Source organism: Musa acuminata, chromosome BXJ3-11 (assembly GCF_036884655.1).
Source record: "Musa acuminata AAA Group cultivar baxijiao chromosome BXJ3-11, Cavendish_Baxijiao_AAA, whole genome shotgun sequence".
Classification (NCBI taxonomy): Eukaryota; Viridiplantae; Streptophyta; class Magnoliopsida; order Zingiberales; family Musaceae; genus Musa; species Musa acuminata.
The window spans coordinates 5755994-5825298 of record NC_088359.1 but is presented as its reverse complement, the minus strand read 5'-3'; the positions used below and the strand labels follow the sequence as shown (position 1 = coordinate 5825298).

Sequence of the window (69305 nt, the reverse complement as noted above, 5' to 3'; positions counted from 1 at the left end):
AATAAAAAACTTTGACAACACAAATTCATCAAAGATGGAATTCCCAGATACATAAGAGCAAATAAGGAATCAAAGCTTAGAAGTAACAGCTTATTCAAGTAATGATATAGTTTGTTGTTTTTATTTTCTTTTCAATTGAAAGTGGCAACTGATAACTGTTTATGGTCGAACAACAATTTTTTCAAACATCCTTCTTCTGAACATGTCCACTCAATTGTCATAACTCGAAGAGTTGGAAAAATTAGCTGGTTGAATGTGATTTCCGTTCAACCAATGGATTATTCCTGATCAAGTTTCTTCTTTCAGGCAATTTCCTTGATGCAAATTCAATTTAAATTCTGCAGTTCTTTCTTTGCCTAAGTTTGCTCTGAGTGTTCTAGAATCAACTTTAGTTGCATTTGTAGAAAAATTTTGTACTTTCGGACTGTCTCGGTTTAACAAAAAGGTAATATTAGCTCAAATTTGAATTGATAATCAAGATAAACAAAAACTTCCATATTAACGAATGCTGGTTATCATATTAATGAAACCTTTAGGTTTTTTTTATCCTCAGAAAGTTAATCCTGCTTACTGCTTAGAGCTTAAGATTGTGTGACCAACAATTGCAGCTCTTGCCCAACATCATGCTTTGAAGTTTTCTTTCAAGCGAAGCATGCCCAAGTAAAGGTTTCAAAAGTATTTCATTGCTTTCTTGTCATTTCAATATATATAAAAGTAGAATATAGTAATCAATTAACTAAAGCAAATAATAGTTTAAAGAATCTCCTTTCAATCAAAAAGCAACATTACTTTTGAAAATAACAAAGAGATCAGAGTCAATACTCTCAAGTGTTCAATTGATCCCATTGTCAGAATTAGGGAAGAGAAGACTGGTAGTCACTCCATTACTTACATTTCCAAGTAGCCTCTCTCTAATTTATTTTGTTAAGAAATCTTAAACAATTATAAGACAACATGCATTATATAGATTGGAAGAAGAATGGATGATGCAAGAAAAGAATTTACATCAATCACCTACTAGCAGCATAGCGAGCATGTCTACTGTTATTCAAACCAGAAACAGCAACCATCCGAATCCTGTTGTTAGAATCACGAGCTATGGGTATTTCTATCCTTCCATAACTTGGATTAGGAACTCCAGAAGTAAGACTCATGTATACTCTATGGATTGTATGTTTTTTGAACTGCTCAGCTAGGTGGGCATGGGAATGGTCATCCTGTCACCAAAAAGTTAAAAAAATAATATGAAAGCCCACGTTTTATTTTCACAATCTGACTTGTAATGAAGTGGCATGTAATAGCAATCCAAAAACAATGATGCAAATAATGAACTGTTAGATATTTCGTATCAAGCAACTATGCAGTTCAATTGAAGAGTATGAAGGGTTGAACTTCTAACAATAGAACTTGTAGATCATTGTAGCCAATACATTGCAATTTACTGCTATCCACCTTGTACAAATTGTCCTATAGAGAAAAGGAATTCCTAGTAATTTCAATTAGTCTAAAATATGGATGCAGATGCTGATCCAGTCATAAGTGGAGATACTCCATACATAATTTACCATGCATCTCAAACATGGGTCTGTTGGAACATGCTTGGAGCAGCATGTTAATTCCTAGTCCATCTCATGGATTATAGAAAAAAAGAAAGTGCTCAACAGGATATCAGCAGACAACTATCATATATCTCCAGAAATTGCTGCTCACCTTGGCTACAACAAGAAGTCCACTTGTCCCCTTGTCCAATCTGTGCACAATACCAGGACGAACAAGAGCCTCATAATTTTCTACGCCCACTTCTTCCATGGAAGACTGATCAGCACAAACTTCTTCAGTGTCACTGTCAGATGATTCAGAACATTCCTCAGTGTCAGAAATTTGGATATTGTTTGCAAATGCTCTTATTGGAAGCCTACAGTGGTGAAGAATAGCATTTACTAGTGTCCCATTAGCATTTCCAGGGGCTGGGTGAACAACCTAAAAATAGCACATATAACAAGCAAAGTTAAGATGAAAAACCAGTGGATCAGTTAAAAGAAACAAGGCCTGCAAATTAAATGATAAACAAAGATGAAAACAAAAAACAGTAAGCACAATTTTAAAATTGAAAAGAATAAATGCATTGTCAAAACGTATGCAGTAAGAGTGTAAAGTATATGCCTATTCAATGGTTATTCATACATTCAAATTTCTAAGATAAATTGGAAAAATAATATAAATTGCTATATGACGTTTGTATAAACATTTCATCTTCCATAAGATGAAGGCATCACTAAACAATGAGACAATTCTACAAATTTATTTGTTGATAATGAAACCAAAAACCACCAAACTTGATTCTCACTAGGACTGATCAAAGGCTATTGTTATATCTCTCTCTCAGTTACACTCAATAACTACATATAAAGAAAGGTGTTACAATAACTTATTTTCTATAGCTAATGTATTTACAGCAAGTAGTGCTTTTGAATGGATCATCATAAATGTATTATTCTCTCACACAAAGGATTCTAATGACCTATTGTTCTGTTCTTTCAACAAGAAAGCATCAATATAGTGCTATATAAACAAGTTTGCGAATCACATTTTAGGGCCTTGTTCATCCTGGTAGTGCAGGCAACATGTCTCCCACAATTGGTATCAGAACATGATTTAGATGACTTGGATCATTCATCATACCAAAGCTAAATGATGCATCGCATTGTACTATAAATAATTGTTCTCCAAGCCAGACATTCAACATCTTATCTGTATTGAACATCTGTAGGATTGTGTGATTGAAACTATCATCATGGTAAGATTTTCGAGGAACGATTTCTATCCAAGTTCTGAATCCAATATGAACTGACTTGTTATTAAATAATTCGCTACTTATATGCATATAAGATAGTGCTGGCGTGCTATAGATAAATACAAGCAAGATGGCATGATATGTCCTGAAGAGTACTGCAATCAAACAATAACCAAAAGATGAGGATCCCATAAGTTGGCTTGTCTAAAATTTGAGTCCATCTTACAAAGGAACTTTGCAAGCGAATACCAGATAATAATTGTGTGATGTCATAGCTTGCTAGTCTAGTAGAGAGTGATAGGTAATTCAAACAATTAAAAGGAATGTAAAAGAATACTCCAAAGTCAAATGAAATATATGAAAATCTTGAAGCATTAACATATAACACTCGAACATAGTTAAACTAACCATGTTGTAACTCCCATCTATATCAATTTCAATTTAGCACTTCCATTTCATGGTTAAATCAGTGATGAAATACTAATAATGCTGAAAGTATACCATCAATAATATAAAATGAACAAACTTGACCTACACCAACAACAAATTACCATATGTGCAGGTTTGTTGACAACGAGAACATGCTCATCTTCATATACAATATCCAAAGGCATATCTTCTGGTTCAGCCTTCAAAGGTTGCAACTTGGAGATCATGCAGCTAACCATGTCCCCTCCTTTGATAATATGGGAAACCTACCAAGATGAATACAAATAGAAAATAAGCACACCGACAAACAAGAACACATCAATATATACTTGGACATCAAATTATAATGACAATTCACTGAAACAATAAATGCTAGTATATATTAAGATCAAGTCGATTTGTTTGTTCCATGTATGAATTAGAAAATGCTAAGTGTTCCTTTTCCTTTTGCTGAGAAAATCCATCACCTTATCTTTCCTATATTCCCATATTATGAGACTCGATTATTACGATCATTGCTAACAAATGGTACTATAAACTCGAGCTCTTATTACCTTGTTAACGGTTCGGCCATTGACGGCGACGAGGCCGGAGCGGATGCTCGACTGAATCCGAGCTCGACTGACCCCTCGAATCCGAGAGGAGATCCAGGAATCGATCCTCGTCTTCTCCGCTCCGACCTCGATCCTCTCTTCCAGCCGCACCCCGGCATGGTTGACTCTAATCTCACCACGAGGAGGAGGCGACTCCGGGTCCAGATCCGGATAAGAACTGCATTGAAGAGCCCTGGGAGGAACCCTAGACCGGTTAGGGTTTCGACGGAGAAGGTTGAGAGAGGAGAAAGAAGAGGAGGACGCAGCAGCCGGAAGCAGCGGCAGCATCGTCATCATCCGACGACGAACGGGCGGTTCGATAATGGGAGAACCCAAATACCATCATCTTCCAATCAGGGATCGACAATCTCAAAGCAGATCTTGTGCTGCACCCTTCGACTCGATCGACCTTGATCCGCTAATGGACGGCTCATGATATGATTTTGATTAATTTGTATTAAATGAATGAATCTTTGGTGAAAACTATAGAACATAAAATTTTATATAGACCATTTCTTTTTATTTTCCCTATCATGTAATCATAATTAATGTACATTTGATTGATACAGGATGATATTATTATATTCGTTAGATTGCTCTCATCCCAATTGAATTGGAAACTTCTATCACATTTCAATCCGCTGGCGTTATTTTGTAATTTACTTCTTCTGTACGGACATTACATAACATGCATACTTAGGTATACAGAACTTGAATTATTAGAATATTTCATTGAGATTATTTTTCTTAGTGCCAACGAGATGGGAATGATATGATGAAAGAGCCATATCTATTACCGCCTATCACGGTTCGATCATAGAACGATATTTTGTCTAACCGTATTTATTTAACCACCATTTCTACCTGCTTTTTTATTGAAAGAAGTGGTGAGTTTCGTGTGGGACCCGCAACAGAGCTACATCTACCACCGCCTATCACGGTTCGGGTAGATGAAGCAGGACTGTCCATGGTATGAAGTGTTGAATTTTGTGTGGGACCCGCAACAGAGCCATATCGACTACCGTCCATCACAGTTCGAGTAGTTGAAGCAGGACTGTCCACCCGTTTAAAACACAACCCTTAAATCTACCTGTTTCTTTATTGAAAGAAGCGACGAACTTCGTGCGGGACCCGCTAGAGTATCACGACGCGTGACATGAAGCAGGACATTGATTATAAAAAGATACATCGGCTACTCGTGTGTACCTCAACCCTCGAGTTTACCCCTTTTTTGTTGTTGAAAGAACTGATGAATTTTGTGTGGGACCCGCTTCGGAGCTCTGGCGAGACCACCTTTCACGAAGCGTGTGTTGAACCAACCATTTCAGGGAAGCAAGTTTGCTGTTAGGATTTATCAAGTGGTTAATCCCATCGATGAATGAGTTAGTTCTTAACATCCCCAAAACAGAGTTTGTTTTCTGTTAGCTTTCGATCGGAGCGGTGGGCGGGGGGCGATGGCGAGGACGATCAAGCTGAGGAGCTCGGACGGGGACGTGTTCGAGGTGGAGGAGGCCGTGGCCATGGAGTCGCAGACCATCAAGCACGTGATCGAGGACGACTGCGCCGACGGCGGCATCACCCTCTACAACGTCACCTCCGATATCCTCGTCAAGGTGCTCGAGTACTGCAAGAAGCACGTCGATGCCGCCGTCGGGTCCTTCATCAAAGTCTTGGGGGGCGTCGACAAGGACCTCGAGTCCTGGGACGCTGAGTTCGTCAACGTCGACCTGGCGACCCTGGTCGACATCAGTAATGTGAGATACCTTTCTGTTTTCTCCTCGTATTTTTAGTTCGTGTTTCATTTCTGCAGAGTTAATATATCGATTGCTTTAGGTTCTTCATTATGAGGAATTGATGATCCCCTTGTTTGGTTGTAGAGAAATCTTTAGCTCTTCTATTGCAATTATGACACGTGAGTGCTGTGATTGGAAAAAAAAAAAGAAGGTATAGAGTAGGTTCGCGTTAAATTTATCTTAATTAACGTGCCCTTCTTTGTTTTTGTTTGCTTTTTCCGTTTCAATTAGATACCTTTTTTCTGTGGCTGATTCTACAACATTTATTTTTGATTGTCGGAAAACTCAATACCATGTCCTTATTTTAGGAGTAGCTCTGCCGGCTAACTAGATAGCTTTGGTACTAGATTTTGTTCTTCTTTACTAGAAATGCTGCATTATATTTTATACTTTCCTCCTGTGACAGAGTTTTGGTAGGTGGGTTAGATTCTTTTAACTAAAGATGAAATGATAGGTTGGTAGAGCTAATTCTTCTTTCCACCATTTCTTCTTTCTAGTTTGTCTATTCATCCTTGCCATAGAAGTGTTCATGTGGGAGATCAAAATTTAGAATTCTATAATGTCAAGAGAAGATATTTAGGTTATTTGTGGACTCCATTGCAGAAGGAAAATTACATGTCTATCTTTCCTGTTATTATTCCCTCTATTCATCCCTTGAGATTTTTCAGTCAAAATATAGTTTATTTAGGGATACTGCAGCCAAGTGGGGGTCAAACCACAGTTACTGGAATCAGTCTACTCCATTGGAATGGTGATCATGGTACGATTTCCCAATCCATGATATTTCTGCCTCGATCATTGTAATATGATCAGTAACGTGGAAATTGAAGTTTCAAGTCTCATAATGTCATTTAGTTTCGTAGACCAAAAGCAAGGTCTAAATGGGTCATAATATGTCCGTACTGACTTATAACAAAAGGAAATATGTCCCCACTTTTTATCAAGTCTAAATTAGAATTTCAAATCTCATAATGTCATTTAGTTTCATTATAATATGTCCATCAAGTCAGATCGTGACACTCTCCCAACTGATTTATAACAAAAGGAAACAAAATCATTTAAGTTGTTCTTCATGTACTCCTGAAGGAAACTAATCATACAGTTCTTACGAAATTGATGGTAATCAGTCTTCTTTATAGAAGTTGGATCGCAACCTTCTTATGACACAGACCTTTTCATTGTTAACAGACTTAAGTTTGATTTATGTTGCCATAGGTGCTTTACAACGATAGTCATCAGTCTTTATGTTGACACATGTTTTGAACTCTATATTTAGTTCCTGACAATTTGAGGTCAGTTGCATGGAGCTTTTCCACCATAAAGCTGTATTAATTCAAGGGCATTCTCTGCCTTTTATGTCATCACTAAAACAAAGCAAAAACCTGTTCTTTTATGTGTCCCAAGAAGGCCCCTGACTTTTCTTTAGATGTCCATCACCAATGTAATTCCAGATGTCCAGATAAAACCATTTCATGGATTGCTACCAATCATATTGTTGAAGAATTGCTACTGAACAAATTGGAAAGGATGACTTGATTTGTTTGGGATGTTGTTCTTAACTCTTCTTATGGTGGATGACACGGAGAATTTATTTAATCCACTAAATACTGGTGATCTGTGGATTCATAGGGGAAAAAAAGGTTCTCTTTCAAAACTGAATACTAGTGATCTTAGAAGGGATTGGCAATATCTTTTCAACAAGAAGATATTTTTCAACATTGCCTGTTCAAAATAATCCATACACGGCCAAAGGATTGATATTAAACTCACATTTGTGGATGAAGGGTCATATACCCTAACAGCAAGCTTAATACATATTGGTTGCAATTGCAAATTCTTCTAGTTCTTACTTACGTGCCATGTGAGGGTTAGCAGCTGCAAATGAAGCTTTTCACTCCCAAGACTCTTTGCACTGTGTTTAGGCTCATCTGCAAGTCCAAGCCATCCCGTAATTGACTACCCATGCAAGTGCCTTTTCATTGTGTGTTTTGTTCTTCCTAGTTTGAGTTTGTATGCTCTTAATCATTTCTTCACTCTTTCGTTTATGATTTGAAATTGCCTCATGAGCAATTGTGTCGAATGCTATATCTGAACAATGTAGAGGCCCCTCCAATCACCCCTTCGGAAAATGAACATGGTCAGAAATTTGCATATAACCTGTAGCATAACAACTTTGTGGTGCCTAGAAAATCTTAAATAATGTTTTTTTTTTCTTTTTTAAGCTTAGAACATTGCATGATACGCAAGTATGCTGCTTTCAGGTATATTGAAGGAAACATTTTAAACTAAAGATGCTTTGTAAAACCCAGAGAAGGCAAGGATGTACTATTCTATGAGGTGTTAATCCTTTTGCCTCGTGCATTCAGGCTGCAAACTATCTGAACATTGAAGGACTGCTGGATCTAACTACCCAAGCTATTGCCGACAATATCAAGGGGAAGAAGCCACAAGAGATCCGTGAGATCTTCAACATTGAAAATGAGTTCACGCCCGAGGACGAGGAACGGGTTCGGGAGGAGAACTCCTGGGCGTTCGAGTGATGCCATTCTTCACTCCAAGAACCGGGTTCTGGGGCTCAATTCCTCATGGTGAATCCTGTAGTCTACAATTGTAAGTAGAACACTGACAACATCTTGTTCTTGAGAAGGACGTCATTTGGTATTTTGTTAGAATCATTTCGTTGGATCTCTCAAGCAATTGGCCTGTGCTGATTGATAGCGTGTTCTCACACAATGGTCCGTCTCTGCTAAAATACTGTTCCTGGAGTTGTGTTAGAATCACTCTTCATAAGTTTGATGAGTTCATCACATTTGTCCACCTAATTTGTGAGCTTTAGGCATAAGAGTGATTCCATTATCATCTCTTGGATTGCATATGTTAGGATAGAGCTACTCTTGAGTCAAATTGAAGTCTTAACCGAGTGCAAAATAGTATTCTATTTAATTAGGTTTCTGTCAGTTTTTTCCTGCAGTGGTAGGGAGTGAGAGTTATTGGGGAAGTCTGTCAGACAACTTCAGGATCACCCAACCGTCTGGTGGCATAGATCCCTTAGATCTCAATCGTTAATCATATTCTGATTATGGGGTCTTGCATCATCCATTAAACCTTTATTTAATTTAGTTTGTTAGATATGTTTAAAACGATGAAAGATGACTAATTAAAGATTAATTAACTATGTTAATAATATTATTAGTATATTTAATTATGATGATATCAAAATTTACCTCATATTTGATTAATTAAATATCTTTAATGTCTATCAAAATGTTTGATATATTTATAGTGATGAAATAGAAATAATTAAGGATAATTAATTATGTTAATAGTGTAATTAATATATTTAATGATGATATCATTATAATTTAACTTATATTAGATCAAATTTACGTATTTAATGCTTTAAAATAAAATTAATTAAGATTTAATTATTTTTATTATTGTAATTAGTATATTTAATGATAAATTTAATGATATTAAGTCAATTCTATTTATTGCCAAATAGGTTGATTGTTATGTTTATAATGACAAAGTAGGGTTTATTTATTTGATTTAATCTTGGTAGGAACATGATATGAAGGGAATAGACATTTAAGCGCCCATCCTAAAAAAATAGATGAAAATCATGTCATTACAAAATGCAAGGAAGTTCCAACAGAAGTCCATAAATCATTTCAAGATAAGTTATAATAGGCAAGGAAAAATATAATGAAAAAGAAGACAAGACATAAGGAAGAATACTATAAGGCTACGTAGTAATCAATTTATGACAAATATGAGAGTTGCGATGATGATATCGATCTAAATCTCAGAACTGGTATTTGTCCATCACTAGAGCATCAATAAATATATAAGAAAGCAATGAGACATCGACGACTTGACTCACAATAAGTTCGTACTAGAAAGAATCCAAAGATCAGTCAATATGAGGTAGCCAACTGTTGCTCCTCAGTTAAGATGAATTTGTAGCATGAGACAAGGTGAAATATGTGATTTTATGAGAGGACTCGATAGGAGATCAACACCAAATATTATAGATATTGATTCGTAAGCCTATCCTCCACAAACAATGTAATAGATACGGATTGATATGCATATACAAAAGAAAAGAAATTAGATATTAGAAAGATAATTGTAAAATGGATCAGCTTCCATAGGATTTCAACAAATATAACCCAAGGTCTATATTATCATAATATGGTCTCTTCTATTCAAAAGTCTAGCATAGAGATCCATGACGTACATTTAAATGAAAAGATGAGAGAACTAAATGATTGGATCTAATCCTTCAAGAGGCAATAGATGAATATGGGTAACATTGATGTGAGACAGTTGAACATGGCCAATAAGAATAAGTATCATCAATTTTCTTGTATATTGGAATGAACATGTAATTTTTCATAAGCCAATTAATATTTCTGATAACATTCAGGATGCAAACTATATTGAAAACCTAATGAACACCATAATAGAATAGATCGGACCACAGTACATAATCCAGATAGTCATCGAGAATGAAGCCAATTTCAAAAGGGTCAGCTTACCATTGATAGAGAAAATGAAAAAATTATTTTAGATTTTATGTGCAATTCATTGCATGAATCTAATAGTAAAAGATATTGACGAGTTACCATCAATTAGCAAGTGTGTAGCTCGTGTATAATCAATCATAAAGTTTATATATATATATATATATATATATATATATATATATATATATATATATATATATATATATATATATATATATATATATATATATATATATATATATATATATATATATATATATATATATATATATATATATATAATCATCATTAAGTCCATTCTTTCATACAAAAGTATATAAATTATGAGATACTCATACTCGAGTCACTCGACTTATTACAAATTTTATTATCTTAAAGTTAATCTTAAGGTTATGGTCACCTCACATGAATGGTCGTCTGATTCTAGATATTCAAGATCAAGCGATGGAAAAAAGATGAAAAAGACTTTACTTTCTTTTAGATTTTGGGATACCGTAAATGAAATCATAATAGGAGTGGAACCACTTTACGTTGTCCTTAGTAAGATCGATATGGACAAGCATCTCTAAATGTGTTATCTTAGATATATGTTAATTACAGCAAGAAAAGAGGTAAACAAAATATTCAAAAATGATTCTAAGACCAAGCAATACTTACAAATCATCGATCGCGAGACTGAAGTTCATATGGACGAAGACATCTATAATGCAAGTAAATTCATATTCAATGCAATTTAATTTATATTTATTTAATATAAAAAAAATATTAATGAAATTATTTGTCTTGTAATGTCTTATTTAAATATGATCGTTCAATTTTGGTATAGTCTTCGAATGCGATCAAATTTATTATCGACATTAAAAATATTATATATCGACTTTTGTCAAACACTATCAATGCAATTGATGTTTTTATGAAGGGACGATTATTTCAGAAATAATTGGTGTATTCTTCGATGTTGTAATTATATCATGTCATTACAATATGGATCTTGATGAGAAAAAATTCACACATGTTGATTATAAATTATATTTGACATTAATTATTTATTTTGTCAATAAGGTCCTATTTATATCTTTTTGCAGTCAAGTGATGGTTACAATTTGGAGGGGACATACCAAATTTAAGGAAGGTTATCATCCATGTATTTTTGTAGACGACAACATCTAATGGTTACAAACTTAATTGGTCAACATTCGCATTAATTCATACGAAGGTTCACATCAGACTATTGTATAAACGGTTGAAGAATCTATATATGTCTATTATAACATGCGACTAAGGTTGCGGTGTGTCGAGCTAGACAAAGAGCCAAGGAAATATAGATTCATCCCATCGACCTTCAATTCTACAATGAAGATTCAAAGACGATGTTAGAGTAAGTTGAAGAAATAGAAAACTAAGAGGATCATAACCTTAACCTCGAATACATGTGGTTCACAATGATCAGACTACAACCTTAGTCGCATGATTGGGTTTGGCAAATGATGTATTAGTATACTATATCATGAGATCAATTTCATGATTAGATCTATCAAACATATCAAATTGATATATAAATAAATAGGATAAAAGATCCCGATCGATCACCCATGGAGTCTTATCGTTGTTTTTGGTGGTAGAACCAAATATATCCATCGATTGATTACTTTATTTATTTAAATATCAAAGTTTAAGTTGTTTAAAAATAATCTAATAATTTAAAATATTTTTTAAGATAATTCAATATTAATAAAAGGATGATATGGAGCGTACAACAAAATTACTCAAAGCCTTAAAAAGATATGTGCTACTAATCTTTCCTAATTTAAATTTTTTTACTAAATTTATATTTATTTCTAACTTAAAAATCTTAATCTATTTTTTATTTTTAGATATTTTTGAGCTATTTTTGATAATTTTACTATACTATCAATACACCCCGACGTATTAACATATGGTACATCAGTACGTCTAGATACGTATCATACCGATGACTGATCGATACATTGGTACATATTGATAAGGCAAACCTTGATTTATCCACAACCTTAGTACGTTGATAAAGCCAAATGTTAATATTTTTAAATGTCTCTAACCTAAAATAATATTTCAGAAATTAAAAAAAAAACAATGGGAACCTGCTTAATACTGGTCAACTTGAGCTTACCAACCAGACCCTAACGACTGTGATATATATGGAGTTTAACATTTGATATTAAATTATGGAGAGGCAAAAAGATATTTCCAAACTTTGAAAGGACATATCGTTAAGGCATAAAAAGAAAGAAAAAAATCGTTCTCCATATATTGGATTGTGAATTGGAAAGTGTGTTGCTTAGTCATATGGCGTGGAAAATACTAGACCAGGAAGAGACAGGATCCAATGTAGGGCATGGAAATCCAGCAGTCGGTCAACTCTTACCATGTTTGAGCTCTTGTGCTACGTCATTAGTGGCCCTATCTTTAAAGAGAAACTACACTATAAGTCCTTTGAGGAAAAAGAGAATCTGGAATTCTTCTTGGAATACATAATTCGAAAGGAGTGCAAAGAGAAAATGGCATGTGATGTGGGGAAAGCCATGGCAGTAGATAAAGAGCCAAAAGGCCCCACTTGCTAGATGTTTGGCCACATTACTCTCTCTCTCTCTCTCTCTCTGGTGCCAACATGTGTCCGATCTACTTGGCCTAAAATTTAGATACTGATGCTTATAATGGATTTTGGTAAGAATAGCTACTTAAATATTTTATCATAATTTTTGTACCAAAAATATTCATCTAATGATAGTGTATCAAACTCAATTACCATGGATTGAGTATTAAAAGTTGAAGGCTTTAAACCTCATCCAATATTTTTTGTATATTTAAAATATCAATCTGATAGTAATAAATCAAACTCACTTATCAAAGTAAGATCGAGTGTTCGAAACTAACTTCATGCAGCAAATTTTTTAATGTACTAGTTAGCTTCATTAATAAAGACATGGTCAGATCATCCTAAGATCCTAAAAATCCACCTTCAACACTTATCTTTTACCAAAAAAGATAATAGTCCAAACTTAATTTTTTTAATCAATAATATATATATATATAGTTTATGAGATAGTATGAAGTGTTATTTTCATAAAATCATAATGAAGAATTGTGAACACATTGATAGTGGTTTTCTTCTTTTTTTTTTCAAATTGAATTACACTCAAAGGGGTCTTTGTTAAATGTTAAAGCTCATGGGGCTTTAACTACCAGACTTTCCTGTTTCTTATACTGTTGATGTTCACAGATCCATCTATCAAACATGTAGACGCACTAAATCCGATGCGAAATCCGTAACGTTGACATCTTGCTAAAGTCAGAGCACACTCACATATAGGAAACGCGTGGTGCACACTAGCTAGTAGAACAAAGAAATAGAAGTAGATTTAGTCAACCAATGTATTTGTGTATATGTAACCTAATCAGCATGCAACGTTTTGACTCTGATCCGAGTCAAGCACGTTGACATAACGCATCAACATGTGCAAGTGAGGGGAGGGGAAAAAGATCTGACCCGCAACGGTGCCAGCCATTGTTTGTTGCTTACCGAACTCCCAACTCCACGATTATACGCATCCTTCATGTGCCCGTTCCCTTTTCCACTCTCGCTACAAGTGGATGGTATCATGACGTCAGAAATCTCCCTCTTTCTCTCTCACCAACTCGTTGGTTATATAGGGAGAACACCAAGAGAGAGAATAGAGAGGGCGAGAGAGAGAGAGAGAGAGAGACAGAGGAACATGGGGAGGTCTCCATGCTGTGAGAAAGCTCACACCAACAAGGGCGCCTGGACCAAGGAAGAGGACGAGCGCCTCGTCGCCCACATCCGAGCCCACGGCGAGGGCGGATGGCGTACCCTCCCGAGGGCCGCCGGCCTCCTGCGGTGCGGCAAGAGCTGCCGTCTCCGCTGGATCAACTATCTCCGCCCCGACCTCAAGCGCGGCAACTTCACCCAGGAAGAGGATGAGACCATCATCAACCTCCACCGTCTACTGGGCAACAGGTAAGCTTTAGCACCTCTGTGTATGCCTCACGTGGAAGGCTCCTAACCTACGTATAGATCCTAACTCTTAACACAGATGGTCACTGATAGCCGCGAGACTGCCGGGGAGAACAGATAACGAGATAAAGAACTACTGGAACACACACATCAGGAGGAAGTTATTGAGCAGAGGTGTGGACCCTATAACTCACCGGCCGTTCGACGAGCGTGCGCCATCAACCATCGCAATCTCATCGGAGAGGAAAGAAGAGAAGCAACAACAACAGCAGCAGCAGAGTAGCAGTGACGAGTCATCGGCACAGCGGCAAAAAGCCCCCAAGTGTCCCGACCTTAATTTGGAGCTCTGCATCAGCCCTCCTCTTCTTCGTCGAGAGCCTTCCTTTCAGCTGCAGCTTGGGATCACAGATTCGGCAACGGAGTGAGAAGTCTGCAAAAGCCTAGGATGAAATGAAAAAGGCTATATTAGTTATCCAATAGTCAAGTCTTACTCCACTTCATTTTTCTTCTTCCATTTTGTAAAATTACAAGCAGATAAAGTAGTAATCTAAAGAATGTTTGCCATTTCTTATTTCCAAGTATTTATTGAGTGCATAAAAGAAAAGAAACAGGATCATAAATGGTTGTTTACTTGACCTATTAAGGGTCTGGTTTCTGCAATGTTAATTGAAGCTGTGTGTGAAGCACTCGAGGCTTTGCCCAGTCAAATGTAGTGCATGTGGGTGTGGATGAGAGGCAACAAGCCGTGATGTGCGGAAGGTAGGTAACCAAACTTGATAAAGAGTGGAGAGATGCAACTAAGAAACTTCAACCTTATCCATGGCAACCCCCTTTGTGAGCATAGCAGTAGCCAAGCTTTCCCCACACCACAGACATCAAAAAGCAATCACCTAACACCCATCCTCCCTTATCTGAATTGAGGTTATCAGGCAAGGATCCTGCTGTCCATGTCTTTATCCTCTTGTTGTCTCATGATGGGCTCCATGAAGAGGACGCATGTAGTGATCAGCTATGGGGTTCTAAATCTACATACAAAAAGTTACTGAACATTTAGTTACACACTAAAACAGAATTGCAAACACCAGTTGGCAGTTAGTCATGTAGCTACTAAGCCGGAAAATACAAAATAGTTGTGCCTCGATGTAAAAAACATATTGTGATGACATATCATACATCGATAATGTTTTATCATGTTCTGGGAGCAACAGTCAGAAATACCACAAACATCTTTCTGGCTCAATTGACAAGTTAATATATACACTTGAATGATGCAACAAACATGAGAAAAAAAGTTTCTTCCATAGATTGACATGTAATTCAAGGCAGAGAATTATCTTTAGTTTCAGAAATCATCTCAAATATATGCAAAATAATTTGGGCACACCAGTGACTTCAAAATGCTCTCAACTCCAAATCTATTGTTCTATTCTAAAATACACAATTCACATACCAACTGAATAACTTCAAGAAACATTTTTCATTCTCTGATGCTGGATTTTTTGCTAGTAACATTCCTTGCACACCAAGTTTTTGCTTTAGCATTTTGAGGTGTTTGATTGCCCCTGATTCTTATTATGATAGCAACTTATTTTTGCCTTCACTATGCATCTAGTTTAACATTTAATAATGAGTCCCATGAGTCCTTTCTCAACAACTTTGGCCCTCAAATCCCTGCAAGCAACTCATCCTAAATGTTAAGCTAAATTGGAAGGTCATATCTTCAACTGGATGATACACTGCAGTTTTTTAATGAGTTGCACATGGAAGATCTTTGGATAGGCCATAAGACAGAACACCACCTAAAAGTTTCCAACAAAAAAGGTTAATGAAGAAATGTGCTTTTCCATCACCTGAGTTCCACTTTTTCAACAGGTTAGGTAGGCTGAAATCTGAGGAAGCTTCCCATGTTCTATTTTCTAAACAGAACAATATCCTTTGGGTCTGTTATTACCTAATACTCAAACCAGTGCAGTGGCAACAAACAATCAATAGCTTCTCTTTTAAAATGTTCATGTTGACTTGCAGTATTTACTTAAAGATGCAAACACTAGAAATATAAATGGTTGTCATGTGCATACTCATAATGTTCTACTATTGATGACAGACATAAAGGAGAAGACCAGGAAAGAAGGATTTAGATGTTTGAGTTACTTCTTGCTATGGTATCACCACCTAGACAATAGACATAAGATCAAGCAGTGTGATCTCAGTGATCCTAACAATCAAAACAACACATTTGGAAGTGGTCTGATTGTACCGTCATCTTGGCGATTAAATATCTTTTCTTACATGACTTGCAAATGCTTTTGAATCATGAAATTTAGGCAAACGGTGCCCCATCACAATAAACATAAATTATTTTTTAGTTGTTTCTATATCATTGTGGGCCAGTCTTAGATATGGGTTATGATATGTCCTTTCCTGATTTTGTTGGTAGTTGGCAACCATCCTATCAAGTTCCTCAAGTCAGTGCATGTGCATTGCATGGTTCCCCCATCGCACCCCCACTCAAAACCAAACAGATAATTCCAGCAGGAAAGCTTCTTGCCAACTCAATGTATAAATTTACGTTGTATAGCACCTAATAGGACGGGAATTTATGTGAAGGGCTGAGGAGTTTGTTCTAAATATATTATGGCATTTAGTGCTTGCAGAAGTTGTGGGACTTCCAAGAGTTAGCCATCCAATTGTTATCCCATTCATGTTAAAAGTTTAAAACTTCGAATTGCAAACTGTGAGATCAAGACAGAGATAATCTTTTCCTCTCTCTATCTGCCTACATCTCTCTATCTTTTGAGATGTGAAATCCTCAAGTCAAAAGCTTAAAGTAACAATTATGTGTAATTTACTTCTAAATTTTAGAGGAATGGTAAATACATGTCCTATGAAATAACTTCCCTCCAAGAAAAAGTTCTTCAACTTTTAACACGAAGATGCATATACCATAAAAGGTTAAATATGTTCAACAAATTGATACAATCATCCATCTCTACAGAAATGATCAAATAGGATCAGCAATTTGATCAGTTCTAGAGATGTATGAAAGCTGGATTGTGTACATCATATTATCACAATGAATTGGCAAGCTACTGTAATCAACTGCCAGCACAACAGAAGATGAGATCGTATTTTTCTTTATATTAAGGTGGTATCATACTTGACTGAATAGTCAATCTACCCTGCTTATGACACACAATAGTATTTGAAACTTAAATTGTATTTCTAAACAAAAGTATAGTTAATCCTTAAGCACTTGAAAGGCAAATGTCCACATCCACAAAATAATGTATTACCATGTTACACAGCAACCGGGAGTATATACCTCAATAAATCTTCCAGTGATAACTAATGCTAAGTTTGTCAGTAAGCAAAGATTTCACAGATTCTTTTCAAAGTAAATTCTGCACTAAAATTTTAGAGGTAATACTCCTCAAGGATAAGTCCAATAAACAATGAGCATTTTGTTGCCATAAACCTGGCATGTTTGGCTATAAAAAGGTAGGCTTTGCCACCATTATTCTGTGATTTGGGTGATGCAGCTTTTCCAACCCATGTTCTAAAAAACATGGTTTCAGATTTTGTATGAAGACTTGTGGATGCCCTTCTCCAGTAGTGAATGATATCAGGAGGATGACTGAGCTTTAATCTGATGAGTTGTCCCTTAATCCATGGTTCTCCTCTGATCCATATTTCTATTGTTAGGATGTCTTGCATTTACACATCAGACCACTAAAGATGAGATCTCTCAGTCAGCCTCGACTACTCAAGGATCGAGGAATTCATTATTTTACGCTATGTTCATATATCACCTATATGGATAAGCATTATCTTCCATATCATCCTATCTTGTGTTGGGTTTTTAAAAGAGAACCATCCTGTCCAATAAGGGTATATTTTATCAGTGTAGCAACAACATTCTTGTACCTATCTCCACCTTAACCAAACTCGTCATTGCTGTTTGCCCATGTAACTAAATTATTGACCCAACCACATATATCTCATCTTTGCTTTGTGAGTAATTGTCTCTCTTTGTCCCTTCTCTTACTCCATTCTTATGTGATGCTTCCTAGTTGAGTCATTTACTACAACATTTTACCAAGTAGAGAAAAAAGTCGGACAACACACCTTGAAGTACAATGCAGAAAATTGTTTGTTTGTGTCTCCGACACTCAACCATGAGCCCTTCTTTATAAAAGTCAGAATCTGCTATCGGTATAAAAATCATAAGGGAAGGTGAGACTGGCTTTTTAGTCAACAAGCTATGCAATATATAGAGATTTGATTAGTCTGAGCTCAACAGACCTAGACCTCATTTTTCACATGAGACAGATGAATAAACATGGATGAATAAAGGCTAAATACACATCTCAAAGAGTCTTGGGACTCCAGAAGCTCTTATCTACATGATTTGAGGTTATTTGAATCATCTGCTGTCAACATGGTATGGATGCTGAACAGTAGCAAATAATTAATTGATAAACAGTTGCAAATGCCTTTGTTCCTATGCCACGTATAATAAAAACAGTTCACGCTGCTTATTTTCTACATCAGCAAGTTGTCAACGAGACAATTATCAGCTCTAGTGAGAGTATTTTTTAGGGAAGATGTCATGAGCCTAATATCAATGGGTTGCAGCGCTAATGGAACACAAACCATACTAACATCATTCTCAGCTACTGTCATGGTAGCCAAAATGACAAATGTAATATATAGCTAACTGTTTATATCGGCAATTTTAACAACTACATCAAGTATCTAAATATTTATAGAACCATCTAGATTGTTACATAAAGTTCATATGACAGTTATGAAAAATGTGGAACACCGAAAAATCTAGTACATTATTTATGATGTCAGCGTATAAAAAAATTAGGGCTGCATTCAATTCATAATTAGAATTGGATTCCAATTACAATCAAAATCCACTGAATCAGAGTCACAACGATCAAATCCCTATAAAATGTTTGGTCTACTAATTCTTCTAAAATAAGCATAAGAATGATAAATCCTCTTACATGTTTGGTACATGAACTCCAAGATTAGAGTCAAGATGAAATTTTGATCAAAAACTAACATACAAATATTAACATAAGATATTTATGCTTAAGCGAGATATTTTTATTCCTGCGATAACTTATAATTAATAATTTTATATTTTTATTCCTTTTTGTTATTTCATATTCGGAATTTGACATACACTAATATTTATATTATTTAATGCCAAAATTATGTAATGTTATTTAATTTTATCAGTATTTTGTTTTTTGTTAAGTATTTACCAATATTATTTTATATTGAAAGTTTTATTATTACATTTTATAATAAATATGTATTCAAATTTGAATTATTTAATTCATATGCTTTTATAGTTCAATAATTTTATATATAATATTATTTTAATAATATCTAACAATTATTGTATATAATAATTTTATATATAATATTAATTAATTATTGTATCCTAATAAACAAGAAAAATGATAGCATTAATTCTCTAATAATACATTAGTTTTATTTTGTGACATTAAGATATTTATCCTGAGAGTTGTAACGTATTAGTTTGGAACATTTATATTTCCTTACCCTTACCCTAGACCAACGTGTGAAACCATAGACCAACTAAATCCATTCTTCAAGCCACAACAACTGACTGAAAAGCATTCATAGAGACATACATAGGATCTTTCCAGCTAATATCAACTAAGGATCCAAAAACCAGTTGGACCAGAAGATTCTAACTGGTATTTGCTGGTCCAACCAAGTACAGGTATTGAAACATATACTTCAATGCATCATACCCATCCAGTAGGTTAACAAAACTAGTACCAGACCAGTATTTAGATCCTTGATTTCAATAACTAAACATGACTAAAAAAGTTTCCCCTCGATACAAAACCGCTGAACCAACCATGAGCAATAAAGTTACTAATTTATCTTCCAGCACGCATTAACAACTACCTGATTTTCTAACCCAAGAAACAACAATAAACAACTTAAATAAAGGGAAAAACACCAGTTTTAGTACTGCAAAAACATGTGAAAATGCCATCATTATAAGTTGGAACTTAACAAAGGTTTGGCCATCAGCACAATTGCCATTTCATATTACCATGACCTTAAAATCATGCCGATTTTGTTTCCACAGTATTAATTAAGTAAATATGCAACATCGGCGTCACTAAAATATTGACCAAAAACAAAAGAAGCATTAGTAAAAGATAAAAAGTGAGTTTTGGATAGAAGGAAAACTTGTTCAAAAATGAATGAAGTTCTACTGGTTCACATAAACCAAAATGCCCACAAATAAGAAGTCTTAGAATTAAAAAAACAACTTTAAATAAGAAAAGTTACTGGAGCTGATCAGAATATCCAAATTTAGGTATCTTTTGAAGGGGCCTTCTTTGCAGCCTCAGCTGCAGCTTTCTCTGCCTCTATCTCAGCAACAATTGCATCAATTTCAGCTTCATCAAGTTGACGAAGACCATGCTCTTTGGTCAATACAGCAATTTCTATGTTCTTTCCACCGCTCTCAACAACCTAAATAAAGAATTATAATTATTCTCATCAAATCCAAATGACAAAATGCATCTCCTACACTGTTTTATTTTGGATTTGCAGTATGATGTCCCATTTTGACAAAAAGAGGATAAGATAACAGCTTCATTGAAGAAGATGCAAATTGTCCAAGTTGGTAAACAAACATTAGATATGGGATGCACTTAATGTTCACATACATTAAAAGTATGAATACTGATGAAATAAAAGAAAGTACTAACAAATACAATGGAAAAAATAGATGCAAGAGGATTCTGGATGAAAATTTAGCCCAGCAGATAGATGCGAAGAAAATTTTAGGATACTGCACCGAAAAAAAAAATAAAGGAGGAATGAAAACAAAACGAGTAAACTACATTAAAGCTCAAATATATAATTATTAAAAAATAAAATAAAGGTAGTATTTTCAGGGAAAAAATCAAGGATTGGATTTTGAACAGTATAATTTTGGCAAATTAATCTACGGCAAGGCCAATTTTTAGCATGTTAGCCAAGCATCAAATTGAAACCCCCTAGGCTGCCAATACAGAAGCTTGGCAGAAATATTAAGCCGTTGATCTGATATCACTGTACAAGTGAACCAAAAACATACAATACAATCCCTCATACAATATGTTATGCTACAGTGAAGTAACTAAGGACTCACCTGATCAACTAACTAGTTTGTTTTCCTGTGTATACAGAGGAAACGTAAGTTGCTAGTAGATATTGTATGAGAGATTCACCTGACAAAATGCTGGATCATAATTGCAATAGTGTATTATAGAGTGATGATAAATTGTTGGACAGTAAGGAAGATCTTGAATGGAACTTGATAGCAAGATGATGACAAGAAGCAACCATAAATAATGGGCCAATGGTTAGTTGTTAAATGCATAAATAGATATCCTTCAAGTGGATAAAAGTGTGAAAAATTGTTGCTAGCATATGGCATAAATGGAAGGTGTGTATTCATTTGAAAGAAAATATCAAGTATTAAGAGTAAGCTTCTGAAAGTGGTGGTTGTATTCAACTGTTTAATAGCAACCATGGACGAATCAAATAATGAATACTGATGTCCGAGGAGGATTTGCAAGAATATAACATTTTGGGATGACAAAAAAAATTAAACGATGACAACAAATTTAAATGAAACTAAACTGAAGTCATGATGACTAAGGTACAGTTGATCAACACTATATGGACTAATCCCAGTTTTCAAATGCATTTAGGAGAAATGAAGATAGACGTTCTCTTTTAGAGTATGTGTACCATTATATGTTGCATCTACATTCAGAACTGGGAATGTCTCATGCAGCAACGATTAAGGCATATGAAAATGTGCAACTATTCTGAACTTCAAGGGGATAAAGAACCGATTTGCCAGAAAAATAAAAGGCCAAATGAGATGATACTCATTGGATACTCAAACTGGAGCCAAATACTGTGGCACTTGCATGTGATTAAATAACAGATGAATGAATTTCTAATTATTGTTAACACCTTCACGTATCATTTCTGGTATCAACTATACCAGGGTACAGAAGCCAATCTGACCTATTACGTTGAGGTTTAAATCCAATTGTACATCAGCCATGGGAACCTTATACACTAGTTCATCAGTGGGTTGAATGACCGAAGCAACTAGATATATGCAATCTAAGTACAATCCTGTTTGTGTTATGTATTTAGAATATACCACAAATAAATGCTTACTTCTTAGTGATCTGAGGAGATGAGGCCAACTATAGTCCAACAAAATAACAGGTAGATTGGGGAACCATCTACCTTGATAACACAAGGCACAATAGTAGTTACCACCTTAAGATTTCAGGTTAAAACCATGCAGTTTAACTTCAAAAGAAGGTTCTGGCAAAATTAAGGACGATGGTTTGAACTCATCAAGAAAACGAACAGTTCAAGTAACAACAAAATCGCCACCCATAAACAAAGGAATGAAGAAAGAAACTCACTTCAAGCAGCGTTCTGATGGCCAGCTTGACTGTCTCCTGCCCGGAGGTCTCCTTGTAGTTCTTCTCCAGGAACTCCCGCATGGAGTTGGAGTTTCTCCCAGTAGCGTTGGCCTTCCAGGCCGAGAAGGTCCCCGAGGGGTCGGTCTGGTAGAGCGCTGGGACGCCGGTGTAGGGATCGAAGCCAACGATGAGGGTGGAGAGACCGAAGGGCCGGACGCCGCCGCTCTGGGTGTACTTCTGCTGCAAGCCGGCGATGTAGCGGGTGATGTACTCGACCGTGACGGGGTCCTCGACGGTGAGCCGGTGACTCTGGCACTCGATGCGGGCGCGGTTGATAAGCACGCGGGCATCGGCCTTGAGGCCCGCGCACGCCAGCGCGATGTGCGTGTCCAGGCTCACGATCTTGCGCACTGATCTGCAAGGATAGAAACAAAGAACGGTAACGCGATCACGAAGAAACCCTAACAAATCGGGGCACAAAAACCTAATGAGGATCACGAGAAGGAGGAGGTGGAGGAGCAATACCGGGAGTCTTGGAGCTTGGGGGTGGATTTCTTCTCGACGCCGAGGACGACCGTGTCGGTGCCGCGGACGCCGACGGCGGCGTTGCCCTTGCGGACGGCCTCGAGGGCGTACTCGACCTGGAAGAGGTGGCCATCGGGGGAGAAGACGGTGATGGCGCGGTCGTAGCGGGCCATTGGATGCGCTTTCGATGCCGGCTCTGTTGCTGCTACTGCAAAGGGCTTTATTCTCTCGTCGACACTAAAAAGGTTAGACTAGTGCGTAACGGAGGCAAAAGCGGAGGGAGATGGATTGCTTGCGGAGGAAGCAGGCAGCCGGAACGGCTCGACCCAGCTCGAACCGCAGGATTGAACACGGACCGGGTTCGCATGAGGTTCGGGTTCGATGAAATTAGCGGAGAGTGGAGGATCGAACCGATTAAATTAGGTTCATGTCCCATCATTCTTGAAATATTCCTTAATTTTGAATTAATCTTCATATGATCTGGATGTTAATTGGGTCCTGTCATCAAGTCATGTATTAATGAATTTTCAATCTCTCATATTTGTTTATTTACTATCTCTATTGAGATATCGAGTGTATTGTTTTGCACGAGTGATATGTCTTGAATTTGAATTTATGAATGTTATATAATGTAATAAAAATTTCATTTATTTTTTTTATGAAAAATCTCATTGGTTGTCAATTAGAAGGTTAGTTACTTTTGCAAAGGTAATTGAATGGCCAACTTCCTTGATGTCCGGAGGATGCTGATGTCACAATTCTTAGGAAAAATAGTTGATAGATTTAGAGTTGTTGACTTTGAGATTCGAGATTTGATAACGTAGTATTAAGGTCCAATGGTTTTAGTAGGCGTTTAGCTTATGATAGCCACGCTAATATCATCGATGAACCCTAAGAAATTTTTATCTCTGTAGTATTATTAAAAGCAATGATTTTGTTATCGTTAGAAAATTTCAAGGATAGAGGGGATATATGAGACACAATAACGCAAAGACAGGTATCTTTAATCAAATTAAAATAGGGATATAAGAATAATTAATCTAATTCTAATTTTAGTTTACAATCCTATTTGTTGTGATCCCTAATTATTTTTGCTTTTGGAAAACGACGTACGTGGTCTAAACCTGAGATCGCAAAAGTATCTGAAGTGACTCTAAGGTAGCTCCGAGAGGGAAGTGTCAAGCTCCCAATATGCCATTTGCAAAAGATCGATGTCGGAAGAAATTTCTTAACCTCGTCTCTTTGATAACTCAAATTAATGACTGAGGCCTTTTAATATATGTGAATTTTTTTTAAAAAAAGGGCCCTTGACACAGCGTCGGGGATATGTTTTTATTATTGGCCTTAGAGGAGACAATATTTTGTCGCTCCAACGTCTTTCTCTTGACATTTTTTCCATATGGGTGGCAGGGTGAGATAGTCCTAAACGGCCTACCTTGGACTTTTGTTTACATGGGTAGGCGAGTAGAGGGTGACCAATATATTTTTCTTCTATGATAGTTTTCATGTGATGCTTATGTGTCGGATAATGATTGACCATTAATATATTCCCTATCATTTATCCCCATCTCCCCCTCCTGCCTAAGTATGCTTCTAGGCTCTTATTAGAAGGGCTTAAAGTACAACATTTAATTCATCCAATGAGTCCATTGTCAACATATCCCTTTGTGGAGACTAAAGGACACTCTTTAGTCGGGTGAGGGTCAGGTTTTATCTTAACGGATTTCTCTTAGCATGGGTTAGGTTTTCCTAACTCCCATGTCTCGAGTACATTTCATCCTACTATTATGTCATAACAAATTTCTCTTGACACGGGTTGGATTTTTCTGACTTATATACCTCAAGCATATTTCGCTCTACGCCTCCGTCGTGGTGGATTTCTCTTAGTACAAGTTAGGTTTTCTTGACTCACACATCTCAAGCACATTTTGCCCTACGCCTCCATCGTAGCGGATTAGGTTTTACTATAGCGTTTCTTGGTGTCAATCAAGTTTTCTTGACTCGCATGTCTCGGGCACATTTCATCTTACGCTTCTATCATGACAGATTTCTCTTTGTGCATGTTGGGTTTTCCTGACTCATATCTCGAACAGAATTAGCCCTGTGTCTCCGCTATGATGGATTTTTCTTAGCATCGGTCAGGTTTTCTTAACTCACACGCCTCAAGTATATTTCACCCTACGACTATTATGATTGTAATAGTACTAAGAGGGGAGGCGAATTAGTGATATAATAATTTTTTATCTAATTTTAAATTTCGATCAACAAATCTACATCGGAAATGCGATTAACAAAAAAATACAAGGGTTTTGAGTAAAATAAATAAGTAAGCAACAACAAATCATAAGTAAGAGAAGGAATGAATGTCGATTTATAGTAGTTCAGTCTTCCCGACCTATGTCAACTCCCGATTCATCTTCCCTTGAGATCACCGATTTTTACTACTGATCTTCTTTCCAATGGACGAAGATCAACTACCCTTATTATATCTTTTCTTCTTTAAATAGGCTTAGGAGAGAGACTCCACACTCACTCTTTTATAAGATCTCTCACCTCCTATACCTTAGAATCGCATCTAAACTCACGAAGGAAGATACTCAAACAATACTCAAAGAGAGAGCTATAACCCTTTACAAACTTAGAAATTGATGCTTTCTCATCCAAGCCTCAATGAGGTATTTATAGGCCTAAAAAGGCTTCAAAATGGAGCTAAAAAAAATAAATCCCCAAAAAATTGGGGGTACGGGTGGTATTACCACTAACACTTGACAGTACTACTGTCGTAACTTTTGACATGCAATTTTAAACTTTTGGATGGTACCATCGCCTATATAGGCGATACCACCATCGGTAGCATTGACAAGCACTTTTTGTGCTTGTCAGCTGACTTAGGTAATATCACTGTTTGGGTCTAGTGGTACCATCATCTAGGCTTGCTTAAGGCTATTGTTTTGGCCTTTTAATGGGCACGATTTGGCCCAAGTCCAAGCCCATTAGGTCTCTTGATAATTTAGTATGGTTTTGGCCTAATACCAACTCAATTTGATCTAGAAAGACCTCGAACAAGACTTTAACAATCCAACCATATATCTGACACACATATAAAGCTTTCAACATATTTTATGTCATTCCGGCATATCGTCCGATCTTTCGATATTTGTCTGAATCTCTGATACATCGTCTTTTCCTTAGCTTGATATATCGATAGGATAACTTTCTCATGAGATCTGGTCTTTTAGCGCAATACTCAATCCTTTTAACATGATGCCCGAACTTATAACATGAAGTTCATTCTTTGATACGTCGACCAATCCTCTGACTCGATGTCAAATTTCTAGCATGATACTTTTCTTGACACAACTTTTGATTCTCCTACTTCGATAATCTGCCATTAATGGTTCGAGTCCTTGTCGATATATTTCCTACGTCACTTATCTCAAAAGTATATTAGTCGATAAATTCATTAATTGAGTTTATAATTAATATTCAAGATTCAATAATCTCTTATTTATTTATGATGATAATCAATTGATGATAGAGTTTTAACTAGGCTTCCCTTATCTATATGTCATTTTGAAATATAATGAACTCTGGATAGTTATTGGGAATTCTGGGGATGACATTACATGCATAACGAAAAAGCAAAAAATAAAATCTCTAAATTTCTCAAAGATATGTTCGTCATCATGCGAAGATTCGTGCTCTGAGCCTCCCTCAACATATTGAGGAGCTCAGGGAGAGTCACCTCAAGCTTGTTCATATTAAAATTCATTATAAACTAAGAAAAAGAATCTGGTAGGGACTGAAGAACAAAATTCATATACAAGTTATCCTCTAGGACAATTCCTAGACCTGTGAGTTTCTTTATCCACTCAATCATTCTTAGAATATGGTTTTGAACTGGTGTCCCCTCAATCATCCTAGCACGGGAGAGACTTTTTGATATATCATATTGCAGAGTATTTCCCTGTTCATCAAACAATTTACAAATATGTTGGAGAATAGATCTGACATCCATCTTTTCATGTTGTCTTTGTAACCCGGGAGTCAAGAAACCGTGTAGATATCATTGTATCAAGGACGTATACGATTTTCACTACTGTGAGAATGATTCTCAGGTTGCAGAGCCAATCCGTATACTTTAGACCAGTAAGATGGTTGACATCAAGTATGCTACATAAGAGATTTAAAAATAATATTTTCTAAAAATAAACATGTAGCAGAAATAAATAACATACAAACTTTACAAAAAGTAAACAATCAAGATATGGTCTTCTATCTTATTCTACTCCCATTATTTTCTCAAGAAGCACACAACTCTCTCCGGTATATGAATCTGAGATCTCCGATGGATATCTAGTGGGCATCATGATCCAGTCGGTGTCTCAAGATAACCTCGAGAGACTCGACCAAAGTAACCTTTGGTTCCCTCATATTTATAAAGGTCCTTTGTCAACTTAACCCTAATGGATCATGCCCTATTGGATAGTAGATCTTCATCCAACTATCCAAGCCTCTTACATTAGTTAATCTTTATCCAATAATCTTTTATTAGCGTTTATTAAATCTCCTCCCTATAATCCAATAATTTATGGGCTTATTGGATATCCTATAAGATAGAGGCATCAACAGATATCTCATATCTGAATCTCTACTTGTCGCAACGCCTACCATATGTGTGTGACCCTCTAGGCCCAACATCAAACTGACTAAGAGTCATACATGTCAGAACTCCTTCTAGCTTAGCGAATTGGTATCTCTATAATAATTCACTCGACTCATCGACTGCGGACGTATTAGGCCACTACGCCGCACGTAATCCCCAGAAGATATAGGGGAATACAATCTAGTAAACCTGTCTGTCCTCAGTTACCATGTATTTATAGTCTCTCATCTATATAATATCCTAGAGATCGTATACCGTGCATGGTGCTATTAGACCTATACGATTTCTACTCAAGTCTCACGCTAGTCGAATTCTCTCGAAGAACTCTTTCTCTCTCAATTCGAATAACCCTGATTAGGGATTTGTCTAAACAATAATATATGTGATATTTCTCTCATGAGACTGAGAGTGGATGATCCTCTGTCAATACTCAACAGTCCTCGTAAGTTTGCTTGCCACTCCCGATGACCGATTGTGCTAGATCTAAAACTTCCAAAACTATAGTCTGGTATCAAAGAGTGGAGTACTTATACAGAACATCTTTGGTATATCAAGTCTAAGGACCAGATATACCATTAGGATAACAGAATCGTTGTTTGACAATGAGGTATTATTAACCATCCAACATTTCGTGAACAAACCAATCAGTGAACTCATTCTCTAATAAGCACTTGCACTGTAGCCATAGTGTTCCCACATGAGTAATTATTGTTGGAAAATCTTGGGGGCAGCATCACATGTGCAGTGGAAGAATAGAACATAAAATCCTCAATTCTCAAAGATATGTTCGTATATTCCTAAATCCCTACAGATCTCTAGGAGAGGGTGAAGGAGGTCAAGCGCCCTCCTCTCTAGCGGTGATCCACACAACAGGATTGCGATGACGCTCTTCAAAACTCCAAGCCTGCTCTGAGGTGGAGAGGGGGAGGAGAATATGAGAGGAAGCAAAAGCTCTAGTCTATAAACTATTGAAGCCCTCTTATTTATATAGGTCCCCTATCAACTTAACCATAATGGATCCTCCCCTATTGGGTATTGGATCTCTATCCAACTACCCAAACCTCTTATATTAGTGGATCTATATCCAATAATCTCTCATATGATCTTATTGGATCTCATCCATAGGATCTAATAATTCAAGGGCTTATTGGATATCCAATAAGATAGGGGCTTCGACGAATATCTCATATCCGAACATCTACTCATCGTAATGTCTACTACATGTATGTGGCCCTTTAGGCCCAATATCGAGCTGGCTATGAGTCATACTTGTCAGAACTCCTTTTGACTCAGTGAATTATTATCTTCATAATAATTTACTCGACTCATCAATTGCAGACGTACTAGGCTACTACGTTGTAATCCCCAAATGATACAAGGGAATCCAATCCATTGGACATGTCTATCCTCAGTTATCGTGTACTTATAGTCCCTCATCTATCTAATATCTTAGAGACTGTATTCCGAGTATGGTGTTGTCAAACTCATACGGTTTCTACTCGAGTCTCTCTCTAATCAGATTCTCTCGAAGAACTCTTTCTCTCTCAATCTGAATGACTCTGGCTATGGAATTGTTTTAGCAAGAACACGTGACATTTCTCTCATGACATCGAGAGTGGATAATCATTTATCGACACTCAATAGCCATCGTAAGGTTGACTATCACTCTCGATGACTAATTGTGCTAGATCTGGGACATCCAAACCTATAAGTTCGATATCAAAGAATGGAGCACTCGTACAAGACATCCTTAGTGTCTTAAGTCTAAGGACCTGATACACCACTAGGACTACGAAATCATTTTTTGACAATAAGACATCATCAACCATTCAATATTCCATAAGCGGATCAATCAGTGAACTCATTTCCTAAGGAGCACTTGTATTATACCTCCGGTGTCCCCACACGAGCAGCTATGAGACCATCTGCATCTATCATATGGACGGTTATACAATACATTAGTCTGTCCGGTTATCTCGATGTCCCTCTAGAATAACCTAGGACCGAGATTATTTAGGATATGTGTTTAAAGGTGAATCGGTCTCATTATCATGATCTCATCATGATTCGATTCTTATTGCACAAATCTAATGATATCACAATATATATATATATATATATATATATATATATATATATATATATATATATATATATATATATATATATATATATATATATATAAAGTGATAAATGTCAAAATATAATAAGCAAAAAGATTACGTGTCAAGTCACATGTGTCATCACTTATGTGATTGGCTTGTAAGGCATATATGACTAACAATTATGAGACTAGCCACCACTATCATATATACGGGTATACGGTACACTAGTATGTCCGGTTATCTCAATGTTCCTCTTAAGTAACCTATAATCATGATTATTTATGATCAATATTTAAAGACGAATCGATCTTATTCTCGTAATCTTATCACGATCCGATTCCTATTGCATAGATCTATGAACATCACAATATATATTCATACAACAAGCAATATAAAGTGATAAAATGTCAAATAATACAATAAGAAAAAAGAATGCATATCATGTCATATGTGTCATCACTCATGTGATTAGCTTTCAGGGCACCTATGACCAACAGCTCTAAGGTGAAAATGATGGGCTCTTAAGATGCCACTTGTACTAAGACCGATGTTGGGAGAAATTATTCAACCCAATCCCTTCGACACTCAAGTTAATGATCGAAGTCTCTCAGTAAATATGAGTTTTTCTTGAGAAAAGAGCCCTCGATGTAACGTCGATGATTTATTTTTATACTTAATCTTAGAGGGGATAACTTATAATTACTTTAATATTTCTCTCTGGACATTTTATGTATATAGGCGATAAGAGATAAATAGCCAAGAATAATATGTCTTTAATTTTTGGCCCATATGGACAAATTGATAAACGGTGATCTGACCCTTTTTTTTTTTTCTTCCTTTCATTTATATCTCTGATGATAGATCATTAATATATTTTTTATTAATTAAAAAAAAATCATTTTAAAGTACTCAAGTACATGCACACTCAACCAATCAATTCCTGTCCTAAATATTATAGTGTGTGTGTATATATATATATATATATATATATATATATATATATATATATATATATATATATATATATATATATATATATATATATATATATATATATATATATATATAAAAGAATTGTCACACTATAAGTGACAATCATGTGTTTTCATATAAGCCAGGCTGTTGGCAATGAACGCGTGTAGTCGGAAACCAAACGGAGAATCCGAGTCGGACCCCTTTTGAGTTAAGAGACCTATATTTTATATCATCATATTATATAATGCTACGCTCGTTACGATTATTATATATTTTAATTATATTTTATTCAGTGTATTAAACGGCGTATAAAACTAACATGAGACGTATTTCTTTCATTTTAATCGGGCGGAAACGCAGAGTTCGGGAAACTGCGGCGATAGTAGCCATTTCCGGCGTTCACCGCCGCGCTGCCCTTCTCGCTATTTCTTGTTCCATAGTTGGAATTGGGGGAGGGCCAAATCGAAGCGGTCGCCTTCGATGAAGATAGTGACGTACAACGTTAACGGGCTGAGGCAGCGCGTCTCCCAGCACGGCTCCCTCCTCCGCCTCCTCACCTCCCTCGACGCCGACATCATCTGCTTCCAGGCACTGATACTCCCCGACGCCCTCCTCGCTTTCCCTCTTTTGATCTCTTCCTTTTGTAGAACGATCCTTTAAATAGCTGCTGCTGCTCCGAATTCTGGGTCAAATGTTTTGGTTGTGGTTTCGTTTGGGGTTTCATGGTTGGTTGGGTTGCTCTAATGACCCGAATTCGAAGTGGGAGATTTTGATTTACATGATTCGATTTCTTGCACAAATTGTTAAGAGAGAGGGAGAGGGGGCTGATACCTCCTGCATTAAAGATGGAGGACTTCTTCCTGTGACTTTGGATAAGAGACCGAGCGAAATTATGAAGATGAGATGATAATTTTTAGGGTTTGAGGTTAAGCCGGTCCATGATGGCGTTGGTGATGACAGGGAGTTGCTTATACATGATATTATTGTCATGTATGCAGGAAACGGTGCACTGTGGAAAATGAGCTTCTAGGGTGTGTAGATAATCACTATTATTTCAGTGTCTGACCCTAATAAGCTGCCTCTGCATCCCGATCTGATAATGAGAAAGCTTTGTAGAAGGTACTTGCAGAGTCATATGGTTGGCTGATGACTGTTGTCAACTCAAGAAGACATATCCAGTTTTTGGCTACGAGGATGTGATTGACTGCTTGTGGCCATGGAATCATAGTGAAATTATTGTGTAGGGACGCAGAATTCATCTTCTGTGCATAATAAGTTAAACGAAATGATGGGCATCGAAATCTTAATACCTTGGTGGTCTCAAGATTAAATATGCTTCTGCCTTGAACGGTCGAGCTGCTGTATGCCTGTGCACATGTCACTTTCATTTGATCTAATTTTTCAAATGAACATGGTAGATATGTCCAAAAATTACTCATGCAGAACTTGGTAACCAAGACTGTAGAACAATAGAAAATAAAAAACAGAGACTGTCATCTTTGGTAACTCATCTGAACTTGGTAGGGCAATGGATATCTTCCGTTGAATTGCGTATGCTGTTTCTTTCATGGACAAAATTTGTGTTCCATGCTTTACCAACTTTGTTTTGTGTTATATGGTTAAGCAGTTTCTTTGGGTATCACTTCAATATGGTTAATACAATAAAATTCATAGCTTGCTTATAGTATGGAGGAAGTCTATATAGTGCTAGATATTCTAATAAAACATTGAAAAATTCTTAGTATGCTGTTGATGCATATGTTTGTTGAATTATGATGGCCCATATTTCGCATGGAACTACAATTATAGGGATCTTCTTGTGAGTTCAACTGAAAATGAATGATATAGTTATCTTCAGATAATTTAAGAGGTGGGCCAAACTGTCGCACAGTACAAACAATAAAAAATCTTCCATTAAATATTTTCTGCTTCTGAGACTTCTAATGGCATGGTCTACTTCTTGTTGCGTTTCCACTGTCTTACAACATGTTTCAAAATTATGTTAAATTCTTTTATATACCATTAGAAATTCCATGCATCGGTTCATAGTAAAATGAAGATTTCTTAATAGTTTGTATTCTGTAATACTTTGAAAGTTCTTAATTGTGTTAACCAGATTATTTATGGCAGGAAACAAAGCTATCAAGACGAGACTTATCTGTAGATTTAACTATGGCGGAGGGTTATGAAGCTTTTGTATCTTGCACTCGTACTACTAACAAAGGGCGCTCAAGCTATTCTGGTAAGGCCGCATAGATTTTATGAAAATTTGAACCCCAGGATTTGTGAGCGTTCTATCATCCACCATATGGTGTTTATGTTCCTAGGTAACTTGCTAATCCAATTAAACAAGAATGATTTTCTAGTACTCATAGCTTTTAATTGTACTTGTTCTAAAGTCAATCATGTTGAACTGGTCGAACGATCATGTGAAAAAAGTTATGTACATAGAAGACCTGGTTCGCCAGTGAGTCCAAATTTCACTATTACAATATTATAATTCTAAAAATAAGCACATTTTTCAAAGGATTAGCATACATTTTTTGTCTTAATAAAATATATTTTTGTTATAAAACCAAAAAGAACTTTAAGATATGTAGGACATTTGAAAAAAAAAAGTTTAATCAAATAAGGTAGTGCATCTTTGACCTTTTTTGAATGTTTCATAAATTTAACTATAGCACTGTTGTTTAGTACTGCTAAAATTCAAGTGTTAAATATGCTAGCCTATCCTATGAATTCATCACCATGTCAACGTTATCCCTGCCACCAATATTCATGTTCCCTAAAGTACTTCCATTTTTTTAAAAACTAATACAGATTGTCATGACCACATGATACAATTTAACACCAAGATTAAAAGATGATGAGTAGAAATGGGATTGGCTAGGGGTGATATGATCAAGATTTACATGATTGGATCAATAGGATTGGGACAACAGAATAATTTGAGAAAAAATATATAAATCATAAGATGTAACAAAGAGAAGATGCTGGATAACTAATTCCCTTAAAAAGTAACAGTGACATATTTATTTTGATTTTGAGTGTTAATTATATTATAGAAAGCTATTATTATAATTATTAACTATTACTCGTGTTACATAAAGAGATCCAAAACTTATTTGCTTCTAGTTTTGAACATAGCAAATAAGGTCCATTATGAACATGATACTTCGCCAACACCATATGAACAAAATATTGGCTAATGTTAAGAAGAGTAAATAAAATTATTTTAGAGTGCTTTTGAATCCCATGATATTTACCTTCTCAACAGGTTATAGAAACTCTACCTTTCCTATTTGTCTCACGTGGTGATGAAGAATGTCTGTGGTACACATGACAATTGTGATGGCACTGTGATGTCTGTAACAAATGGAAAATGCAGTTTGATTGTGAATTATTTAAGTAGGATCAGGTCATGGATCTGACATGAATCATAAAAGTTGTTTAGATTTCTTTAATATATAAACTACATCTTTCATTACATATGAATATGAGAAATGATATCCATATGAAAACTATGCGGCAATTTTACATTTTTGGCAATCTTTTTGAGTTCTGTAGCTCAATTAGATAGAGCAATGGTGCAATTTCTTTAGTTTCAAACATATGTTCTTACTATTTTCATTAAAAATTTCTTTGGTTTTGTTATGGCAGATCCGTCTGCAAATTCTTGTATTATACTTAATTAGCTTTTTGCCCTTTGGTTTTTCCTATTACTTTCTGCAATTATTTTTAGTGTCAGTAACATTGCATGGTATTCATTTGCCATACCTGTGAGGTGTAATTTGTCTATCTTTAATGGAGTCAACTTTCTAGCCTCTGCCTCTTGTAATGTGCTCCAGTACTTAGGTGTTGCAACATTTTGCCGAGTGAAGTCAGCATTTTTCAGCAATGAGGTAGCACTACCTCTAGAAGCAGAAGAAGGCTTTATTGGTCTTCTTGAATGTCCTAGAAAGAGGGAGATAATAAGAGATTTCATGCTTGAAGCACCATTTGAAGAGGAAGATCTTGAGATCACAGATGATGATTTGTTAAAAGTGGATAGTGAAGGGCGTTGTATTATCACTGATCATGGTCATTTTGGTGAGTCAAATCATCAATGGTTAAAGTTATAACCATGATGGAGAGATTATAATTGTATCAGATACATTATTCTATCCATGCATGACACATGCACAGACTTCACTCTTTCATAATGGCTATCAAGTCTATGTTTGGAACATCATCCTCAATTTCATTGCCATGACTACAACTTTATTGAACCTTCCCCTTGGAACTTGTTGCCAATACAGTACTTTTTAATATATACGGACCACGAGCTGAAGATGATGATGAGGAGAGATGCCGCTTTAAGTTCATTTTCTTCAAGATCTTACAGGTAATGTTGCTCCCTCCCCAGTATGATATGCCTCAATATGCTCTTTATGTACTTATTTCATGATGGATCAGCAAGTCCTGGGATTTTGTTGATCACAGTTTGTATCTTAGATACTATTCTTGACCTCCTCCACCTGTTTTATCCTGTTGCAAAATTGGGAGCTTTGCAGTTTGTACTCACATGAATTAAAAGCAGGAGAGGCTGATATATCTTACAGAGTCAATATTCTGTACAGTTGGAAAATTGAATCTTGTGAAACATTCCTTTTAAGCAAGGTTAATGAGAAAGGCAGTTGTCTCATGGTATGTACCAAACTTGGTACTACTTTCTGTTCTTTGCATTAGGGTAATTCTGATGTAACTCACTTTTGATACAAAAATAATGATTTCTAAAATTTCAAATAAATAGTTTATTCTTCATGTAAGTATATGTTTGCAGGACAGCATAGTTTTTGACTCTTAGTATGTACATAGGTGGATTATGATATGGTATCTCACTTGGACAACATAACTTTAAGATATGTTTACTGCTAGTCCAGAATGTTGGCTAGCAAATAAGTGATGTTATCATCCTGAGAATGCTGTATGATAGAAGAATCATTAGCTTAGTGAATGGTCCTTTGTTGTCCAAATTGAGACTGTCCATGTAGCCAACCCAAGTGGTTGGAATATTACAGCCTCGTGTTGTTGTTCTGTCATTGTGCAGCCATTTTAAATAACAAACAGTTTTGTCCTCTAGACCACAAATGGATGATAGAAAGGGTGAGTTGCTTAATAACTATCTCAGGAGTGGGCAAGGTGACAACTTAAACTATAGTTGGGTCAAGTGCAAGATGACCATCTTCTTTGATAGATATAATGTGATTTCTGAAATTAAAAGTCCTCTTAAGCAAGGATTTAAAACTCAGATGTGCAGTTAGTATCATCCATATAATGAACTTAAACTGGTCTTTTATATTTTCTATACTTAGTTATTAATTTTGCAATAGCCAGTACATATGAGTCCAACCCATTTCTGGTACTAGTAAGTAGTATCCGTTTGGTAACATGATCAAGCAGTAAGGTGTGAGACTGCAAATCCTTTTTTTCTTATTGAAATTTGGGTGTTGTCTGACCTACAAAAGACTAGGGATTTCTTACTTTGCTGCTGATTTTACTTATGATGAAAAATAGTAAATAAAGGATCATGAGGCTATTTAAATACGAGGATCATGCCTTCTACATCTTTACTCCTTTTCCTACATAAATATGGGTTTCACTTTTATCATAGTTTGGTGGGAGAGAAGTAGCATACAAAATAGTTGGATATAAAGAAGAGGTCAATCTAGTTATGGCCTTACAGATTATAAGCCTATGTCTATGGATGTAAAGAAGAGACTATCAGTTTAACCAGGAGATTGCTCTACACAGCTCAATGATAGAAAAAGGTCCATGCAGCCAACCCTAAATTGTTGGGATTACGGCTACTTGTTGTTGTGGTCCATATTGCCTGCTAGGACCAGTGTTAGTTTCCCCGATGAAAATTTCTTATGACATGGGCGATTTGTTATTATGTAATTATTTTAAATTTCTATTGCGCATACAATCACTGATAAGTTCAACATGTATTGTAGAGAAGATGGGAATTTCTCCTGTACCAGGGGAAGAGAGTTTTTGTTGTGGGAGATCTTAATATTGCTCCTGCTGCCATAGATAGGTGTGATGCAAGTCCAGATTTTGAAAAGAACATGTAAGTTCCTGAAAATCCACTTTCATTTATTAATGGAACAAGTTTGTCATTGTTATTTCTAAAAGAGAAGCGAAAAATATTTTTTTTTTTACAGTCACATGGCAATCAGCTGATTTCATCTCAGGTCCAACTTCTTTTGCTCCAAGATTCTAGTCTGCGATTGTAAAATTTATGTGAACAGATTTAGAGTTAGTGAACATTACCTTTCTTAATCATAATTGTAATTTAGTTGCTTCAATAGTCAGGCAAGTTAGGCTTGTAACACATCTATTGGTCTTTGGCAATATGAAATTAATGTAAATATTATATAATGGTGGTCTCAGCTAGTTTATTCTCAACTCATCCTTCTTATGCAGCATTCTTTTTCTTTTACAACTATGTGCATGTATGCATATTCCGACACGACTTGCAGTTTGTCATTTGGGATATAAATTGTCATGCACAACTCTTTGAATAATGAAACAATTATCTCTTCAATAAGATTTTTCTGAAATCTAAGTATGAAGTATGATATCTTCTCTAGATCCTGGGGAGTATATAATGTTTTAGATGCAATTTCTTTTGTCTATTATCTCAGGTTCCGAAAATGGCTGCGATCTTTGCTTAGAGAATGTGGAGGTCCCTTTTTTGATGTTTTTCGGTCAAAAAACCCCGGAAGGTACAGTCCTGTCTCATTGTGACCTCTTTTTTCATATAGATAAGAAACAGGCAATAAGTAACTTGTTAAGTTTATGAGATAATAAATTTGCCAACCTACTTGATCAGGGTTTTACTGATCAAATATGCCTTTGCACATATACAATTGTTTCATTTGTCTAGTGCTTATGTCAGCATGTAATGTTATGCCAGCAAGATGTTGCACAGCCGTACCATTGGGCCAAGGCCCACCTCATTGCACCGTAATGTCAATTATGGTTTTATTATGCTGCTTTTTATCTACTTATCTTATGCTTTTTTTTCAATGTATCTTATGCTTTTGATGGTCATATTTCATAATATCACAGGTGAACTATTTAGTAAATTAGTTTCTGATATCCTTACTCACGTCCCTGCTTCTGTGTATTTAATACAGAAAAGAAGCATATACTTGCTTCTCACCACGTGTTGGAGCTGAGGAATTCAACTATGGTTCTCGGATTGACCATATTCTTATTGCTGGACCATGCTTGCATCAGCAGCATGATACTGAAGATCATTACTTCTTATATTGCCATGTTGAAGCATGTGACATCATGAGTCAGTTTAGAAGGGGAAATTCTGGGAATGCACCCAAGTAATTATCAATGCACATTTTGCCAAGTTACTACTTGCTTCATTTGTTTTTTTCTTTTTTCAAATTATGCTGTCTGCAGGTGGAGAGGAGGGAGAAAAATCAAATTGGAAGGTTCGGATCATGTTCCTGTTTACGTCATATTAAGAGATGTACCCGATCTTCCCACACACAGCACTCCATCCATAGCTGTTAGATATATTCCTGAAGTTCGTGGTTGGCAACAGAGTATCGGTGAGAAACATTTCAATTGTTTGGCTGCTGATGAACATATATGTATAAGTATATATAATTTCAGCTGTCATCAAGATTCAAGACTATGTTTTCCTAATAGTTGAAGTAGGGTTATACATTAAAAATACCAGAACTGTTTCCTTGTTTTATCTTAAATTCTTGCAAACGATCTTTTATTTGTTTATTTCAATGTGTAATTACTCTATGAAATTTGCACAAATGATGTTAAAATTGATTTTTTTTTATTAAAATGTGGATAGATTTCCTCAGTAAAGGAAATCTCAGTCCTTTATCAAAATGTGGATACATTTTTTTTATCAAAATGTAGACATATTTAAATCTCAGTCCACTACCAATACTAGCTGGTGGTCAGACTGACATGGTACTAACATTGATTGGTAATTTGGTACCACCTAAACCAGAGAGAAAGATAGAGTGAGAACGCAGGAGGGGACAATGTGGAGGAGGAAGAGGTGACAAAGGAGGATGCATGCTGGTAGGAGAAGGCAGCAGCAGTGCAACATATGTCACTGGGAGAAGAGAGAGGAAAAACAAAAAAAGACTTGTGGGCCTGTGGCAGTTGTTAGAAACTTAATATAAAGGAAGTGATATAGTTCATTATTCTCTTGTTGCCCAGTAAAACTGTTAGGATGAGCATGTAAAATGGTATAGCCCATACTGGACTAAACCAAGCAAAATCATTTAGTTTACATCCCTGTTGGGCATTGAACTGTTAATTACTAACCTGTACTGACAAGTATGGATAATATCACTAGACAAGTTAATGAGAGTCAAAAAATACAGTAATATGATTATGGGAAAGCATCGTTCATCATGGTGATTACAAAACACCAGCTGTTCCAGTCTTGCTACATTGTTACTTTTCTCATTTTCATATTTCTTTTTGTCCATGATTTTTCACATATTGATTTTTCTTTTTGTGATTTCTGACTCCTATGTTTCTGCAGTCTCCTTCCTGGTTAAAGGGCAAGTTTCACATCATCGCTTGCAAAATAACTTGTTGAGTGACAGCAATGCAAGAGAAACTTATGATGAATGTGAAATTTCAAGCCAAGATTGTAGCAAAATAGAGCAGGATATCATTGCCAATGCATCTCAACATTCTTCAGACCAGTGCTTTTCCAATTTAAATTCAGGACAGAAACCTAATCCAAGTCTAAATGAGGATTCCGGTCTCACTTTTTCTCAGAAGAAAACTGAGAACCTAAAATATCTGTCTTCTGATTGCACCAGAGGAGTGAAGAAAATGACAAGAAACAATACATGTTCTCAACTTACCTTGAAGTATTTTTTTAAACAACCCAAGATTGTTATGACTGCTGATGAGGAGACTCTGAAGCATGATTTGACATTTCCTAAAGCTGATCCTGGGGAAATCAGAGAGGAGACATCTCAATCAACAGAACAGTCGGATTTAAAGAACGAATATGCAAATCACTCTTGTGAAATTAGTGGGACCAGCATAGACATACATGATGATAAGAGGGTTTCAGAACCATGCTTTCCTGTTAAAAGGGAGAGTGATAATTTTGCAGTTCAAGAGTGGCAAAGGATTCAGCAGAAGATGAAGATGACTATACCAATTTGCAAGGGTCATGGTGAACCTTGTGTTTCAAGGTCTGTGAAAAGAGAAGGCCCAAATAGAGGTCGTCTCTTCTATGTCTGTGCTCGTGCTCAGGTACTCAAACATCTGTCCTGTGTCCATTTTGTGTAACAACATATATATATATTTCTAGTTATTCAATTGCAAAAAACACAATAGATTTCAGTAGTTATGTGAAGCTGCCCAAAGACATGGGGCTAGAATGTATTTAGCTCAATCTAAAACATCTAAAGCTGTTCAGAATATTTCATTTTAGCTTCATTAGTTAAGTTACGGCTGCTAAGGTAATGAAGCTGAAATATTAAAACCTCTAAAGCTGTTGAAAGATTTTATTTTAGTATTGTGAACCAATAAAAATTAGAAATTTAATAAGCACAAGGTCTTTTGTCATACAAAGCTGCCACTTCGGTGGTCTAAATTGAAATTAGACCAAAATTTTCTTTGAATTGTCCTGTGTGTTAAGTCTTATTTGTAAGTTGGTCTTAATGTGCTACTCATATTTGTAACTTGGTCATAGTGTTTTCCTGATGTTGACTCCAGACATACTTCCAACTTTGTTGTCCTAGGGACCTGCATCTAATCCCGAAGCGAACTGTGGTCACTTCCAGTGGGGTTCTGCGAAATCTAAAGATAAACACAAGTGAATTTGCTTCCATCACTTTCATGGAAATCTGAAACTACTGCAGGACATGGTGACTTCGTTGCTTGTGCTCGTGTTATATATTATTGTAAGTGTTAATTCTTGCTGTCAAATCTGAAGCATCTTTCAAGAACTCACCCATGCCTTCCAAGTTTTTCATGCCTAATTCCTTTTTATCATGTCATCAATGGTTGATTTTTGCTGCAGGAATTTCAAATTCTATTATTACTTTCTACTAGGATACCTTGTTATCCCTTTTCTTGCACTGTCAGTTAAGTGTTGACATGCTCATCCTCAATTCAGAAAAGCCTGATTTGTTGACAGAGTTGACTGAAGTAACCAATTTGCTGCAACAGTTTCACAGCCATGTATTTGTAGAACAAGGATTCTTGGCTTGATAGTTGCTGGTGGCTATCCCGCAGCCATCACAGGACTAACTCAGCTTTATTCAGTATTTTTCTCATACAGAGCAAATAGGTAAAGTTTGATTTATTATTTTTGTTGTGTGTATTTATTTTCATTGTTGCTTGGTGATGCTAGTCTCTCTCTCTCTCTCTCTCTCTCTCTCTCTCTCTCTCTCTCTCTCTCTCTCTCTCTCTCTCTATCCTTCTGACAGAAACATACTTTTGACTTGATAGCATTAAATCACTAAGGCAGTGGAATGGAAATGCTGCTGGAAATTATCAGGTAATCCATGCTGCTAATTCTCAAGTTGAGCATGGAGGAAGATAAATGTATCATGATCTTGAGCTTCTTCTTGTATCTGCACTTGACAAACTTTCCATTTCATTGGCAAAGAATGTAATATAGCGCTTGCGCTCTTATTTTGGGATTTGTAGATTTCATCCTTGCAATAGTAGTTATTTACAAATAAAATTCCCTTCAATCATTTGTTTGTAGTAAATAGTTTTATTTTGGGATTTGTAGTCTTATTTTGCAGGGTACTAATTTGCATATAGATTTCCCTTCACTTTCCCTTCTGGTTAACTAGTTTGAATTTAAAATATAAATAAATACCTAGAAAACTCTTAATACTCCATCATAATGTTTTTACAAATATTTAATTAATAGCCAAAATGATAAGTACTGTACTTTTTTTTCCTTTTGGAGGGCTTTTTTAAATAAATAATAAGTATAGATTTGATTCTATGTAAAAATGGTTCAGATTAAATCTTAGTATACGTATTTTCTCTGTAGGCCCATTCGCTTACTTCCATCGCCACTAGCAATTGGGCAATTTACTTTTGAGATCTCTAAATCTCTGCAAGTTACTGTTCCAAGCACATTACATTTCATATGTACTTGTCTGTACGGTATCCAGTTTTCTTGTCTTTGAGATGCAGCCGAAGACCACAGGGCCACAAATCAATACGATGCAGCAGAAAACTACATGGTATTCCCAACTCCGTAAAGCAAAAAAACCCTGTACAATGCAGGCAGGTAATCTACTACCCGACACACGTTTCAGTCCATTTCTTACCATAGACCAGCAGCATTTCTATTCCTATATGAGAAAACCAAAGAAATTTGCTTCGTAGATACATGATAAATTCAATTCACAATCAGCTTTAAACACGAAAGAAAAATGGTGCTAAGCCATGTTGAAGACATAGCACAAAGGGCACAAGCTTGACGTGATAAGTTTACAAGGATGAAGCTACCCAGGAAATCTTTTGCAAGCATATAGTATCCTGTAATAGCTCACATGATGCTCTGCTCAGCACCAACAGACAGGTAACAAGCAAACTCTACCCACTATTTAAGGTCTAATAAATCACAAGTGAGAATCCATAGTGGTCACTAGTTTTGCGAGAAGAGGAATTACACACTATGCACAAAGAATTCATATGCACCAGGCGTCCTGTGGAAGATCACACTACACCGGACGGAAGCCGTAGCACCAGTTGTCCACCAAAAACACTGCAGGAGAAGAAGTAAAAGGCCAAGCAAAAAATGAGATAACTGAATTATAGTTTCCATTAAGACCCACACAAGACCATATGCTGGGGAAGAAAATTGGTTACCTCTTCACATAATAATAACAGAAATCAGCAAGGATGAAAGTTTGAACAACTTCAGCAAGAAGAACCATTGACGGCCACAAACCATAACCCAAAGCTGTCAACAAGCGTCCCCGAGTGTCCAGGACCTGTAGATAGAGCACCTTGTCTGTTTTAAAATTATTTGCTATCAAGAACACAATTAGCACAGTACAGCTAGCATTAAAGAAAATCAGTGAAGATGACATTTTTTCGTTAGAAGAATCTAACTCTTCCAGGATCATTTCATTTGAACCTTTTCTCGCAGGATTTATTTGGTCCAACTACTGTCCCTTTCTAATTCAATTTTTTTAATGGCTCACTAAGTAAGATCTGTATTAGCATTAACCAAGTCTTCTTGAGCAATGAAGCTCAAGTCCAATTACAGAGTTTCATGGAAATTTCTCCTCAATATTTGTAATGACCATTGTATTTGACTTAACACTCAATTAGTTGTTCAAGATTTTGACCAAATTAACAAAGCAGCTAAGATGCCTAATTGCAAAGTTGACCAATAGAGAAAACTTGATTAATTTAGCAATCATATGAGGCTATGAACACATCAATGAACTGATTTGTTATTTAATTAAACATGATTGATTACAAAAGTTTGAAAATACTGATAAAAATGGAAAAACAACAGCAGACAAAGCATGAAAATGATGACTATAAATGTGCTTTAATACTTTTAACATACTATTGTTTAAACTTATATGTTGATGCACATTATAATACTTCCTTAAATATATGAACACTAGCACAATTGTGTTACATATTATGAATGAAAAACATTACAGCTTAACATCTTACCCCAACAAGCCCAAAGAAGCACCTCTCAATGAGGAAAATAAATCGCATATACTAAAGCCATGTTTTGGATCTTTATTTATTCTAAATTCATGTTCTGCAATTTCTTTCCAATAACTAAAGCCAACTGTAGCTCTGCTGCTTCCAACTACAAAAATTACATGACTCACAACCGAACCTCTTCGTGTCTGCAAATTTAGGATTACAGAATAATTCATGCAAAAAACCATAACCAGACCATCTTAACAGTTCTCCTCATGAAGCCATACCCTTAAACTACTAGATGATTGACAATGCAGCAGTCTTAGAGATCATGACAAATGCTCTTTCGCCTTGCCTACAATCAGGATGCACTAGTTTGTCAACCGTTTCCCTAGAGAAGGATCTGTTAGAGAGTTAATTTGCATGGAACTTGATGGAAGGGGAATGAGAATGTCCTACATTTACACAAGTAGGGTGCAGGTTCTGACTGGGAATAAGCAATATGACTAATATGAGAATAGGAAGAAAATGTGGCAAAAAAGGAAAAGTGATGAACAGTGAGATAAAACAAGTGACAAAGATAATGCAGTAGCAAATAGAGTAGTCAACAGATATGTCCGTGAGAAGGGAAGGGAGGAATACCAATAGGTCTGCATGGGTGTGACTTATCTCAGCTTGACAGATCCCAATTTCAAACCAAGCTGATCTTGGGACTATATCGAGCATCTTCATAAGTTACAATGATGCTTTGCTTATGCCTTACATGAGCCTCACTTAAAGCTTGATCAAAATATATTCTGATAAATCTATGAAGCTCAAGTGAATAGGAAGAAAATGTGGCAACGAAGGAAAAGGGATGAGCAGCAAGATAAAACAAGTGACAGAGATAATGCAGTAGCAAATAGAGTAGTCAACAGATATGTCCGCAAGAAGGGAAGGGAGGAATACCAAGCTGATCTTGGGACTATATCGAGCATCTTCATAAGTTAAAATGATGCTTTGCTTATGCCTTACATGGCCCTCACTTAAAGCTTGATCAAAATATATTCCGATAAATCTCAATGAGATAATCATTATATATATTGACACTTCTTGGTTGCTTCCTACCTTAATACTTAATATCTAGCTGCTTCCCCGAATCTAAAAACCTGGATCTGTACCCACTCGAATACCTGCTTTCATTTCAACTTTTGGCAACAATGTGATCCATTTTATATAGTTCTTCCGTCTTCTTCCTTTCTCTTTCCTTTTTGGCTGTGGGCATGGCTTTGACAGAACCATATTGTATTGTGCCTTTAGAAAGTGCTATTCTGATCACAAGCTAGCAAGTTACCAGCACACAAAAAAAAAATAATTGCTTCACTCACATATCTTCAATTACAACAAGCTTCCATGTCTCCAAAACTTCCCCTATTTCTAATTTTCAAAATTTGATATTGTTAACCACAATTTTCTACTTCCTAACACCTTCCTATATAATCATTCAGACTAGAGAACCTAAAAGAAAATGTTTCCAGTCCCATGTGATGCAGAGATACTTGAACATAATTTCTGTTTTTTGTTTTCTTTATTCATTTTGCAAAATTCTTCTACTTCTATCAGTCTCACTTGAATGCAACCATAAGCCAGATAATTAGGAAAATGGTTTGCAGAAATTATCAAAAGGAGAACCAGTGTTCCAATCTTGGTTCGTCTTACCGATCTGTACCGGTGTACCAACCAGCTATCGGTATAGTATGTATCGAGTCATACCGAGTGTACTAACATATAGTATATGGGGGGGATAACGATGTACCACCCATACTGATCCCTTGTTGAACCGATATGTACTGCCCATACTGAGCGATATGTTATGATACGACGAACCTTGATTCTAATCAAATTCTTGTGTATTCCTTTAGTTTATATTTAGCTTACAGAAAAATAAAAGGGATAAAACACTAGCTCATATTTAGTTCATATTTAAATAACAAATACATGAACATCTATTGATCAACCATGGCAATAAATAAAAGATTAGAACAATGAATGCTACAAAGCAATAATCTTATCATGCTTATATGCTTAAGAAAATTACTTTGTCGAACATACATGGGTGATGAATCCACAAAATATAATAAGAATACAAATATAAATAATTCCCTTATAAAACAACCAAAATTCAGACTAAAACAAACCTGAAGGACCCAATGAGCACAACTGAGAAATCTTGCAACCCCCAAGGCAAAAACATAGTGAGCCGTGAATGGTTCTACAATCTGGAAAGCATATTTAATGTTACAATTACTGAATTTTGCTTCAAAAAAGTTTGCAAGGCTCTCAGATTACAAGCTGTACCTTGGTGTTCTGCATTAAACGTAACTGGGGCAACACTGACACAGCTTCCAAATAAACACAAAAGGCCCAACAAATTCTATTGAAGATATTATGTGAGGTTGAAGGATGAACTGCAAGGGCTAACAAAGCACAAGGCACTACCTACAATCATGTAAAGAGAAGCAAACTTAATTTGGATATAATGTTATAAATACAAAGCAAGCCATTCGCATGATACATAAAACTTTCTAGGAATGTGAAAAGAAGATGAACCTTTGGAGAAACTTTAAGGAAGGAAAAAAATTTAAAGAAAAAAGATTTCTGTTTCCTTCAAAAAATCTAACCTCTCTACTCTTTTATGATTTGATGTATCATTAACAAGAAGTTCAGTTACTAGTAAAGTTATCAGTATTGCATGATGTGCAGGCATTTGCCAGGCACAAGTATCTTTATAACCAGAACTTAATAAAAAAAATCACTAATACAAAAAGATAATGATAAAGAAAACAATAGTGCCCTGAGTCCAACTTCTTCACCATTTAGCACAAACAATGTAGAGTTACAAGATCTCATTTCCTCTAAGGTTATTCAGACAATATTAGAGCGCTTTATAAGCAATTTTTTTTTAGTCCAAGTAAAAGAAAGAACAAACTCACAGTCCAAACAGTAGAAAACAGTTAGTACTTTCACCCCATAAATTTTCAAGAGGGGTTCACATCAAATTGATAGCTGTTACTACTTACCACGTAATATATAGCAAAGTTGTCCTTGTCCTCCATGTAACTTGACTTCAGTTTAAACCGTATCATGTAAATAACCCAAAGAGTAGTAGCAAGTGTGGCAGTATCTAACACTGTGTGCATATCATATTCCATAACAAAGCTGCAATACAGTCTGACAGCTAAAAACAAAGCTGTTAAGTCCTGAGACTTCAATGAAAGTCCTGTAAATTTTTTTTTAAAATAATAAATAGAAGATAATCAATTCTAAGTAATAAGTGCAGTATCTGCAAATTTAGAGGCATGTGAAATGAATTACAAAGCGACAAAGTTTTTGATCAACTTTTGAATCCACTTAATTTCTTAGTAAAAGGAAATAACTGACAACTTTGCAAATAGGTAATACGAACAATAAAAATCAAAAAGACTACTTGAGGATGCTAGTGAACCAAATTATAGGGTTCTAAGGTCCCATTTTTGGACTACTCTTATTCTCAAGAAACCTATTCTACTTAAAAGAGTAATTCTTATATAAAAAAAAACTAATAGTTATATTATTCGCTTGGGCTTAAGTATTTTAGATAAGTGATTTAGACTCAACGAAATCAATAAATCAACTATTCCATCGGGTCATGACAATTGGACTCGAAAGTTAATATTGTCATGGCACGTCTCGACGGAACAGGTAATTTATTAATTTCGTTAAGTTTAAATCACTAACTCAAAATACCTAAGCCCAAGTTAATAATAATATAACATCTGATTCTTATAAGTCAATCAAAATTTTTAGAAACTCCCCATGTGTGGGACTAGATTAGGGCATTTTACAGTCCTATTCCTCCAAACTTCCACATTAAACTCGAGCATGAACAACAACGGCCCTCACTCCAATCATACCCCTAATAAAATCAAAATTTCCACCAGTACATAAATTATATTAAGAAGGAAAAAAGAAACTTCATCGCTCATCGTTTCTTTGGTCTCATCGACTAAATCTTAAGATTTTCGCAGTCTACCTTCAAGCTACTCATCCAAAAACAAATCTACTCGATTTCACTTGAACGGTCAATTTCTTGCATCAGTAATATATCAAAATAAACCACAAAATGGGAGGAGAGTGGGAGAGATGGCGGGCACCGGCGCAGGTCCGCTCCTTGGAGAGCTTGTAGATGAGTACGGAGATGCCGATGGCGTGGACGGCCTCGGCGGCGACGAAGAGGTTGTCGTGGTCGTGGACGATGAAGCGGAGGAAGACGAGCGCCGCCATGCCCGCCACCACGCCGAGGAAAGCCTTCACCTTCGGCGGCTGCCGCCTCACCCATGCCGCCAGAGCGTGGATCGGCCGCTTCGCCCCCCTCATCGCGACGCCCCTCTTCGGCGATCCCCTCCGACTACAGTAACACAAGATCGGCAACAAAAAGTTTTATATATATATATATATATATAATATCAAATGGGTTCCACCTGAACCCAACGCTTTTATATATGTATATATATATATATGTATATATATATATATATATATATATATATATATGTATATATATATATATGTATATATATATATATATATCTCAAATGGGTTCCACCTGAACCCAACGCATGAACGCAATCGAGCTGGTTCAGTCAATTCAAAACAGAGCCCAATTACACGTGTAGGGACGACAAAACAAAATGACCCCACTCCGACCCCATCAATCCAACGGCTAGTGATCTCGGCCACGTCGTGCACGCACGTCCCAACTTCCTCCGTCATCCGTTTGATCTGTTTCGCCCCGTGCGCTGGGTTTATCCTGTCCGCCCATTATTCACGCCCGGAGTTATCCACTCACCACGCGTGGCCACTACAATTTGGGGGGTTCAACGGGCTTCTTGATTGCGATTGCCAATTCCGGTACCGAGCACGTTAGAGCGATCGATAGAAGACAGAAGAGAGCCCAAAGGAGCCGACTCATCTCTCTCTTCTCTTTTCTTCTCTTCCCTTCCCTTCCCTCCGAATCGTCGTCATGGCTCGCGATCTCTTCCTCGGCGAAGGGTCAAAAGGTTCGATCTTTTATCCTTTCCCGTCTCTTTGTTCCATTGACTTCGTGCGTGCATTCGCTTGCTTTTTATCTTGTTCGATGAATCATGTCGCGGATGATTCGTTTTAGTGTTGGGCATGATTTCCTGTCATTGTTTTGGCGCTTCGACTTCATGTTCACGTTTCTAGATGATTATGTTTCTGAGATGAAGAAACCTTTCTTCCAAATATCGATTTTTTTGGAATTCTTACGAATTTTCTATGTTCTCTATTTATTGTGTGTCGTATCTCTTCCTTTGATGATCTTTTTGGAGGGAAAATGGTGCAAAAGCTCATATTTCATTCCCCCTATCATGATCTCCATTTCTTTGCATCATCTTGGATTGAATTATTGGTTGAAGATTTTTTTCCCATTTTTTGGTGAGCCCTCTTTTGTTTAATAATGTTGCTGCATCTTGAAGCTACGAGATTTTCCTGTTGGCTTACTTCTGCTTTTAGCAATGTTAGGTCTGCTCCAAAGGGATCCTTGAGTAGTTACTGTTCGTGCGTGATTTGAGATCAACATGATAGGCGCATTTCTTAGTAGAGCTTTGATGTAAGCGTTCCTCACCTTAATCCCTTGGATTATTCTTTTTTCTGTTGGTGAATGTCGGGAAGAGGAGAATATTAAAAATCTAAAATTTATTTTCTCAACTTCCAGATTGGTTTTCGGTTATGCTTACCCGGCTTATGCGTGCTACAAGACCGTAGAACTGAACAAACCAGAGATTGAGCAGTTGCGTTTCTGGTGTCAGTACTGGTTAGTCCAACTATTTTGGATTGGATCAAGAAATTAATTTTGCTCCCTCTAGTATCTTTGGTTAAAAATGATTGCACTTTTCCAGGATTTTAATTGCATTATTGGCAGTCTTGGAGAGATTTGGGGATATTTTCTTTTCGTGGTAATCAAGTAAATCTATTTTATTTGAATGATTGATTCTTGTAATTTTGTCTTTTTATATTCTTATACCTTTTCTTGAAGGATGCCAATGTACTGTGAAGCAAAATTGGCACTCTACATATATTTATGGAATCCTAAGTTAAGAGTAAGACATTTTCTCCTGCATCTTATTTCCTCTACCCAGTCAAATCTTATTTTCCTATGTTTATATATTTTATCTAAATGGTTTCAGGGAACAACATATGTCTACGATACCTTCTTCAGGCCATATATCGCAAAGCATGAAACTGAGATTGATCGTAATTTGCTTGAGTTGAGAGCAAGGGTTTCAGATATTATGTTCATGTTCTGGCAGAAGGCTGCTGGTTATGGCCAAACCAGTTTCTTTGAGATTTTGAATTACGTTAGCTTTCTGTTGCAAGCACAAAGAACACAGCCTTCTCAGGTATGGTCGATCTGGAGAAAGTGGTTTTAACTGTTATTAATTGTTCTCCCTTGTTGTTGATCTAGGCTAAGAATTCCCTTCTGTTGTTGGCAATAATTTTCTGTTTTTGCATAGTTATTATATGCAAATATTGTTGGGTGAGAGTTATTCCTTGAACAATGAGTTCTGTTCCTGTTGCCCCCAGACTTGATTAACTTTAGCAAAGGCTTTGCAGGTTAGTTTGATAGCTTAGGACTTGTTTATATCAGGAAATAAATCCATTTAGTGTAACCATGCCATTGATTATCATAGTTGCTGGATTTTAGATCTTATGCAGGCTTAGCTTATTTCTATATACTCCATTCAGTGACATATAAAATGCAACTCACTTGTTTTTAGGTACTCAATTCAGTCATTGTGCTGTTTCTATCTGTCTAAACAAGTATGGTTAGCTAAACTTAGATCAGTTTTTTGTGGAATAAATGGGAGATCAGGGAAAAGCGGATGATTAAGTTTGATAGAGGAGTGTGGAAAGTCGCATGTAGTTCTTTTTATATATATAGTGTAAAATGACAGGCAGTTGTCCAACAAGATTTCTGATTTGTGTGTGTGATAAAACATGAAATTTGCTCACATAAACAGGAGTTAAAGCTGTGCATGATTCTTGGTATATGTTTCAATGGCTCTAAACATGTGCACAGGCAAGAATTATGCATATTTTATTTGGATTATTAAAGACATATGGCATAATTAAAGAGATATGTTTAATTCTTTCTTCTAGGGGCACATGATCATCTGGCCTTAAATCTGTGTCTAATGATCTTCAAGTACTTTAGAATATTTAACGAGGCAGGGATGGCTCGATATGTTAATGCCTTTTTCTTTTCTAAGTTAACTTTTATCTAACCTTGAACTAGCATTCGATATCTCCACTTTGTAATAGTTTAGTCTCACTTGGTAATTGGAGCAAATAATTTGATGACATTGTCCAGGTTAAGTTTTGATGGCCTGGTGATTAGGATTTAGTTTCAATGGCTCTACTTTTGCAAACATCAAAAACTTAAATATAACAAATAGAAAAATGAGAATATTAGAAAAAAAAAGAATAAATTGTCCCAGTTATAATAATTCGGAATAAGATGGATGCAATTCTATGACATTAGTTACAATTTATAAAAATTAGAAAATAATGAAAGAATGGTAAAGGAATGGAACAAATTAAATTTAGAAAATTTCATCTCCAAAAAGTTAAAATTAGTCCATCTAGCTACTCTACTAGAGCACCAAAGAATGGGGTGTTCAATTGATCTTAGCCTATGGAGGCAGTAAAGGCTAAGGCCAGCTGAGAGGCTTCTATCATAGTTAAGTTGCTGAGGCCATTTGAGTTGTGTGATGTATGTATCTAAATCACCTTAAAGTGAAGTAAAGTTTTTAAAAAATTAAATGTTTCATGAAGAAAATTCTTTTTTGTTATTATTTTTCTGATTTAGGAAAGAATTCTAAAAGATAAAAATAAGATTGTGTTATATGGGAGTATTAACATGCCAGTTTACTCTTGAATGGTCTTTGTGATCATTTCACTTTGTTTGACTGTATGTGAAACAATTAATCCAGGCCCAAAATCAGTATACCTTCATCTAATCTAACCTTTTTGCCCAATTTGTTAACTCCATACCATTGTAAAATTTTTGGAATCTTTCCCAGAATTTGAATGAAAGTCATTGGTTGTTAGTGGCGTCATATAAATTTTTCTTCTGTGGCTTTTTGTGGTAGCCTTGAGATAAAATTGGATGGGGTATCTCTAATTTCTGGTGAATCCATTATTATACCACAATATAGTTGTTTATATCTTTTGATTATTCATTTGAGTAGGCAACATCTTTCTTCAATCAATGTGAATAAGTAATCGGGTGAATCAACTTTTCTACATGCATCTTGGTCTTTTACTTCTACACTATTATTTATGATGTATGATAGTCCAAGTTAATTGCATCAGGGACCTCAAGCTAGGTTATCTCCACTTTAGAGGACCATGGCTTTACCTTTTAAACCCTGATCTCGCTAATATTTGTAACCTCTTTTGATAATTGTACAGTAGCCACAACATTTTTCCTTTTTCCTATTCATTCTGTTTGATGATTTGCACTCGTCTAATGCACTGTGTAAATCTCATGCTTAAACTTTCCCCCTTTTATGAGTGCCTTTTACTCCATATATGCTATTTGATGACAGGCTTAAAAAATGGATTCATTCTTTTTGTTTGACAGCTGGATATAAAATCTGCTCTACCTTTATAAAACATATAGATGGATTGTTGTATAGAAAAGATTAGAAATCTTTCATCTTTTTCATACTAATTGTCTGTTTATAAGCCTATCTTTTAGCATGGAGCTGGCAACAATGATTTCACATAACTAGATGCTTTGAAGTATCTAATAAATGTTGTGTTAAAATTAAATTGAAGTCCATTCATATCTAATAGATGATGATTTGCCACTAGGAACATTTAACTTCCGAATCCAAATTGGTGCGTTGCTTGTGCTTGTTGTTTCCGGTTCCTAGTCTACAGTTATTACACGTGATTATACAGTCACTCTTACACGACTCCTGATAGAATTTACTGCTTTGATGTATATCACCTGTTTCTTGCTTGTTTCTTGAAATTTCACAAATTTATAGTCAAATTTCATGGAACTGCCACAATCTAAGCAGCCACAGGAACTGCAGCGAGCGCATCAGTTACCTTCTCCAGAGCCACCTGTTCATCAACCTGCGACATCTCAGCAGCCTCAACATGAAACAAGAATGCTGCCTAGCCTAATCAAGAACCAGCCGCAGGAACAGTCGAGAAAGTTTGGTGTACATCTCCGGGCAGCATCTCCAGTCCAGCCACATCAGTTTCCTTCTCCGGTGCCATCTGCTGATCAACCTACAAGATCTCAGACACCTCACCAAGAAACAAAAGTGCTGCCTAGCCCCATCAAGAACAAACTACAGACAGCATCTGCAGTCGAGCAACAAGACTCAGGTCCTGGCACAGACAGTTCACAAACTGCAAACCAGCCTTCTCCAAGTGAGGAACCAATGCAGGTCGACCCCATAAATTCTCAGGACATAGAGCACTCATCAAATCCACCGTCAGAGGAGACGGCCACCGAGGAGGCGATACGCGTGACACGTAACAGGTTGAGGAAGCGAGCTGCTATTGGTGTTACTGGCCCTGTCTAGTTGTTTGGAGCATCCAATTCTTCTTTCTATTCTTTTGTTTGAATGATCAATAGATTGATTTGTTGGTGAAGGATCACGAGATGATTGTTTTGTTCATTAAGACAAGTTTTGATTTCTCATTGTAAATACGATTTTGTAAGAAGAACATGGGCAAGTATGAGTTCCGGTCCCCCATTGTCATTAGAAATGACTTTGTACATGGTAAGACAAAGTTTATGAAACTCTTTACTTGGATGATTATGATGATGATACAGTGTGGTTCAAACGGAGAAAAACCAAAATGCTGATAACCTGGGAATGGTGTTGAATTATTTGGAGCTTTCTCTTGCCATATGATTGATAATGAGTTTATACTGCATATTTATATATTTATTATTAGATAAAAATAAAATAACTTTTAGTATATATAAGAGATCTAGAGTGGGATCAATTATCAGATTTTAAACTTTAATCTCATGTTGGAAGCAGGTAAGGATATGAATTGACATGTAAATATCTGTCAGATGGATGTATTGCATTTACCTTAGAATAACAATTATGGATGAGTGATTTAGGTTCACCAAAGTCAATGAATTAGATATCTCATTGAAGTGGATCATGACAAATGGTATCAAATACGATCTAGAATCGAGCAAGTTGAGACTCTAGCAAGAGAAAAATTATCCATTGATGGTGATCAAAAGCATGTCATAATCTGAAATCCACTGGGCTGAGACTTGCATTATGCTAAATTTTAATCCTTATTGAGAGATTATAATATTCTAATTTTGCATCAGAAATTAAGAAGAGATTTGAATGAAAATATTGATGAGTCTCCTGTGAGTAAATTTGCATAAGCATTCTACGTTAATTAATAAATTTAATATTGTTAAAAACTTAAAATAATAGAGTGCAAAAGATTGATGGAAAGAGAGTAGAATGACTAAGGGGTGAGAGAGTATCATATACAATAGGAATTTTTTTATTTTATATTTATAATAAAAATATTTAAATATTCAAAAAAATGAGAGAGTATCGTATCAAGCGCACGACACTAACATGTCAACTACTTCTTTATTTTCATAAAAAGTTAAAAAAATATTTTCTTTTATACATATTCGTATTTGGTTGATATACATTTCTGAGCTTACAATTTATACTACAAATTGCAAATGATTAAAAGACAGGCGTCGATCGATAATTAACTCAAAGAAGAGGGGTTCATTTGTAAAAGTACACCTCGATATCATTAAGAGAATTAAAAGCTTGTAATGTTCTAAATCCCAGCTGTTGGAGCACGTCGCAACCGTTCCCACTTCGTGTTCCCAGCGACGGTGACTCGGGCGGCCACGAGCAGGAACCCTAGATCTGCCGCCCGCCCGCCCACCCCTTCGTCCCCGCCGACGGCCTGGGTCCTGATCGGGTCCCGCATTGCCGATCGACGGTGGCTTCTTCTTTGCCCGTATCGCGATCTCGGGAGCGATCGGAAGCCCCGGCGCTTGGATCTGGACGCCGTTGGTGCGTTTGAGCTTCAGCCGTGGCGCGGCGGGCGGGGGATCGTAATGCGTCCGGGGATCTGAAAGTTGGGTTGATCGCCGGTTTTGGAGTGTTTCGGTAGTCGTAGCAGCGATTGCTGGCATCTTTTCCTGGATTAAGGAGGCTCGTTGTTTGATTCTTGCGTCTTAAGGGTCGATCTGGGCTGGTGTTGGTGAATCCCATTGACACGGAGTTCCGGTTTGCGATATGGATTTGACTGATATTAGTGAGGAACTGGCTCATATCGAGGGGCAGATCAGCGATATCTTTCGGGCTTTATCGTAAGCATAAATGGCTTTCTTTACTGGAACTTGACAGTTCTGTTTGCTGATGGGTAGAATCTCTGATTTCCAGTTGTTTGAGGTTTATGTGACTTGGTGGGGGCAAAAGTTAGTGCGTGCTAAAATTTGTCCTCGATCTGGAATACCTACATGGCCACGATGATCTCATGACTTTCTTTTCTACTGCATTAAATAAAGAAAAAAAATGAAGTAGAAGAAATTTGAGATTATTTCGACATAAGTGTTGTGTTTGGAATTACTTTCTAATATATTGAAAATATCGATTGTAGATGTGGGTGATCTTATTAGTTGGAAAAGCAACAACAGATATTTGTTGCCTAAAAAAATTATGATTAAAGTTTCTATTTGAGAAAAAAATTGCAGAAGCCAATGGACATAAAATTTGATAACCTTGATTTTAAATATTGATTGTTAAAAAGCTACAGATATTGCCACAGTATAAATATATTTCCTTCTCTCTCTCCCTAAAGGAAAAGAAAACCTTTACAATTCTTACTATCTTTTGTAGTTCAGATGGTCCTCCTTGCCCGAATTGAAGATAAAGGATAATTTCTTTAGATGATTCAGTCATATTTGGGGAAACCATGTTGTGATGTCTAATTGCTTTCAAAAATGTTCAACAGAAATGGATTTCAGAAACTGGAGAAGATCAAGGACTCGAATAGACGGAGTAGGCAGTTAGAAGAACTGACAGGCAAGCTGAGGGAATGCAAGAGGTATATTCTGTGGATTCTAATTTCTTCGAGTGTTCATCTGCGATATTTTTCTTACTCTTTGTTCAGTGTCCTAATTAATGTCTCTTTCTGGTCACAAGCCCTCTGTGATAACTTATATTAGAGCAGAGTTTGGGACTGACCAATGCATGGAAAATCAACATATGCTAGCTGGTAATCTATGCATCAGGAATATGACAGGTGGTGTTTGCTCTGGAAGTCTATAATGCACTCAGGTGTTCTCTATGCAGCTAGAGTCTTTGGTGCATACCTAGAACCTGCATTCAATAATTGGCCAGACTTTTGCTGTGAACCTTTTCTTATTGTCCTTTATGAATATAATCTTAGATCTTATGTTCATAAATTTCATTTATTTGCACTTCTATTTTTTTGTTCAATAATCAGGGTGGCATTTTTAAGATGCTCAATTAGCAAGGTGTTACATTATAAGTTTTTGTCATTTTCTTGCCTGATAATCAATTGGAGTTTTGTGTCACGGTGTCTTACTAGGCTTATCAAAGAGTTTGAAAGAGTCATGAAGGAAGAGGAGATTAGAAATACTCATGATACAAACAAGAGGCTGAATGAGAAAAAACAATCAATGGTATCTTTTTTCGTCCTTAAATTCACAGTTTAAATTGGTGTATCAGATAATATTCTGTTACTAATGGACAGCTTACTAATTGGATAGCTTTGATTTTGCAGATTAAAGAACTGAATTCTTATGTTGCTCTGAAGAAGCAGTAAGTTGTTCTCTCTGTACTATTTACTTTATGACTTGTTTTTATTGTAGCTAAATGAAGCTTGTGTTCATGGTGCATGTTTAAAATCTTGCCTATATATCATATATCATACTGAAACAAAGTAATAGTAAGGATGCACAATGAGATAAAATTGTTTCCATCGGATTATATTATGTTGTGAGAACTTTGAGGAAAATATAACCATCCTGCTGTTGAGGGGCTTTTATCATCCTAAGGCGAACATGAATGGGCATTATAATTTATCAATAAAGCAAAGCATGTAACATTTTTTTTCTCTTTTTGGTGGAAATGTAGTCTTAGTTTTGAGTATTTGTGTTGCTTAAGAAGAAGAGTCACATAATATCCTTGACAGTAATGGTGGATAAATAACAAATAAGCTAGTACGCATAGATGGACAGAACAGTCCTAGGTTGACTCCAAATTTTAGTCTGGTTACCTTATGAACATCATTTTTGGGTCTAGTCAAGTTACCTTAGAGGTGGTCTTTTTTTAATCTTTTAGGCAACTGAAACAATTTTCAGTAAAGCTCCGATTATAAACATCTAAGAGGTTCAAGATAGTTGTTGAGAAGTCTTTATTTCAAAGAGTTCATATTAGGAGGTTATCCAAAGGGAAGTTTGAACTCGGTTTAAAACCTTTAGTTCTTACTATATTTTGAAATATTCAAATTAGATAGCAGATCTGGTTTGACAATTTTACATTGTTATTTGGCTGAACCTTTCAAATTTGCACATGAAATGTTTCTAAAATGTGTATGATATCTGGTTTGTCTCTCTCTTCTTCCTGTGCTCTTCTTTTATTATTCTTCTACATTTTATCTCATTTAGTCAATTTCTTGACTTTTTATTAAAAATATAAAAAGGTAAAAAATTAGCTAGCACTCTGATCTCGCCATGTAGATTCTAAGGAAAATTTAGTCCTCCTGAATGATAACTCCTGGCAGTAGTGGAAGAGTCAGCAGTTAATCAACTATTAAAGAGCCAACTATTTCGTGTCCATTAATTGTCAAACAAATGTCTGTAGTTGAACATGGGTAATTATTCAGTTTCCATCCTGGCCTTAAACCTAACCCTAAAAGCCAAAACTCTATATATATCTTATATCCTAAAAGTCCTAAGCCGACTAAGCCTCATAATCTAGAAACCTTAGACCCAAAATCTAATGCTTAAATTCTAGAAAATGCCTTACTCTAAATGTTACCATTGAAACTAAAACCCTAAAATTCCTTAACTGTAAATACATAGAGATCTTAATCTGTAAATTTCACATCCTATTAGTTTGTGGTTAGTATTACTTATAGATATTTGTTGGACATTAGCAAACAAACAGGATAATATTATTAATAAAAAAATTGGTGAAATATATTCTTCAAACATTCCAACAACATAGTTTCTCGCAAGTTCTAAATGTGGAAATCAGTTACTCCAACAAAATATAAAATGAAAGATGCCTTCTCATCTTGTGTCTATTATTACATTATATTGGCAGTGTAGACTCCTTTGGAGTAATGGACTCCTGTCGCAGTGTGGACTCTTGAATATCAGTAAATGAAAATCTCCATCTGACCATCATTAAGTGATTTCTGTTCTACTCCACCATGTCTGGTATGATGTTGTCACCTTTATAGATGTTAGGGATAGTATGCTGAATTTTGATATGAAACAGAATCTTTGTTTTTCCTCTGTTTTCTTAGTTAATGATGTTACTGTAGCATATTCCCCATTAAGTTAGAAATTTAGAATAATTTAAGGTTAGTTATATGCACTGTGCAGGAGATTGCACTATGCAGCTAATCATCTTGACTAATAGCTATTAGGTTAGTTATATTTCTAGCCTTTTCTTAATAGCAAACTTTCATCACTGTCATAATTTTTGGTTTAACTTCATAAACTCTTCCTGTTATTGTTCTTTTTTACAGCCAGCTACACATTTTTAGTTTTGCTACGATTACTGAAATTTCTTGACCAATTATTTGGCAGTATTTTATTTTTAATTTTTTTGTTTGTAATTTGCAGGCATGCAAGTGAAAATAAACGACTTGATCTCTTTGATGGTCCTGATGGTGGAGATGTGTTTGCTGAAGAAAATGTTCTATTGGCATCATGTGAGTACTCTTTGGATTACCTCATTGCATATATATCCATTAACTTGAAGTGCAACTTAGACATGCAGGAGAATATTCTTAGGTTGTGTTACCAAGCATTTCTTTACTTTGCATTTGTTGAAAATGCCTGAATGATTCTTACATTTTCTTGCACTTGATTCTAAGTGTTCTTTTAGTAACACTAGAAGTTTTGCCAAATCAAGAATTGTCATGTTGGTTGCCATGAGCTGAGCTCTGCCAAGAATTATGATACATGACTAGGGCCAATTGTTAGTATGTGTTGCCAGGTAGGTGATCAGCTATTGCAGTATTGCTGCCATGCCATGTTTCAGCCAGCAACTAGCATCATACATGTCGTTGACATGGTTGGGCTAGTTGCAGTCCTGAAAACACCCAAATACAAATTAAAAGCAATTCTGCTACAAATGACTCTTATAGAAACCACTTACCTCTCATCTATGACTTCTGACCTCTGTATAGCATCCCACGATTGAATCATGGTCCTGCTGTGTTGAGGAAGTCACCGTGGCAGCGGAGACTCTCAACCCTAAGTCATTTCAAAATACTTGATCCTCAATTCATCTTTTAAATTGTGTAGATGAATCAGACCAGTAATGCTCGGTTCAATTCCCTAATGGCCAGCTCAATGTCCTAATTGCTGGATTGGCTGAATAAACGGAAGAACAAATTGCTTTGTGTATTCTGCTGTGACTCCCCTCTTCCTCCTTTTTTCAGGTTTCAAGGACATGGACAGAATTCCTTGATTGTAATATCCAATAATTTTACATTTGAAATTATGATTAAACATCTGGACAACATCAATTAAGTCTACTCTATGGCAGTTATTAAAATAGAAGGCTTCCTAGGTAGTTATAATCGGTACCGGAGGCACCCCGTAGGTCTATGTGCTAGAAATCCTGTTTTGCATAATCACTCTTAAGTAAAATATTTTAACCTAAGATTGCTGATTTTTTTCTTGTGAAATGTCTTGCAGCTATGACCAATCAGCAGTTAATGGACAACGGAAACCGAATGATGGACGAAACAGACCAGGCTATTGAACGGTCAAAGAAGGTTGGTTTCCCTTCGTTCATCTGAACTAGATCACTCTAAAGATTGTCTTTGTTGTCCATTTCATTGGCTTGATGATTATGTGTTCGACCTTTTGTTTGTTTTTACTTGGTGGAGTCGTATAGATCTGCCCAGAGTCTTCCAAAATCCAAGTTATATATTTTTGTTCCATCTGCATATAAGTATTTTTCATCTGTAATCAATTATGTTGGTGCAAAGCTTCCACATTAAATGCCTTATTGCCATTACTGTGGTGATCGATTTCTACATAGAGAACCACTCCTTCATGTGTTGATTTTTCTATTCAAAGAAGGCATTAACCGCACTCTTGTTGGATTGGTTGGGTTGCATATGGTCTTCTTTGTTCTCATTCAGCTAATAATTTTGCAGGTGCCTACAGACAGCTCTTTGGTTTTTGGGGACTTTATATACTTTTTGTCATTTTGCAAGTGTAGACCATGCTGTACATTGACAAGTTTTTTATTGCATGTTTTGGGTTTTAGTTTTAAGTTATTTAGCATGATTTTTACTAATTGTTTCATAGACCTCCTTTGTGCTTGGAAGATTCTTTATGGGGTGAAGCTTTTTAAAAGATTTTTCTTGCTCTACATATGTCATTTGGGAAAAGTGGTGGTTGATGTTCAAAAGCTCCATCGTAGACTCCATGATTTTCTTGCTAATGAAAAGCTGTGGCCAGCAATGTGAAACCCGAAAACAAACTATTGCTTATTAATAATTTTTCTTGTCATAGATGTGCTACCTTAACATTATTTTTAATCATCATACTTTGAATATATAGGTTGTTGAAGAAACTGTCAATGTTGGAGCAGAGACAGCAGCTTCTCTGAAGGCACAGGTCTGTCATAATGAGTTCAGAATCCTCATTTTTTTACCACATTAGAACATCTTTTGGAGTCCATTTGAAAGCACATTGTTTCTGGTGTTATAATATTTCACAAACTTGGCAGACCGAGCAAATGAGTAGAATTGTGAATGAACTGGATTCGATCCATTTTTCAATTAAGAAAGCATCTCAACTGGTGAAGGAAATTGGCAGACAGGTCATTTTCTCAAGAAGCTATTGCATGGTTCTCTAGTTGTCAAGAAGTCTCCTTTTTGACTTGTACTCATTTTTCCTATTATGAATTTTAGGTTGCAACTGATCGATGTATAATGGGAATGCTTTTCCTGATCGTGATTGGAGTTATAACCATCATAATAGTGAAGGTGGGTTGTTTATTGGCTCTCTAGCATATCTGTAGATGTCTTTCTTCTATTACACGTCCACTTTGCCTTGACTGAAGATTCTACCAGAATTTGTTAGCAGAACATGGCTTTCAACATTCATGTTGGATCCATATCTAAACTAAATCATTATTTTCTTGGCTGATCCATAAATTTGAAGATGCAACAACAATTTCAAGAGATCGTTCTAAGAAATGAACATATCATGAATAATTTAATTCATCCACCTCGTGTTTTTTAACAGACCAAGGCAATCAGTAATTTTCTTCAACTACATTTCAAAGTGAAACATTTATCATTTCTTGAATTAAAATCAATTTCTTGCACCTAGATATTTTGTTTGCTTGCGTCGTTGAGTCTCCAGATTTCAGATATAATTTTTACGTGTTTTCAAGGGATGAAAATCAGTTGTATGTTGCTAGAAATGGAGTTTATTCTGTGTAGTTACAAGTACTATTTTTCGAAGGGAATAAACATCTTAATTTGCTCTTCCATTGTCATATTGCATACTAGCATAGGATTTTAGCTTTACACAGTCATTGATACTCAACTCTGTGAAGGTGCAAGAGTTGTGGATTTGTTGCAATGTTCAGTTGATTTTCTCAAAGATCTCACAATGAACAGTTGATGTAAAATCTTATTCAGTGTTCGTTTGATTCTTCTCTTATCAATTTTTAAGAAGTTTATCACTGAATTTTCAGCTTGTGCATCCAAATAATAAAGACATTCGGGATATTCCTGGACTTGCTCCTCCAGCCAACCGGAAGCTTCTTTGATGTCTGTGTGGCAGTTGTGAGTTAGCACTTCGACACTCAATTTCTCCTGTTAGTGTTCCATTATCTACTTGGTGCAATCGTTAGGTGCATTCCTCTATCTTATTTGTTGGATTTGCTATAACCATTTCCAATTCTCTCTATTGTTTCATAATGGTGTAATTTAGTAATACAACATTTAGTTGACAGAACAGCATGTATAATTGTCTAAAAGGTGTATACTTATCCTTTCAAAATCTCAAATAGTTTTTTCTGTAATTGTCAAAGGTGACAAATTGCGATTCATGGTTTATCATCACAATCTCAACAAGAATTGTTTGGCTAATTACCATTTCTGCTGTCTTATATTTATGCTAATCATTCATCAGGCTACCTATTTTATCCCGAGTTAAAGCTTACTAACGTTCATCTTGCCTTCTGTTAGTTTATTTGGTGATTCTGACACCCTATTATTAAAACTATTAGCATGCATTTTTTTCTTCTGGTGTTACAGCTTAACCAACAGATGCATAAATTTATTGCAACATAATCGAGGTTATGATCTTGGTTGTTGATGCTAGATCTGATATAATTGCTGAATTGCATCATGCAATAGGTTTACAGTTTTCAAGAATAGCTTGCATGTCTGCTCCGGTGAATAATTTCTCCCGGTATTACAGCTCAATGAACAGATGTGTAATTCTTTGGCACAGTATGATGAGGGTTATATGATCTTGGGTTTTTATGCCATATACGATTAAAATTGCTGAATTGGAACGTGCAATAGGTTTACAATTATCAAGAACAGCTTTCATGCCTTTCTCCCAGTGTTAAAGCTGAAGTGTGTCACAACACGATCAGGTTTATGTTCCCGGCTGCTGATGCCTCAAGTGTGTCACCCACTAAACAGTAATAAAAGAGTAGCTTTCATGTGCATGCTTTGGTAACTAATTACTGTGGATGATTGCCAGCAAGTTGAAGAATTAAGTTTTAGTCTCAGGATATGCCTACTTCATTACAACCGTTCTCAGAACTCTTATTTGCCATCAGTCTTTTCCTTTGTTTTGTCTTTCTACCAGATGGGTTGAAATCGGATTGACCACTAAAATCCACATGAAGATGGCAATGAAGCCGAAGAGTTACTGTCATAGCTTCAGGCAGGTATTATTTTTTTATGGTTTAAAAAAAATAAAATTCACAAGAATTTGTTATTTTTATTTTATTTGACTAAAGTCAAGAAACTTAAGCGGCTTATAATAAACAACCAAAATTAAATATAATTTGTGTCTAAAAGGGGGTTTGTATGTACCAGAGTTAACAGAGATGCAACTACCTGCCACTGGATTGTTGATATTAGCACTTATTTTGATCCAAATTATTCTAAAAAGTTGATTTTCTTTTTCTATTTAGCTTTATCTTGATGAACAGAAAATATGAAAAAAAGAAATGGATAACTTTATCTTAGAAACGCTTTGGACGCTGGTCTCCTTGCGACAGCAATGATTATTTGGATAGCATTTCCATAATCGAAATCCAAAGGAGAAATATCGTACGAAAGTCATGTAATGGATAGTCATGCAAAGAAGAATCAGATTCTTTTTTATTAAAAGGGATTTAATAAATAAAATATATATATATAAAATAGTATTTATTTTTTACAAAATAAAAATATTTTTTCATTGCATTAAACGGTGTACATGACACTCTTACATGACTCAAACATAAATTTTATTATTTTAAATAATAATACACTAATTAACCTGAATATCCTAATAAAAATAATATTTATTATTACATCTTAACATCTATTTAGAGAACAAAACCAACTCACTGGTGGCCGTGGTTGGCGGACTTTTTTTTTTAATTAAAAAAGTATAAAATATAGATTATCTAAAATATCCTATCATATGATTTTATGTTTTTAGTATCATGATGAACTTCTGAAATTTCATCAGTAAAAAATGGAATATATTTAGGTTTTGCAATAATATCCAGGGATAAATATGAAAATTACCAACTTGAGAGGAATATATATATATATATATATATATATATATATATATATATATATATATATATATATATATATATATATATATATATGTGCAGAGGTGGAACACATTACAGTAAACAGTATATGACCATTGTCTCAGCTTCTTCAGCAAAAGAGGAGCGGAAGTCTCAATACACCAAATGCCTTCTCTCGACTCCTCTCCTCCTCCGCTTCCCTTCCAAATCCCAACTCCCGCTGACTACGGCGGCCTCTCGTCGTCGTCGTCCTCTTCGTTCAACCCCAGCCTCATCATTATCGCTGCCATCCTCGCCGCTGTCTGCCTCGCTTCTGCAACCATCCACCTCCTCCTCCGCTTTCTCTCCCGCGCTTCCTCCTCCTCACCGCAGCTCATCCACCACAACCCGTCCACGCCATCGACGAGGTCATCGTCGTCCGACGGGCACCGGTTGGCCCGGGTGGAGGCCCTCCCCATCCTCCACTTCGACGCCGTCCGCACCTCCTCCCCGCCGGACTGCGCCGTCTGCCTCTCCCGCTTCCGCCCCGGCGATCAGCTCCGCCTCCTCCCCGCCTGCCGCCACGCCTTCCACTCCCCCTGCATTGACGCCTGGCTCCTCTCCCCCGCCGCCTCCTGCCCCCTCTGCCGCTCCCCCGTCCACCTCCCCCCACCGCCGCCGCCGCCGCCGCCCCCGCCCCCGCCTCCTCCGGCGCTCCCAGTGACGGCCACCGCCGAGGAGCCGTCCCCGGCCGGCGGAGGCGGGCGGGGGTGGTTGAAGGAGTACGTCGACCGGCTAGCTTCCTCCGCCTCCTCGTCCTTCTCCTCGCTCCGCTTCTCCGACAGGTGGAACCGCCCAGCCAGCTGGGACTTGGAAAACCCCGACGACGGCGCCACCGCCACGTCGGCCCAACGGACAACACCATGTGGCAGCGCCGTAAATTAACCCCGTTGGGCAAATCCCGAAATCCGACGCTACTTCGTCGCCGAAGGTTGTTGCGGATAAATTCATGTGAAAGAAAGGTCACGAGATCGGACACAATTACCAGATCTGCCACTCAGCTGTTGTGGTCAGAGCAGCGGCGGAGTCGATGCGGGTAGGTCGAACTATCTCTGCTGCTGCTGCGCGTCTTCAGATTGCCAAGTGAAGTGTCGTCTGCTTTGTCCAGTTGCGTTCTGCTCTTCCCACCCACTGAGAGGTTATAATATTAGATTCACATCAAATTAGCATCGGGGTTACGTAGCACATTAGAATATCCAACAACGTTATCCAGATCCGCAACTGAGTTCGGACCCGTCAATTACTTACCCTTCTATCGGAATCCATCTGACTTGGCACACGTCAATGTTCTTCTCCCCGAGACATGGCCGACGCATCAGCTTTCTTCTACTTTGCGTTGGATACGAAGCAAATCCAATCCAAATAGGTGACCTAACGACTGCAACACCATCGGCAGCTACCTAACCTTTTCGAGGAAGCAGAGTGGAATGGTCCATCCATTGTAGGACGCTTGTCAGTGGCGTCCTCTATTTAGAGCCCATCACTTCACATTTCTTATGGTCGGTCAGCATTAAAATCTACGCTCGTCAAGATACGTGGGAAACAATATGATATGATTCTTCTTGAAGATTGGTGCGTAGCTCAGAATTCTGGGTTCCAATCCATTACCATTTGCATCAGCCCCAACCAAACCTATAAAGCATTTAGAATGATCCTTTCACATTGCCAACCCATATACAACATTATATATATAATTAATATGTGAGAATATTATACATTATATATCATGATACGAGTGACATTGTTATTATTTCCGATTTATCATAATTTATAATTATGTGGATTTTATTATGAGTGACACTGCTTAGGTTGGGAATCTGCCTTCCACAGTACCCTAGTGAGAAACGTTTTCAGAAGAAACGTTTCTCCTACTACTTGAATCGTTTCGCGGAAACGGCGGGAACCAAGACGAGCCCTCTCTACTCCATATAACAAGAAGCAACGCCTTCACGTAATGGCCGCTCCAATACGACCGTTGGAAGCAACCCCTTCCCTTCCCGGCCCTCCCCCCACCCCTAAACCCTAAGCTGGTTCCTTCCGAGACCTCTCCTTCCTCTATCCTTGGAAGATGTCGTCGCCCTTGATGAGACTTCGAGATCGGGAGTGGCATTCCCCGGCCTCCCAGAGATTCGTCGATCAGGTGATGCCGGATCTTCTTCTTGCTCTCCGCTCCTTCTTTGAACCCTTGGTTCTGAAAGGTCGGTTCTTGGTCCGAAGGGGGATCGGTTCATACCCACCAGGAGCCTGATGAACCTGGACTTCGCTCGGTCCTCGCTGATGCGGCACCCACGGCGAGACGGCGCCACGGTCGATCGCCCCGACATCTTGACTCCCAAGGTCGCCGTTCTCTGTTTTCTTTGATCTTGTTGTTCTTTCTTCTTGACGCCCGGTTCTGATGGAGTCAGGAAGAGTATAGGAGGCGCGTCGAGGAGAGTTGGACGCTGGATTCCCAAGGGAAGCCGCTCAAGATGTTGGTTTTCAGAGGAAGCCCAAGAAAATCCCATCCCAGTGTTCTGATGGTGGATGAGATATTGAAAGAGCAGCGGGAACCGCCGAGATCCATTAGGCGCATTCGGCATCTTCCCCAGGTAATTCCTGTAACACCAAAAGAATCTTTCACATCTATACTTCTGCCCATTCAGCCTAATTAGCATATTCACAGTTTGATCGTGTTCTCGAATCATTGAAGTTGTTCGAAAGAGCAACATTTTGATCAAAATGGGAATTTTTAGTGATTATGAAGCACTTCACCGTATTGTGGTTTGGATGATTCGAAGATGCATTATGAATCATGAAAGATACCCTAATGCTCTGTTTGCTGTAGTTAGGTTATGTTCTTCATGTAGCTTAGTTTGTTCTCAGAAACAGTGTTTATTTCTGCAATTGGATCAAATTCATGTAGCCTAATCTGTTTCTCGACGAGATTGATTGTGTTTTTAGAATCACTAAAGTTTCATCATGCTAATGAGACGAAACTACATGGACTCACGGACCACTTCAGAAAGCTTCTTGTTTCTTGATGTCTACTGCGAAGATAACAGTTCTCCTTTCATGTAATTGTCATTTATGGAGAAAAGATGCTGAGTTACTTGTTCTTGATGGATGAATTAGTCAGCCGACCGGATTCTAGATGGGCCAGAGCTCATTGATGATTACTATCTCAACCTCATGGACTGGGGGAAGAGCAACATCTTGGCAGTCGCCTTGGGGCGTTCACTGTGCCTCTGGAATGCTGCCAACTCCATGGTGCAGTTGCTGCTAACCACGGATGTGGATGATCACCCCACCAGTGTTGCATGGTCTGTGGACGGGAAGATGGTGGCCGTAGGATTTGCGAGCTCCAAAGTTGAGATCTGGGATGCTATAGCTCTGCAACAGGTTTGTCCAATGCTTCCTCTGTAGCTTCGACAATGTGCAATTCTTCCTCTTCTTTCATGGATTAGTAGCAGAGAGTTGAGATCAGGATCAGAGAAATTTCTTGAGACAGCGCCTGACTTGCGTGATCATTTGCTTCAGGTCAGGATCCTGGAAGGGCACTTGGCTAGAGTTGGTAGCCTTTCTTGGACGTGGAACATGTTGTCGTCGGGCAGTCGTGATGCATCCATCAGCAACCATGATGGTATTGTGCTTCTTTTGCTTCTTCAATCTTCTGTCCAAAAGACGAAGGGGAGTAATGCAATAATCTACGCAGTGAGATCTTTCCGCCATGTCTCTTCCAAGCTCAAAGCACACACCGGAGATGTTTGTGGCCTGAAGTGGTCATGCGGTGGGGATCTGCTGGCGAGCGGTGGCAATGACAACCTCGTCCATGTGTGGGAATCCTCGAAGATGGGATCGTCAAGGTACCTCCACCGGTTCACCGACCACCGCGCAGCCGTTAGAGCCCTCGCGTGGTGCCCGTTCCAGCCGAAAACGCTGGCTTCTGGTGGTGGAACCGCCGACCAATGCGTCAAGATTTGGAACGCCCAAACCGGGAAGTGTACCAACAGCATCAACACTTCTGCGCAGGCAAGACGCTCAAGAACTCAACCGCTTGGCATTACGTGGTAGCGGTCTAAATCTCCACGGCATGTCATTTCGTCGAGCAGGTGTGCGCGCTGGAGTGGAACAGGCATCAGAAGGAGATCTTGAGTGCCCATGGCTACAACCAGAATCGTCTGAGCTTATGGGCGTACCCTTCCTTGGCAAAGATCACAGACTTCACAGGGCATACCGACAGAATCTTGCAACTTTCCCAGGTAAGAAAGCTCCACAGAAACACAGTGGCATTTCTCTTGACGTAGGCGAGCGACGTCACTGCGAGTTCTTAATCCCTGTGTTCCTTGGTTGTGAAGAGTCCAGATGGATCGACAGTGGTGTCAGCTGCAGCAGACGAAACGATTCGTTTCTGGAAAGTGTTCGAGCCACCCCCATGTTCTTCTCCTTCGATGGATGATGAGGATCGCCTGTTCTCGCTGAGAAGAACGCACATAAGATGAAGGAAATCTCTTCCTAAGGGTACATAAGTATGTTATTCGAGGGGTTGCAATACAAATAGATGCACAAGAAACGGAGGAAACATATAACCAATGTAAGTAGTTCTTTCTGTTCCCTTTTTCGTTGCAAATCATACTTCTTTTTCCAATATGTTTCGATACTTCAAAGCGTATAGTTTGAAGTATACACGACTTCAAAAAAAAAACGAAAAAACTATACACGACTTCCAGTAAGATGCCAAAAAATATACAGCTTCCAGTTGAAGTTTTTTTATTATAAAATTATTTGGACGAATTTTAAAAAAAAATTACTTTACAAAATTTCTTATACAACACTCTTATTTTCAAAAATTATAAAACAATATTTTTTTAATGATAATTTTAATCTCATTTGATTATCATCCTAGTTGCACCTCCGTCCCACCTTTGGCCCTCGTTGTTGTCACTTGTAGACTCGTCGTCTCCTCTCGTTATCGACCACAAGAGGAAGGGGGTGCACTATTGATCGTGAGTGTGGTCGGATAGTGGGTGTTTGTGATTCTTTATCGTTGGTTGCAAGAGATGAGGGTTGGAGAGGAGGGAGAGAGCTTTCTCAATCATGGGTAAGACATGTAGCGATTGAGCTTACGAGGGTCAATGGAGGTGGCTCAATTTTTTATTCGATCAAATGCTTTGTAAATTTTTTTTAAAAGTAAGACTTTTTTTTTTCTAAAATTCACCAAATTATTTTAAATATAAAATATAAAATATATAAAAAAATGTTATGTAGTTATTAATAACCTTTTTGTATATTTTGTAAATATTTCTTGTTATTTCATGTATGCAAATATTGAAACGAGACAAATGTGGGGAAACAAACGTCCCATCATGTAATCGTGGTTGTGGAATCATTTTATCACAAGTTTTGGGCCTTCTCACGCGACGTGAGCCGTTGGATCGAACGATGAGACTATGAAGCGAAGGGATATGGTCGGGCGCTTCAAACTCCTCCCGCGGTTGCATCCGGTAGTACGG

The 69305-nt window shown here is 36.8% G+C and overlaps 10 protein-coding genes across 16 annotated transcripts in view; 7 read left to right on the top strand and 3 right to left on the bottom strand.

Annotated features, from left to right (window-relative positions):
* The window catches only part of LOC135652394 (RNA pseudouridine synthase 2, chloroplastic-like), a 5625-nt gene extending 1471 nt beyond the window's left edge, over positions 1–4154 (bottom strand). Inside the window, exons 1-4 of one of the 3 annotated variants that reach the window (XM_065173274.1) lie at positions 3778–4154; positions 3346–3489; positions 1711–1980; positions 1015–1217 (exon numbers count right to left, since the gene is read on the bottom strand). In XM_065173274.1, coding sequence (XP_065029346.1) covers positions 1015–1217; positions 1711–1980; positions 3346–3489; positions 3778–4113 — 953 coding nt within the window. In that variant the 5' untranslated portion in view covers positions 4114–4154. The remainder of the gene's footprint in view (positions 1–1014; positions 1218–1710; positions 1981–3345; positions 3490–3777) is intronic. The other 2 variants (XM_065173273.1, XM_065173271.1) reach the window with 2 other exon arrangements.
* Positions 4155–5167: 1013 nt separating this feature from the next.
* LOC135652341 (SKP1-like protein 1A) lies at positions 5168–8321 on the top strand. The gene is made up of 2 exons (XM_065173185.1): positions 5168–5570; positions 7976–8321. Exons 1-2 carry the CDS (start codon positions 5271–5273, stop codon positions 8147–8149), a joined length of 474 nt encoding a protein of 157 aa, XP_065029257.1. The 5' UTR covers positions 5168–5270; the 3' UTR covers positions 8150–8321.
* Positions 8322–13867: 5546 nt separating this feature from the next.
* Positions 13868–14714, top strand: LOC135652762 (MYB31 transcription factor31-like). Its single transcript, XM_065173987.1, has 2 exons — positions 13868–14153; positions 14230–14714. Exons 1-2 carry the CDS (start codon positions 13891–13893, stop codon positions 14573–14575), a joined length of 609 nt encoding a protein of 202 aa, XP_065030059.1. The 5' UTR covers positions 13868–13890; the 3' UTR covers positions 14576–14714.
* A 5648-nt stretch (positions 14715–20362) lies between these two features.
* LOC135652566 (proteasome subunit alpha type-7-like) lies at positions 20363–23436 on the bottom strand. The gene is made up of 3 exons (XM_065173582.1): positions 23183–23436; positions 22658–23072; positions 20363–20687 (listed from the first exon to the last, which is right to left on the bottom strand). The coding sequence occupies exons 1-3, from the start codon at positions 23353–23355 to the stop codon at positions 20526–20528; spliced, it is 750 nt and encodes a 249-aa protein (XP_065029654.1). The 5' UTR covers positions 23356–23436; the 3' UTR covers positions 20363–20525.
* A 7844-nt stretch (positions 23437–31280) lies between these two features.
* LOC135652527 (DNA-(apurinic or apyrimidinic site) endonuclease 2-like) lies at positions 31281–41734 on the top strand. Of its 5 annotated transcripts, XM_065173514.1 has the most exons (13): positions 31281–31516; positions 33059–33170; positions 34784–35017; positions 35227–35312; positions 36925–37040; positions 37618–37698; positions 38113–38313; positions 38393–38544; positions 39513–40243; positions 40735–40896; positions 41016–41079; positions 41165–41285; positions 41447–41734. In XM_065173514.1, exons 1-10 carry the CDS (start codon positions 31409–31411, stop codon positions 40810–40812), a joined length of 1899 nt encoding a protein of 632 aa, XP_065029586.1. In that variant the 5' UTR covers positions 31281–31408; the 3' UTR covers positions 40813–40896; positions 41016–41079; positions 41165–41285; positions 41447–41734. The 5 variants fall into 5 exon arrangements, with proteins under 5 accessions (XP_065029586.1, XP_065029584.1, XP_065029585.1 ...); XM_065173512.1 differs by having other exon boundaries at positions 41016–41285; XM_065173513.1 differs by having other exon boundaries at positions 41016–41285; positions 41425–41734.
* A 583-nt stretch (positions 41735–42317) lies between these two features.
* On the bottom strand, positions 42318–48088 carry LOC135653360 (uncharacterized). Its single transcript, XM_065175260.1, has 6 exons — positions 47809–48088; positions 46696–46895; positions 45974–46114; positions 45814–45894; positions 42833–42957; positions 42318–42728 (listed from the first exon to the last, which is right to left on the bottom strand). The coding sequence occupies exons 1-6, from the start codon at positions 48029–48031 to the stop codon at positions 42680–42682; spliced, it is 819 nt and encodes a 272-aa protein (XP_065031332.1). The 5' UTR covers positions 48032–48088; the 3' UTR covers positions 42318–42679.
* A 441-nt stretch (positions 48089–48529) lies between these two features.
* On the top strand, positions 48530–53523 carry LOC103970927 (putative HVA22-like protein g). Its single transcript, XM_009384842.3, has 7 exons — positions 48530–48714; positions 49199–49286; positions 49392–49490; positions 49576–49632; positions 49713–49776; positions 49864–50076; positions 52768–53523. The coding sequence occupies exons 2-7, from the start codon at positions 49255–49257 to the stop codon at positions 53281–53283; spliced, it is 981 nt and encodes a 326-aa protein (XP_009383117.2). The 5' UTR covers positions 48530–48714; positions 49199–49254; the 3' UTR covers positions 53284–53523.
* A 1015-nt stretch (positions 53524–54538) lies between these two features.
* Positions 54539–62095, top strand: LOC103970606 (novel plant SNARE 11). The gene is made up of 10 exons (XM_009384444.3): positions 54539–55079; positions 55724–55816; positions 56324–56417; positions 56519–56556; positions 58593–58681; positions 59676–59755; positions 60552–60608; positions 60721–60813; positions 60905–60979; positions 61699–62095. Exons 1-10 carry the CDS (start codon positions 55006–55008, stop codon positions 61771–61773), a joined length of 768 nt encoding a protein of 255 aa, XP_009382719.1. The 5' UTR covers positions 54539–55005; the 3' UTR covers positions 61774–62095.
* A 1839-nt stretch (positions 62096–63934) lies between these two features.
* Positions 63935–64966, top strand: LOC103970926 (formin-like protein 15). Its single transcript, XM_009384840.3, has one exon. The coding sequence runs from the start codon at positions 63943–63945 to the stop codon at positions 64699–64701; it is 759 nt and encodes a 252-aa protein (XP_009383115.2). The 5' UTR covers positions 63935–63942; the 3' UTR covers positions 64702–64966.
* A 918-nt stretch (positions 64967–65884) lies between these two features.
* LOC135652336 (cell division cycle 20.2, cofactor of APC complex-like) lies at positions 65885–68294 on the top strand. Its single transcript, XM_065173180.1, has 8 exons — positions 65885–65956; positions 66034–66153; positions 66222–66404; positions 66928–67194; positions 67333–67435; positions 67508–67824; positions 67905–68054; positions 68151–68294. Exons 1-8 carry the CDS (start codon positions 65885–65887, stop codon positions 68292–68294), a joined length of 1356 nt encoding a protein of 451 aa, XP_065029252.1.
* Positions 68295–69305: the final 1011 nt, after the last annotated feature.

Bases quoted from the DNA above. Each gene is read 5' to 3' on its own strand.
- LOC135652341 (XM_065173185.1), top strand. From the start codon at position 5,271: ATGGCGAGGACGATCAAGCTGAGGAGCTCGGACGGGGACGTGTTCGAG. The intron at 5,571-7,975 runs GTGAGATACCTT...TCGTGCATTCAG, and splicing joins CCCTGGTCGACATCAGTAAT to GCTGCAAACTATCTGAACAT.
- LOC135652762 (XM_065173987.1), top strand. From the start codon at position 13,891: ATGGGGAGGTCTCCATGCTGTGAGAAAGCTCACACCAACAAGGGCGCC. The intron at 14,154-14,229 runs GTAAGCTTTAGC...CTCTTAACACAG, and splicing joins CACCGTCTACTGGGCAACAG to ATGGTCACTGATAGCCGCGA.
- LOC135652566 (XM_065173582.1), bottom strand. From the start codon at position 23,355: ATGGCCCGCTACGACCGCGCCATCACCGTCTTCTCCCCCGATGGCCAC. The intron at 23,073-23,182 runs GTATTGCTCCTC...CTATCCTTGCAG, and splicing joins CCCAAGCTCCAAGACTCCCG to ATCAGTGCGCAAGATCGTGA. The intron at 20,688-22,657 runs GTGAGTTTCTTT...TTCTTTATTTAG, and splicing joins CCATCAGAACGCTGCTTGAA to GTTGTTGAGAGCGGTGGAAA.
- LOC135652527 (XM_065173514.1), top strand. From the start codon at position 31,409: ATGAAGATAGTGACGTACAACGTTAACGGGCTGAGGCAGCGCGTCTCC. The intron at 35,018-35,226 runs GTGAGTCAAATC...TTGCCAATACAG, and splicing joins CACTGATCATGGTCATTTTG to TACTTTTTAATATATACGGA. The intron at 37,699-38,112 runs GTACAGTCCTGT...TATTTAATACAG, and splicing joins CGGTCAAAAAACCCCGGAAG to AAAAGAAGCATATACTTGCT.
- LOC135653360 (XM_065175260.1), bottom strand. From the start codon at position 48,031: ATGAGGGGGGCGAAGCGGCCGATCCACGCTCTGGCGGCATGGGTGAGG. The intron at 46,896-47,808 runs GTGCCCGCCATC...AAAAATTTACAG, and splicing joins CAAGGAGCGGACCTGCGCCG to GACTTTCATTGAAGTCTCAG. The intron at 45,895-45,973 runs GTACAGCTTGTA...TATGCTTTCCAG, and splicing joins GTTTAATGCAGAACACCAAG to ATTGTAGAACCATTCACGGC.
- LOC103970927 (XM_009384842.3), top strand. From the start codon at position 49,255: ATGATAGGCGCATTTCTTAGTAGAGCTTTGAT. The intron at 49,491-49,575 runs GTTAGTCCAACT...GCACTTTTCCAG, and splicing joins CGTTTCTGGTGTCAGTACTG to GATTTTAATTGCATTATTGG. The intron at 50,077-52,767 runs GTATGGTCGATC...CAATCTAAGCAG, and splicing joins AAAGAACACAGCCTTCTCAG to CCACAGGAACTGCAGCGAGC.
- LOC103970606 (XM_009384444.3), top strand. From the start codon at position 55,006: ATGGATTTGACTGATATTAGTGAGGAACTGGCTCATATCGAGGGGCAG. The intron at 59,756-60,551 runs GTTGGTTTCCCT...TTGAATATATAG, and splicing joins CTATTGAACGGTCAAAGAAG to GTTGTTGAAGAAACTGTCAA. The intron at 60,814-60,904 runs GTCATTTTCTCA...TATGAATTTTAG, and splicing joins TGAAGGAAATTGGCAGACAG to GTTGCAACTGATCGATGTAT.
- LOC103970926 (XM_009384840.3), top strand. From the start codon at position 63,943: ATGCCTTCTCTCGACTCCTCTCCTCCTCCGCTTCCCTTCCAAATCCCA.
- LOC135652336 (XM_065173180.1), top strand. From the start codon at position 65,885: ATGTCGTCGCCCTTGATGAGACTTCGAGATCGGGAGTGGCATTCCCCG. The intron at 65,957-66,033 runs GTGATGCCGGAT...CTTGGTCCGAAG, and splicing joins CCCAGAGATTCGTCGATCAG to GGGGATCGGTTCATACCCAC. The intron at 67,436-67,507 runs GTATTGTGCTTC...TAATCTACGCAG, and splicing joins ATCCATCAGCAACCATGATG to TGAGATCTTTCCGCCATGTC.